At 36.4% G+C, this 70,015-nt stretch overlaps 8 protein-coding genes across 13 annotated transcripts in view; 2 read left to right on the top strand and 6 right to left on the bottom strand.

Moving 5' to 3' along the window:
- The window catches only part of LOC113730919 (3',5'-bisphosphate nucleotidase AHL-like), a 3,900-nt gene extending 629 nt beyond the window's left edge, over positions 1–3,271 (bottom strand). The window contains exons 1-2 of the mRNA XM_027255911.2: positions 2,766–3,271; positions 58–745 (exon numbers count right to left, since the gene is read on the bottom strand). Of these exons, the coding sequence (XP_027111712.1) occupies positions 58–745; positions 2,766–3,168 (1,091 nt within the window). The 5' untranslated portion in view covers positions 3,169–3,271. The remainder of the gene's footprint in view (positions 1–57; positions 746–2,765) is intronic.
- Positions 3,272–18,187: 14,916 nt separating this feature from the next.
- Positions 18,188–24,494, bottom strand: LOC113730917 (internal alternative NAD(P)H-ubiquinone oxidoreductase A1, mitochondrial-like). 3 transcript variants are annotated; one of them, XM_027255908.2, is made up of 10 exons: positions 24,078–24,494; positions 23,570–23,643; positions 22,466–23,098; positions 21,891–22,104; positions 20,977–21,137; positions 20,822–20,887; positions 20,577–20,740; positions 20,365–20,479; positions 19,266–19,445; positions 18,188–18,556 (listed from the first exon to the last, which is right to left on the bottom strand). In XM_027255908.2, the coding sequence occupies exons 3-10, from the start codon at positions 23,048–23,050 to the stop codon at positions 18,401–18,403; spliced, it is 1,641 nt and encodes a 546-aa protein (XP_027111709.2). In that variant the 5' UTR covers positions 23,051–23,098; positions 23,570–23,643; positions 24,078–24,494; the 3' UTR covers positions 18,188–18,400. The 3 variants fall into 3 exon arrangements, with proteins under 3 accessions (XP_027111709.2, XP_027111710.2, XP_027111711.2); XM_027255909.2 differs by having other exon boundaries at positions 24,083–24,494; XM_027255910.2 differs by lacking the exons at positions 23,570–23,643; positions 24,078–24,494 and having other exon boundaries at positions 22,466–23,531.
- Positions 24,495–27,417: 2,923 nt separating this feature from the next.
- On the bottom strand, positions 27,418–29,696 carry LOC113733478 (endonuclease 1). The gene is made up of 9 exons (XM_027259848.2): positions 29,461–29,696; positions 29,100–29,280; positions 28,909–29,016; positions 28,762–28,817; positions 28,552–28,635; positions 28,371–28,466; positions 28,150–28,214; positions 27,936–28,009; positions 27,418–27,826 (listed from the first exon to the last, which is right to left on the bottom strand). Exons 1-9 carry the CDS (start codon positions 29,593–29,595, stop codon positions 27,702–27,704), a joined length of 924 nt encoding a protein of 307 aa, XP_027115649.1. The 5' UTR covers positions 29,596–29,696; the 3' UTR covers positions 27,418–27,701.
- A 1,793-nt stretch (positions 29,697–31,489) lies between these two features.
- LOC113730916 (endonuclease 4-like) lies at positions 31,490–36,958 on the bottom strand. The gene is made up of 9 exons (XM_027255907.2): positions 36,624–36,958; positions 35,777–35,951; positions 34,871–34,981; positions 34,740–34,795; positions 33,834–33,917; positions 33,410–33,502; positions 32,812–32,864; positions 32,315–32,388; positions 31,490–31,812 (listed from the first exon to the last, which is right to left on the bottom strand). The coding sequence occupies exons 1-9, from the start codon at positions 36,744–36,746 to the stop codon at positions 31,694–31,696; spliced, it is 888 nt and encodes a 295-aa protein (XP_027111708.1). The 5' UTR covers positions 36,747–36,958; the 3' UTR covers positions 31,490–31,693.
- A 6,088-nt stretch (positions 36,959–43,046) lies between these two features.
- On the top strand, positions 43,047–47,899 carry LOC113730913 (uncharacterized). The gene is made up of 6 exons (XM_027255901.2): positions 43,047–43,564; positions 45,002–45,181; positions 45,670–45,754; positions 45,825–45,932; positions 46,093–46,251; positions 47,376–47,899. The coding sequence occupies exons 1-6, from the start codon at positions 43,313–43,315 to the stop codon at positions 47,570–47,572; spliced, it is 981 nt and encodes a 326-aa protein (XP_027111702.1). The 5' UTR covers positions 43,047–43,312; the 3' UTR covers positions 47,573–47,899.
- A 270-nt stretch (positions 47,900–48,169) lies between these two features.
- On the bottom strand, positions 48,170–60,888 carry LOC113730912 (beta-galactosidase 6). The gene is made up of 19 exons (XM_027255900.2): positions 60,318–60,888; positions 60,131–60,226; positions 59,713–59,825; positions 59,329–59,395; positions 59,101–59,193; positions 58,007–58,150; positions 56,850–56,938; positions 56,621–56,726; positions 56,436–56,523; positions 55,483–55,601; positions 54,842–55,006; positions 52,639–52,838; positions 52,138–52,244; positions 51,522–51,631; positions 50,783–50,890; positions 49,937–50,047; positions 49,450–49,661; positions 48,928–49,255; positions 48,170–48,569 (listed from the first exon to the last, which is right to left on the bottom strand). The coding sequence occupies exons 1-19, from the start codon at positions 60,495–60,497 to the stop codon at positions 48,459–48,461; spliced, it is 2,547 nt and encodes an 848-aa protein (XP_027111701.1). The 5' UTR covers positions 60,498–60,888; the 3' UTR covers positions 48,170–48,458.
- A 555-nt stretch (positions 60,889–61,443) lies between these two features.
- Positions 61,444–65,364, top strand: LOC113730915 (uncharacterized). The gene is made up of 4 exons (XM_027255906.2): positions 61,444–62,140; positions 62,276–62,398; positions 63,111–63,401; positions 64,980–65,364. Exons 1-4 carry the CDS (start codon positions 61,877–61,879, stop codon positions 65,187–65,189), a joined length of 888 nt encoding a protein of 295 aa, XP_027111707.1. The 5' UTR covers positions 61,444–61,876; the 3' UTR covers positions 65,190–65,364.
- On the bottom strand, positions 65,259–68,521 carry LOC113730914 (uncharacterized). 4 transcript variants are annotated; one of them, XM_072078899.1, is made up of 3 exons: positions 68,339–68,521; positions 66,370–67,350; positions 65,259–65,754 (listed from the first exon to the last, which is right to left on the bottom strand). In XM_072078899.1, exon 2 carries the CDS (start codon positions 67,285–67,287, stop codon positions 66,373–66,375), a length of 915 nt encoding a protein of 304 aa, XP_071935000.1. In that variant the 5' UTR covers positions 67,288–67,350; positions 68,339–68,521; the 3' UTR covers positions 65,259–65,754; positions 66,370–66,372. The 4 variants fall into 4 exon arrangements, with proteins under 4 accessions (XP_071935000.1, XP_071934999.1, XP_071934998.1 ...); XM_072078898.1 differs by having other exon boundaries at positions 66,370–67,368; positions 68,339–68,520; XM_072078897.1 differs by having other exon boundaries at positions 66,370–67,356; positions 68,339–68,520.
- Positions 68,522–70,015: the final 1,494 nt, after the last annotated feature.

Genomic DNA, 70,015 nt, shown 5'->3' with positions numbered 1-70,015 from the left:
TATCAGCCAGCATCGCATTTCACAATGTAACTAAGATGAATGGGAAAATGTACACACCTCATTCCAACACTATGAGCTAGCCCCGCTGTGAAGGAATGACTAGAATTTGCCTTCTCAACTGGTTCACAGAAGGTAGCCATTGCAGGGTTGCCAATGGAGGATACTTTAATCTGCCTTGCAGAGTTTGGCCAAACAAACTTCTTATCTCCATGGAGTAATGTCTGCATCCAGGCTTTGCCACTACCCTTCCTGGCATAGATTACAGACCCCTTGGCATAAGCTTCTGATGTTGGTGAGGTCAATCTAGATAAAAGTCTGCGGTAACCATTTTGATAGCTCAGCCAATCCTTCTTCATTGGGTAATTTGGACATCCAAGTACTCCTATGACAGGTTCTCCATCTTCTATCAATGCCAGAGCAATGGCATACTGATCCCCACGTACAAAGCCCAAGGTGCCATCAACAGGATCAAGAACCCAAAACCTTCCACTTTTGCCACCCCTTGAGTTGCATCGACTGATTGCATTTAGAACCTCTCTCATATCAAGAGGCCTCGAGGGAGCTTCCAGTCCCAATAGTGGGGCTTTGGCTAAACATTGATTCACTTTCTTTACCACATTTTTAAGTAGGTCAGCTGAACTAGCCTTTGACAGTACCTCAACATCTTCTTCCGCAACAATTGAAACATTTTCACTGCCAAAAGCCTCAGAAAGGACCCAGCTCACTGTTGCTTGGACACTCCAATCTGTTTGCAAGACGCAAATAAGACACTAGTTGAATTAGCAATCCAAAGTTGGAGATCAAATATCTAGATGATTTATCCAAAATTGGATAAAAATGATGATGGCCTGATGAAACAAGAGAAATATATACTTGATAGAAAGTAAAGGGCAGAAAATTTTTGGAAATAATTACATAAGCCTGTGCAAAATATTTACTTAACGACATTAAGACATAGCATACCATTAAAGGTGACATTGGCAAAAGAACATTGAGTTTATCAGCTTTGAATAGGGATATTTTTGGTGGTTTTATAGATGATGACTGTAGGATCTCAAGAATTCCAAATTATGACCTCCAAATAGAACACAATCATTAAATCTGATGAACTTTCAAATGATTAACTAGGGGGGAAAAAGAACCATAACTTTGACTGAACCAGTCATGAGATGTGTGATATTTGCTTCCATATTACTCAGTAGTTGCTTCATGGAAAATTGATTAAGCATTATACAGGAAACTTGACTTTAAAAGAAAATATGCTGATTTTACATGAATTGCTTTTCTGTGGAAGAGAGGGTAAATATGCGGGAAGTAAGAACAGCATATTGTCATACACATAATTTCACATAAACTCCTATACAAGAAAAGTTGTCCCTTGAGGCAAAGTTTCCAGCTATCTGTTGAACTGTGCTTTGTTCTCTGGTACTTAAAAGTAATTTTATTACTTTAAATGGATCTTCCAGTTACAAGCTGAACAAAACCACCAAACTACTCAAAACATAAAATTCACCATCGCAGCCTAGTAGTAACTTGGATATCCTAAAAGTTGGAGACTAAACCACAATATTTGAATGTGCTTTTCCCAGGAGCACAGGGAAAAGAAAAAACTTTGAGCATAATATTCATTTTAGCTAGCCACCGATTAGACTTTGTCAATCATGTCTCCAGCAATTGGTGATTTAACTAAAACCAGCACGTTTCTGATACTTTAAAAGAAAAATGACAATTTCAAGAACAGCAGAAATAACTGATGACTGAAAAAACAACAGAAAATTTGTAGAGATCATGAATAGGCTCAAGGAAAACTAGAGCTGTATTTGTGCATACGCCATTCAACACCTTATCTATTAAAAAGTAAACCTTGCAGCGAAATTGGCCAAAGAGATAGATGAGTCACGGAACCTTCTATAAACCAAAGCACATATGAAATCAGGATATCTGTTAGTTCTTTTACAATATTAACGAGCCAAGAACATGCCCTTCTTTTAAGTAAGTTAAAGAAAGTGATTAACAAGCAAAAGATTTGCTGGACATAATTTGCAGCTTGTAAACCCAAAACAGCTTCTTGATAAGTGGAGATAGCTCACAGCAGTTCCAGGAGTTTTCGCTACAGTTAACTAATAGTTAGAAGTCCATTCTATAACTGACAAATCAGAATTATTAATTCTGTAACTGATGAATCCGATATCAGTTTTTCTTTCATTTTTTTTTTTCCACAGCAGAACAGACCTTTGACTAGTTCTTAAACTTCTGAATATATCCCCACATTAAAATTTTGAAACCTTTTTCACCCACTAGTACTACTGTCACTGTCACAGCCAATAGTTGTAGGTTGGGCCAAATCACGATCTAAAAGACCAATATCCTCGAGAACATTGGATCTCTTTCGTTTTTCAGCTAAGAGAGAACACTGAAATTGAAGCTTGTTTGAGACTACAATAAACTCTTATACCTCATCACGTGTGGATTCCACTTAGCAATTAGAAAATGAAATATGCGGCAGTTGGGAGCAAAACAGTTGGATAATATGTTGCAACTTGACAGCCATATTGGCTCCCAATACATATTCCAAAATCCACCGAATATTGTGACCCCAACCCCCTCACTTTTTAGCAGCCTCAGCAGTGTTTCAGTCCAACACAAGGAAGTTAATATTTTAACCATAAAGGACAATTCCAGCCAATGAAAGACAAGAAACACAGTCAACAGTCAAATTTCAACAACAGCTCACGTCAGTTAAGGATAGATAGAACATTTTGTACCTGCGACTGTCACAGGAGAATTGTCATCCTTGGAATGAACTTGTTGATCATTGGCCTCATGGGTTTCAGAAACCAATCTTTCTTGAACTCTTTGACACAGCATACAAGCCATATGCACTGCTTTAACAGCAACTTCCAATTCTTTGGAAAACTCATCCTTTGTTTCTGATGAAAATGGTGTGTCAAACTCCAACCCGTTGATTTCTTCCATCGTTGAAGCAGAGTGATTATTCTGGTTGGACCTCGAGTTCAACAGACAGACGGATAAGTTGGTTAGATTCTGGCGGTTATGCTTTTTGTCAGAAAAGATGGGAAATTTTGTCAGGTGGCCAGGGAAGGAATTACTTCTCTGGACTAAGGCAAAGGGGAATTTGGCAGCAAAGCCTGAAGAAAAAGTCGGCATTTTAAAGATGAGATTTAGAGAGGGAAGTCTACAGGGGACCTTTGCCCCTTTCCTTCGGGAACTATGGGCTGAAATTTGGATTAATGATTTGATGTGGATAGACCGATGAGGGATCCCAATTTGCAACCTTTTTAAAGGGGTTATTTGGACTATTTGTCACCGTCTCGTTAACCCTCCTATTAAATGAAGAGTAAATTTTGTATGTACTATCAGTGTATGATTTATTTATTATTTATAAAAGAAAATTAATCAAATCGTTAGCCATTTTATTTTTTTCAAAATAAATATAAAAAGAGAAGAACTTTCAAAGTCTGATGATGATGGTTATTTGATTGAAAATGTGGTGTTATTTAATTGAAAATCCTATGATAAGGAGTACGCAAACGTGACACCACCATCTTAATGTTAAATATTCATTAGATAGCATTGTAGAAACGGTGTAGAGAGTAAGTGCATTTGGAGTAGAGTGTTATTTAAAAAATACAGTAATTTTTATTATATTATAAACATTTTAATTTTTTTTTATTTTTTTAAATTCATACATGTCACATTAAAAAGTACCATAATAGACGGTATTCTAACACAATTTTTGAAATAATCTTTATCATAACAAAGCTACCAACTTATCCACTTAATAGTCTTCCAAACAATTCAGCCCGATTGATTTTTATTTTGTTGTACAAGTGTTAGTCGGAATGGTAGATTGTTTTGATCAATGGAACTACCGTAAAGTATCCACTTTATTTTATATTAAAGGCACATCCCTGACATTATTGTTAAGAGATCGGGAAAAAACTCAAAACAGGACGTTATTGTGAAAGCAGCGGCAGGTATCAGAATAGTAGATGCATTTTAAGAGGCGGAAGCCAAAATAAGTTGGTTCAATTGGTGGGAACGGATTACTTCCTCGTAAAAGATCGTGTATTTAAAACTATTCAAAACAGGACATTATTGTGAAAGCAGCGACAAGTTTCAGCATAGTAGATGCATTTTAAGAGGCGGAGTGCAAAACAAGTCGGTTCAATTGATAAGAATAGATTACTTCTTCACAAAAGATCGTGTATTTGACTTTTACTGTGAATATAAAAATTGTGTTGGTGAGCGATCGGTAATAATTTATGTGAGTGACCTATGGTCCCAATTGGTGGACGATCGATAAGAATCTATGTAAATAATCTATGGTTTCAAAAACATTATCCTGATTTATGATGGTGATCGAAATTGAGCTCATCGAAACTTTTACTTGCTAAAAAAAATATGTATCCACTACGGTGGCTTAAGATGGTTTCTCTAATTTAATAGTCTGAGACTAGAAAGTTACAGTTTGAGAAATAGATGAATAAGATAATTCAAATGCAACAAATGGGGGGAGAGAGTGTAAGCAAGAGGTCTTGGATTCGAATCCTCCTACTTTCACTAAAAGAAAAAAGAGAGAAACTAATTGAGACTTGAGAATCACAGGTGGCCATTTATTTACTTTGGTTGTTTGTAGCCTTCTACCTTTTGTTTAGAATCTTTATGGTTGGTTCAACTTTTTTAGATTCCAAATACAGCTTGATGCGACAAGCCAAACACCACGTAAGGGTGACTTCACTTCTTACGGCTCAATGATCCTGTTTAGAGTCCAAAACAAAAAAAAAAAAAAAAAAAAATTGCAAAGAAGAAAAGGGAGCAGATGTGGATATACTACTACTAATCAGAAATCAATTCATCGTACAGAAAAGGAAATTCACCAGACGTGCTATTGAAACGGAGGCCCTAAAAGTCCACTTAGACGGTGCTGTAAAGAAAGAAGATTAATGTTGCAGCTTGCCACGGATTTAGTTTTCAGCCTACAAATCTGGAGTACATTAAGTTGTGAGATCTTGTTAATGACGCTTATGCTCCAAAATTATGTATCATGGATGATTTCACCATGCCCAATTGTTCAAGCTCCTGTTTTATGTTCTTACCTTTCAATAAGCAAAACCAAACACACACACACACAAATGTCTTTTGCTTTTTCTTCTTGTATTCGTCATGTTTTGGCTAGTTGGAATTTGGGAAAAAATTAGTACTTGATGGAGGCCAATCAATCACTAACTAAATCAGGTGCAATCTTCTCATCATCCCCATAGTGTGTGAGACTTTATTCTAATTGTGTGATATATGATTGACCGAAATGCTTATAAGCAGAGGTGTACCCATTGGAGTCATAGAAAAGTGTGAATGCTAGGGACAAAAGAAGTTACATTAAAATGGGCTTAAATACACTGTGCCCCCTTGTAATTAGTTGTTAATAGCAAATCATCTCCGGTATTCATGAAACCTACAAATTACCCCTAGAGGATAATGGTCTAATGTATTTGGGTAGTAAAAAGGTAATCATACACTCATTGTTAGAATATTATTCAACGGCCATTTGTCCTTTTCTCTTTCTTCTTGTTGTTTTTCTTATTATTGTTTACATTTCTTTTTCCTCGTTCTTAATTCCTGCAATGATATATAAATTTTCATACTAATGTGCTAAAGAATATATTATGAAAAATTTAATTGTCATAAGAAATTAATAAGTACATTTTATTATATGTAACTTCTACTTTATTAACAAATTCTTGTTAAGCATTTTTTGTTACTAAAAATAAAAATTAAATATTTGGCATATATATATTTTACTTCTATTTAATATTTGTCTTCATCTTCTATTTTTCTTTATGCTTATTAGCAATTCACTTAATTATATCTAGTTAATTTTTTGTTGAATATTTAACCATCATAAATTATTATAAGAAACCAAAAAATATATATATTTAATGAACGTAACTTGTATTTTTAATTAACAATTAGTGCATCGTAAGTATCTTATTAAGAATTAATGCATACTAGTGCAACATCAACATTTTGTCAACCATTAATACAAGCAAGAAATTATTAAAGAAAAATAGAAGCTACTTAAGTTTTATTATTATTACATACACTTCTTCTCATATCGTATAATAATTTATAATAGTTAAATATCTTACATAGCTGAATAACAATAAATGTATTTACTCATCAAAAGAAATTATTTACAAGAAAATGAAAACATATGTTCCATCAAAAAAAATTCTTTAGTATATTATTCTTAAAATTTGTATATCATAGTCAACATGGAGGAGGAGAAAAAGAAAATCTGTCTATAACCGGGAAAAAGAAGAAGAAAGAGGATCATCTACAATGTCTGATGATGAGAGTGTAATTGTCATTTTGCTAGAGACATATATTTGCCTAGTAGTTAATAAATAAGGGGTAATTTGTAGGTTTTGTAAATACCGGGAGCAATCTGCCACTTGGCCCTAATTACACGTGATTAAGCCATTAAGATTTCATCATAAATGTCGGAGACACCGGGATAAATAATTTCACCTCCATCATGGAAGTATTTTATCGAATACAGATAAGATAAAGCACTCGTACGATTCTACTAATCCACGTCAAGAAATTAATTGAATTCTATGAAGATATTAGTGGTGGAATACCATCTCCCACGGGTATCCCGTAAACCAAAACGTACGTAGTTAAGCATGTACACCCTTGAAGAATAAATGAAAGCCACGTCACTATACTATACCCTGTATTGACTTCATATTAATGTACATTTTCATGTTTGTATTCACACTCGTACATTCGGTATACAACTTATTTGAGCAGTCCAGTTGAGTTTTATCAGACTCTCTCTAATTAGTATAATTCTTGCAAGTACCCAATTTAGGGGCGTAAAAGGGAATACTATAGAGCATCCAAATTTAGGATGCTGGGGGATAATGTCAAAAAGTTTTATTTTCAGTGAAGCCATTCTGTTTTTTTTTTTTTTGGTGTTTATCTTCTGACTTAGAGCATATAATAGAAAAAACTTTTGGACAAAATATGGTACAAATTCAAACAGTTTTGGTGTGATCGTGGATTTTGATTGTGTACACTTATAAAACACATACCAAAAAATCTTATTAAAAAAGAAAGACACTCATTAATTTCATCTTATAAGAATTTAAGTAGCTGCGCATGACAACGAAGCGCAGCTTAGTTGCTAACACGTTTTACCTATAATCGATAAATCGCTGGTTCAAGGCAGCAAGGAAATAAGTGGAAAACCCTTCTTGATCTTTTAAGGCAAAAGAAAAAAACAGTAGCCTCACATAATTAGATAAAACTCAAGACATCAAGTGGGGAATCCCTCTTGATCTTTTGAAGCAAAAGAAAAAACATAGCCGTACATAATCAGATAAAACTCAACTGTAGCTGCCCGTTCCCTGTTGTAACTTGTAACGCATTGATTACAAGGTACACTACGTCCAACTTGCCTAAGTTGGTCATGCTGCACTTGCCTTTTTTTTTTTTTTTGGAGCATAACCACATAATGGATAATGCATGAATAGCTATAATTCAGAAATGATGTATTGAATTATTGGGTGGGGGGTCAGGTTCATGCGCTGTCGTAAATAATGCAGTTGAGTCTAACAGTTATTTACTAGTTAGATTTTTTTTTTTCATCAGGTTTAATTTTGCCTGAAAAACAGCGAGAAATGTGCAGCACCTATAAGAACCGGTATTTGCAATTGTTGTGGAGATGATGACTCCATCAAGAAAGGTTTCACGGTTCTGTCTTAGAACTCTAAAGCATGTTCTTTAGGTCTTTAATTAACCCTACATGCATGATGGATTTATTATGTGATAATCATCATGTCTTATTATGCCCTTTTGTGTGTGTGTGTGTTTATTTCTTTCTTTGTTTCAAATCCAATCCTGCCAATAAATAGTATATAACTAAAGAGCAAAATTCATATTACAGATTGAGGGCCGGAAGAATTGTGGCTTTGCATGATGCTGTCTTTTGATCATTACTTCGTCATCCATCCTGGTGAAACATTTGTCTGTTTCGTTCTTCAGCTCATGAAGATAACTCCAATCTAGAAAGTGACTTCAATCTTGCTCGTTTAGTCAATCAAACTATCACATATGGAAACTAAACCAACCCATTATTTTTAGCCCCCTAAAAAGGAAGTATCATGAGCTAGATTCTAAACTTGAATAACCACAGATATGAAATCGGCGGATGTGAAAAGGCTTCTTGATCTAAGAACATGAACAATCAATTATCTTCTTTCGTTTTCATATGGCCAGAGGAATGACCAAAAAACTGGTGCGAGTGCAATCGTACTATTCATAGATAGATACCCTTTAAATTGACTGCAGCTTTTATTTGATTATTTACTTACTGGTAGTTGTCACACTAATTAGCACCATGAGCGTGATTTGATGTGGGTAATGCTTACTTTTTCTTTGAACAAGACGGAGAAGATGCGTCTTAACATTCAGGGGATAATTTCAGAAATTTATCCCAATAGGTTTCTGACACTTTCTAATAACATCCCTTATTTTTATATTTTCGTAGTTTAAAGAGAAAAAAACTTAAATTACTGCAAAAACTTTAAAATAAAAATTAATATAAAAACTGCAATGATCTATAAACCACACAATTTTACTTATGGAAGTCATTACTGAAGGAAGAATGATCAGAAATTAGTGAGCTACACCATCCACACTCACCATGCCCAATCAAATGCTTGTGTATAACTATTACTAGTACTTTTTTGGGGTGAAGTTTAATTCTAACCAGAATATAAATGCAATATTTCAACTTTGATTTAATTTTATATACACTGTCAGTATATACACTATTACCATTAGATATATAATACATGTGCAAAATTTAAATTTAAAATTTAAAAATTACTCATGTGTCATCTATCAAACTGTAATAGAGTATAAATTTACTCTTAAACTTGAGACAACCTTCTCGAAAGATATATAACTAAAATTTCTATTGAGGAAACGAGTCGAAGAGCCTCTTAGGCCAGATACTCTAGTTTTCGAGCCTGTCATAGGCAGTCCAGCCTAACATCATATCTCATAGCCTATGGGCCCTTCTTCCTAGACAGACTTAAGTTGTGTGGATTTAGATTACGAATCGCGGATGGGTTAAGTCTCCCTGCTGCGTTTGTTGATGGGCCAGCAATTGGGATTAAACTTGAGGTGCACCACATCTCATGAAATGCGAAAACGAAGATTACCAGTGGACCACTTTAATGCAAAACGAAGGCATAAATTGGTGCAAATGCAAAAAAAAAAAAAAACAATCAATGATAAGGACAAGTATTAATTCAAGAATTGCTAGTTAACAATTTCTACATGGATCGAGAGAACCATCTGTAGTACCTTGATTTTGTATTTTAACTTAATGGCTTTCGCCAAGGAACTTTATGATGGAAGAAAATTGAAGCAAGCATCCTATTCATTTTTTGTTAGGAGTTATTCAACAATATGTGGCTCGTGTTGATCATAGCTTTTTCCTTGTTCAGCCCAAAAATTAGCATACAATTTTTTTTGGTCATACATCGGCTATTAGTGAACGGGGATTGGTTCAACTAGACCTTAGGATCTTGAGAGAAACTGAATCACCGTCGCACCATCACTAAATTTTAAAAAAAATCACGTAATAAGTGGCGATTGATAAATAACAGGAGGTAAAGTTGAAATCCTTGATCTCTCGGTGCTTTTGTGGTGACACACATAGGCGCCAGGGGGCCTTTGGTTCAAAAATCATCGCACAGGCAGACGTGAAATATGCATCATGACAACGGTACGGCATATCATATTTCTTTTTGTCTATTGGACGGATGTTGTGTTAGTGCTTTAACTTGCTTAGTAATGAATGGAGACTTGGAATTAAAAACGTGACAAGCTTAGTGAAGCAGATGGGGAAGTGGGAATGGGGGGATAAGGATAAAAGGCTGCACCAGAAAGTGGAGATTGTCCATTTACTTGTACAATTTACCCTCAAATGGACGCTGCATAGCGCACATTTCAATGAATTCGAGCCATCTTGTCGGGGGGTACACGTAGAGGCCGATCAAACGTGAAAAACAAAATGTGACAGAGGTCATATCCAATTATTAATAGAGTGGGACTTGGTTACGTCATTAGGATGACTATTTTATGACGGCGAATTGATGATTTTATGCTACTACTCCCATCCTTTTTTTTATAACTGACGTTTAAGGTTTTACATACCAATTAAGAAAAAATTTTCATTGCTTAAATCTGTATACTACTTTCCTTTTGTACCCTCATTAATTGTCCAATTCACCCATATTTTCTCTCACTAGAGTACTAAATGGTGCTATTTTACTAGGCCAAAAGCAATGCAAACTAACTCCCACCAAACTAAATGTTTCTAAAATGAAACTAAATGTTTCTAAAATGAAAAACTTTCCCACCAAAAATTTTCACCTAAATTTTTAATCTGAAATTTTAACATTTTTAACTCCCACCAAATATTTTGAGAGGCTATAAGGACTTCACTATATAAACTAGTCTCAAGAGAAGAACAAAGAGGGTTCAACATACTGCGAGAAAAGAAGAAAGAATACGGAGGGGCAGATAATTACTAGGGTTGTTACAAAGAGAGAAGCAATAATTACTAGGAGTAGTAATTAAGAACCCTGTATTGGAAAAGAGAGATAAAATGGTAAAATTGTGAAAAAATAATTAATACTGTATGGAAATAATAAAATGACAGATAAAAGTACACTATAGCAAATTTCTTAAACGTCAGTTATAAAAAAAGGGAGGGAGTACCATTTTCATCATCGGGTATGGCACGTGACTTCATACTTTAGGACCAAGTGGAAGACACTACTTAAAATGTGGAGAATGGCATCCAGTACTTGTAACTTAAAATTTATCATTCGGTTACTTCTGGAATTTGTAAAGAATGGAATGGATTCTGCTTTCATACCCACGAAAATCTTGATTAGATTATTCTCATGTCTCAATAAATTTAATTAGCTCAGTCATGAATGAAAAGATGCCTTTAGATGCAAATTCAGGATAAAGGCAAATAAATGATATCAATTAGCATGCACCGCGTTTGACTACTCCTTCCAAAACCCCGAAAGAAAATTGCATATTAATTTACTACTATAGAGCTTTAGCTTATTGATACTAGGGTCATCTTTAGAGTCGTGAACCCTAGCTAGTTAAAACCTCTAAATTGTGATAATAGGACAAGTAATCTTTAACATTTGTGAAAGGTCACTGTGGAGGCCAATTGTGGATTTGTCCACCTCGGCACCCGTCTTGGGGTTAAGGGTGAGCCCTTTAAACCCTGTTGGTGTACCTTGGGGGGCCTCCCCAGGATTCGAACCCTTGACCTTAAAGGTCTTTGGATTCAATGGGTACCAGGCATTCAATCCAAAGACCTTTAAGGTCAAGGGTTCGAATCCTGGGGAGGCCCCCCAAGGTACACCAACAGGGTTTAAAGGGCTCACCCTTAACCCCAAGTAGCTCAATGGGTACCAGGCATTCAATCCAAAGACCTTTAAGGTCAAGGGTTCGAATCCTGGGGAGGCTCCCCAAGGTACACCAACAGGGTTTAAAGGGCTCACCCTTAACCCCAAGACGGGTGCCGAGGTGGACAAATTCACAATTGGCCTCCACAACATTATTCCATCAGAATCAACCCGTGATTAACAAATGTGCCTAGGCAAAGACATTAGGCGGCCAGCCTATACACAAGAGGTAAAGCGGCTGCTTAATCTGCTTTTCCAAAAAGTACTTAGCACTAATTTGACCGCCCTAGCTAACTCACTTGGTCCCCCTAGAACATTTTCCAGAGTTGTCATCAGCCTGCTGAATTGAGAACCCGAAAGAGCTGATAGATACTTACAAGGACATGGCCAGCTGCAGGTAGGGCAATAATGGGGACTAACATAAGGTTGTATCGTGGGGTTAATTTGTCCAAGAGAAATAGTTCTGGGCGGCCAACGCCGAGGAGGGGTCAGGCGAAAATTGGCATATTATATCGAGTTTGGCCACTTCTTTGGCTGCTATTTTCTCCCTTAGAAGCTCTTGTGCTACTCCTCAGACTTTGATCACCTCTCAATGCGAAGTACGCAATTAGCAAGTATGCCCTTCCTCTGTCCAAAGATTCAAATTGCTGTCGATTTGAGGTTTGATCATTGAATTTGAGAGAGATGCATGCCGCCCTTGATGTTATTTACTCGTATTTTTTTTTTTTTTTTGGCAAGATGAAGTAAAGGAATTATCCACATGCTAATAATTTTCTAAGGTGAGATCGTATTATTCAAAATTAGTCTGTATAACTCATGCATTAGCTCAATTTGCATAAAAATATCACCAAACTGTCATTTTGGACCTTGGAAAACAATCACATAAACAACATCGCCATTTCCTAGATCAAGAATGAAACCTTGTTTGTTTTGCGATTTTTCGCAGAAAATTTTTTACGTTTTCCATGAACACATTTTGTAATTGTATTTTTAACTCACATATATTAAATTATTACAATACTTTTTTTCTTCAATAAAAACTCGTAAAAATAGCAATCAAATTGAGGTTAACAATACGGAAATACGGAGGGAATTATTCGATGCTTAACTGTGAAGAAAATACGTAATCAAATGCAATCATGACATCTACTAAAAGACCGCCCCCAGGAAATGCGGTGTCATCCATTGAACCTTAATCTATTAGTTTCGGCAAGCGCCTTTGTTCGATGTACTTATTATTTAAGAATTCTATTTGGTTTAAAATATAGCAGACAATATCTGATCTTGTTGGATAATATAATTGATGAACCACAAAAAATTTTGCCAAGATAGTACATTTCTTGTTTTGGTTAAAAACAAAAAAAAAAAAAAAGACAGTAGCAATATAACACCAGCACATTATGTACGAGGGATCTTGAATTCCTAGACTGTTTTGTACTTTTATATACTAAAACCAAAAAGATTCTTTTCTGTACTATGTAATTTGATATTTGTTTAATGGAATTTATAATACAATATGTTATTGATACTAGATCTTGAATTTCATAGTCATGAAGGAGATGTAAATTGAGTCCTTTTATTTTCCCCCCGGAACACAATGAGAAAAGTCCTACATACGAAATTATACCATTCACCTAACGTTTTACCATTCACTACAAACCTTGCGAATTAGTCTGATCGAGTAAGTGAGAATCAGATTGAAGTTTGAGGGAGAGAATCTTACAACAGTTCAAAACTTTGAGGGGAGGGGGGGAACTGCAAATTTTCCAATTGTGTGAATTGGGTCGATATCACTTAATCAATGACCACCAAAAAAAAAAACCCCATAATTAAAATGTTGTTCGAGAATAGAAACATGAAAAGGAGCAGCAATAAGGTATGCAGTTAAAAGTAGCACGTGATCCTTGATTAAGTATTGACCAACCGTTTGTACTGTTGAATCTAAGCATATGGGATATGTCATGTACTCATGGGTACTGGGTACTGTTATGGTACAGATTCCGCGTCAGATTTGTCTCTACACCTGTACCTTCTGTTTGCCTCAGAGAATTTGATATCCAATATGTAAGTTAATAACCTAATTCTGATCCAAAAAATTAAGCAATTAGGTGTTGGACCCTCATTTACATATTAACCGCTCTTTGTCCATCTTTCGGATCAATGTGGGACATGACTCTTTACTCATGAAAATCATTGGACGTTGGTCCAAATCTTGTCCATGCATTAGGTCGATGGTTCAAACTCGGTTTAGTGCATTACAATAAAGTATTATATTTCCTTTGTTAAAAAAAAAATTCATTGAGTACAATGATACGATTGTCTGATTTGATAATTCACACCCAACTCCCGTACAGATCCAGTTGAACTCCCTTTTTCCCGTGATGTAGTTTGTAGCATCGAAATAATGTAGATTATTGTCATTAGACAAAGAAAAAATGAATCTTGGCTAGCGTAAAATGGCTATTATTGGTTTGGACTTGCATCAAAGAACGAGCGAGGACTTGGAATGTGAGGTTAATTAAAATAGAGACTACAAAAAATTAAATTTGAGTCTCAATAATTTTTATAATCTTAAGCAAGTTTAGATTTATAGAATTTTGATAATTTTGAGCACCCTATTTAAAAAGACTACAACCAAGAAGGATTTGAGTAAATAATTGATAGATTACAAACTCAAATACCTGTTAAGTGATCCAAGTAATCAAAGAGAGATTTGAGAGAATTTTAAATCTTTTATCAAAATTCTTAGTAAAAAACGTGGCCCAAAAGTCTTTAATTCTTTTAGTTTTTCACATTTCTATGTTGGTTTATATCTGCCAGTTGGCTTATCAGTATATTGGGTTTTGCTTCCATTATTATCAAGTAAAAGATTAAGGAATTGTTAAATGGCCCCTCATTCAGTTGATGAACTTGACTTGCCCTAATAATCATTTATGAAGTACAATAGACAGCTAGGTGTAAGATACATATCAGATTTCAAAATATTTTTTATGAGATACAACAATTTGCCCCATCTTAGAATGTCTAAATTGACTTACTATTCTAAACATGGGCAGCTGAATTGCAACGTTTTAAAAGTTCAAGGAGGAAACTCAAAAATAAAATAAAATAAAATAAGATGAGGATTACCACATGGCTCGATTCGCAAATATACACACTTTGGAGAGTTGAATTGAAATTAGCCCTGAAATAAGTACATCGTGGCATGTGCTCGGTCGACGGCCAAATGGAGACGGAACCTTGGTCAAAAGGGACCGGTATGAAGCCTAGAAGGTCAAATTCTGGTCAAGTGAAAACTTTAAGGTCCAAAGACTCCAAACCGGAATTCATTATCTCATAACTTTATCCTCGAGTTTCCTAGTGACCTTAGGAGATTTTGGTATGTTTTATTTGTCGCTCAATTTACTATCACTGTTAACTTGACGTCATCATCGACTTAACAAGTTTCTAGATTCATCTTGACGTCATAGATGATCCAAGCAAATAAAATGCTTTTTTTTTTTTTGGCAATTAGAATTAAGTTTACTCAATGTGTCCAACCTATTTTCCAAACCCTCGAGAAAGATAGATTTACTCCACCATGCAATTAATAATATCTTAAAATTTGGTGTAAAAATACCTTTTTATGTACAGCCACCAAAAAGATTTTTACTTTTATTGAACATGGAAGATGCAGGGCATCTAAGATCACTTGTCAATTCTTCTCCACAACCTGTAGTACTTTGGATGCTTTAGCTGAGAGCAATCTTTCAAAGTCGTCAGGAGAGGATCACCAACCAAATTATTTGTTTCCCTGACTTATTCATGTATGTATGTTGATTAAGATACAAAAACGTGAGTTTTTTGGATGTTTGTTTAAAATTTTACTGTAACTTACTGTAGAAATTTTTAAAAAAATTTGAAGTGTTTTTTTTAAAAAAATATTTTAAAGCGTATAGTTTAAAAACTTTGAAATTTTTTTTAAGATTACTGTAGTTAAAGTTTTTAAAAAACTTGTAGCAGATAAATTTGGTAAAAAATTTGGCTTCCAAACAAGGCCCTTGCTAATAAATTTATCAATATATTACAAACTTAATAAATCTAGTCTCATTTATATATCTAAAAATTAATCTGGCAAGACATAAAAAGAAAAAAAAAGGATCAGTAACCACAAAAAAGGCCCTAAAAAATTCTTGTTTGGAAAATCAGATTTTACAAAAGAAAATTTTTACATTTTTCCTAAACATATTTTCCAATCATTCTCTTATCTAAACTAGAAAATTGCAATCTAAACAGGATAAAGATTTTGACGCTAAACTAGAGTACCTATAGGTGCAAAGATAGATCCCTATTGATGGAGAGCTCCATTCATGGAACCTTTCAACATGAGAAACAGTCAAGATTCAATGTACCAACGAGGCTGCGATTGCCACTCTTTGGGTTAACTCCACTGCAACTTGGAAAGATAAAGATCAGATTTAGACAGAAAGCAATCACATGGCCCATTATATATTATAGTATTAATATTTAAAAGGATGATAATGATATGATTGATACCCACCTTTTTTAACTAATGGCACCAATTACAAAGAACACGTGATCCTTATGCAAACATTGGCACATTGCGTTCTGAGCAAGATACCTTCTGCTTTTCCTTGGGTTCCCAACAAGATAATCTTTTGCTTAGTAGATCTCATAAAAATAGATAATCTTGTTCTTGCTTCTTTTTATATATATATATATATATATATATATATATATATATATATATAATTTGGAATTATTCCGTCCGCTCATGACTCATCAACATCTTATTGAAAATTGAATAGAAAACTTTTGTGCCACTCACAAGAATCATGGTTTCGAAGTATGTGAGATAAAAAGATAGTCAGAAAATTTATCGAAAGGATTTTTCTGCAAAAATTTATGTGAAGTTGAATCGGTAACTGATCCATCCATATGGCCATATTGTTGTTCCTATTTCCATCATTTGACACTTTTGGCAGTTCTGAATGAGCAAGGTCACAAAATGTTAAAATCGTCCTATTATACAACAAGTAATAAACTTTTGAGTCTGTACAGAAGCAATAATGGTACCAACCAACAAAACCAAACAAATGGCCAAATAATTTCGTATATTCTATTTGGGTTTGCTGAATGTGAACAGAACATCACTTCCTGGGCTTTCATGTTCAAAGTAAAGGAGAAAGTGAGAGAAAAAAAGATATGTGAACATTAGAAGGTCAAATTCGTCAAACAATTTTCACTGTCCCTTTCTTTTCTTAGCTTGCTGAGTTGTGGAGTACAAGAGTTGGAACGCAATAATTGCTTTTCGTGGCATTATGGTATGGTAATTATCGCCAAACTTAAGGGCAATTGGCAACCCGGAGGTCTTTAAATACCCACTACTTATCCACTTCACTCGTGCATTCCTCAAGCAAAGCAACAAACACACCAAGAAAGAAACTAGAAAACTCTTAGCTCAGCTTACTCAAAGCCAAGAGAAGCTTCTAGCATCAAGAAATCTCCAAGATGGCAGGCGGAGTAAGAAGAGAGATGATCAACGGCAGAAATATTTCAAGGGGGCATGGCGTTTATGGGCGTCAAATACCAAAGAGAGGTCAAGTGAAGGTGGCTATAGTCTTGGGTTTGGCTCATTCTTTATCATCCATCTTCTCTTTTGCTGCTCGTTCTCAATCTTGCCGAAGGACCCCTTTGTGATGATTTCAAGAAAATAGCTTGGCATGGCAACTGAGAGAGATTTGTGTGAGAGAGAGAGAGAGAGGGGAGTAAAGTTTTTGCGGGTTTGTTAAGAGAGTTGTGTGTTATGGATCCGAGAGGAGCATTCATTTGTTTGCTTGTTTGCTCCACTGAATCCGGCCACCTCTTTGTAAATTTTTGAATGTTAATGAATTGTTCTTTCCGATCCTATTCCAATTGGTGCTTTCCCCTTTACTAATATAATTTGAGTTGGGACATCTGAGCTCTAACCAATCAATATACCAACTGCGTGATTCTTCCGAATGTTTGCAATCATCTAAAAATTTTTAGCGGTAGAAGCTGGAAAAATGTCAATTATTCTCCAATTCTGCGGAAAAGAGATCAAAAAGACACCGCACACATGCTCCAAACATAAAGGGCAGGCTGGGCTTTTCAATGTCTCGCCGTTTGTCCCAGCTCAGATGATCCTTGGGGAGATGGGAATAGTTGAAGTCAATGGTCAAATTTGGCAGATGATTATAACTGACTTCTAGCAATTTGTCAATTGAAACGTGCACTGGTCAATCTCGAAGTAGACTATGACCGTCCAGTGTGGCTGCTAAGGGTAACTGCCATTGTAAGGCTAAATTTAATTTTGGATGGAATCGAATTGGCGAAGTGCATAGGAGAAAATTGGTTGTGAAACCGGAGACTTGTGTAAATTGTGAAAGGATTAGACACATACTACTAGGAACGAATCAAACACAGGAGAAAATCATCTATGTTGGATGTAGTTTTTGTTTATAGGTTTTTTGATGAGAAGGGGAGTGGTTATTACTTAGTAGTAATGGCTGGTACGTCTGGAGTCGTATTGGAGCTTCAACAAAATATTCCATGATGTACCTAAAATCCCACCAAAAAAAAAAGAAAAAAAGAAGAAGAAGAAAGAAACAGAAAGACGAGGGTGCAAATTGTTAAATATTTGGGTGCTTGATACCGTAAATTTAACCATTTCCAACCCACATCTCAAAATTTTCCGCCCTGATTGGCTGCTTTAACATGATATAACTATGGTAAATAATTGATAGTAGTAGTCTAAAGTTAGCTAAAACTTAAAAGGTGCCTGCGGTTAAAAAAAATAAATTACCTGACTACTATTTCGACATAAAATGATTTTACTAGGTTCATCCTACTCTTGAATTGTCTCTGCCAAAGACTAATGTGGTAGCCCAGTTCACAGCCACGTAAAACCTGTTCCTCCAACTCACCACACGAGTGAGATAAGCCGAGCGCCACATTAGCCAGCTCAAAAAGCCTGCCATGGATATGCCCTTCTCATCCTGTCATATTGAGTATGGATCAACACCGAATCAAGTTAGTCATGATTCGTTAAATGCAAAGCATTATTAAGTTGAGACGGGGAATTGAGACAAAAAAAAAAAAAAACCAATCTTTTGTCATTTGGGAATTGAGACGGGGATGCTTGGCGGAAAATACACAAACATCATCTAATAGATAATGCCAAGGTGACTGCAGATGTAATTCGAGGCAAGACAACTTTATTAGACAGCAAATATGTGAAGATTGCAGAAAGTGATATGCACAAAAAGATAACAAAAAAAAGGAAAATAAAAAAAGAAAGGAGAGGGTTGCCCTGTTATCCTGATTGTGACAATGCAGCCACCACAAGTTATCCCTGGAGTCGGCTACAGAGCTTCGGACATGTGATACACAAAGAAATGCAAGAAAAGAGAGGGTTGTACTTCAAAGCAAAATGGTGGACTAGTTTCTCCATTGAGAGGGTTGTACTTCAAAGCAAAAGACATTTAAATCCTTTTAACTCCTCATTTCCAGAAAGAAGGCTAGCACCTAGTAACTTCTTTGATAAATTATTGCAGGGACCAACTAATTGATCTGTTTTTGCACATGTGTGATTGATAAAGTTGGATAAATTAATAAAGATTCTAGATGGTGTGCATGCTCTGTGAGTATGAAGATTGCTTCTTTCAAATGAATTTAAGAAAGTGAAGCTCTAACAATGATCAGTACCTTGGACTGGCGAAGATCAACCAATGCCTTGTACCGACCTACAGATGCCATGCTTCCAAGATGCTTGTAGACAAAGGGCTCCCCCAAAGGAATGTCTTTCATGGATAGTGCCTTGCCACCATTTTTTGTGCCGATTTTACTGAACAACTCAACTAGATACTTCCCTTGCCTTTCTGCTACCTAATTAAGGCATTTTACAAGTGAAAGAACTTGAGACTTCTTCACATTCTGAAAATATCTCTAGTACAAACAGCTACAGACACCAATCCGTAATCAGGTGGAAACACGCTGTCAATATCATGCAGCCGATTGTAAAACTTCATAACATTTTGAAAATACACGACGTATGCACATGGTAGAAGTTTTACTGGGAAAGGGATGTAGTATCATATACATTACGCTGGACCAAGCAAGTGATGGAAATTTGAACGCATGTACCCAAACTTGGATACTAATTCCAATCTTGCCTAGTTTGACTCGTCAATCGTACGTTGCTAGCAAATCAAATGTCGCTCCTAAACAATGAAAAAGAAGCCATTTCTTCGTCTCTTCCTGCTTTGAAGCAAAACAAACTCTAGTCCTTAAATTTGAATTCCCCCCCTTATTGCTGAAGTTCTAAGATTTAAGCAGGAGTATACTGTGCATTATGCACAGAATGGACTTCAATGGACTCATGTTTCAAACTATTAGATCATCATCATTACTAACATTACTACAGTTATTGCCAGCATATGCAGACTACTATTCTGACCATATTCGAAAGTACAGCCTCAACCTGTTCTTAATGTTTGTAGCATTTAGTTGGTCAAACATCATACCACATCTCCACTTAGTCCATCATAATTAACTGATCTCAGAAAATCTACTGAAAGATAAGATTTCCACCTTGGAGCTAAGTTGTTGCCATGACAATAATCAAGCTCAATGTTGTACGTAGTAGAGAAGAAAAAGGGGAGCATCTAAGTACCATTCAGAGCTGAAGGGTTAAAGGACAAGAAGCAAAAAAATAAATAACCAAAAAAGGTAAAGTGAAAGCAGTTGCAGACAGAAATTAATCACTACTACTACCAAGAACAAGCAATAGGTTTACGTGCTGAACCTGCGCTAGTGCTGGAAGTACTTGCCTCCCTGTTTGTTCAAGGAAACCAGCACAATCTCCAAGTGCAAACACATCATCAACAGAAGGAACTTGCAGCCATTCATCAATACCAATTCTGCAAGTGCAAGAGGTTATATCATAAGGTCCATCATTACTCGAGCAAAAGAATGAAGGACCAAAAAGTTGATGCAGTAAACATGCTGAAATTGTACCTTCCACCCTGAGACTTGGGCAGATCTAGTGACTTTACAAACTCAGACGGACCAACTCCTGTAGACCAGACAAGGAGACCATATGGAACATCACTTCCGTCACTGAGGACTATTTTCTTAGGGTACACCTCTCTTACAACACCTCTTACAAGGCGAACACCACACTGTTCAAATTTTGGAAGTTGTCAATATTACGAAGCCACCAAAAAAGCCGATATCTTTCTGGAGAAGGAAACAAAAGCTACCTTGGTCAAGTGCTTTGTGGCATACTGTCGTAATCCAACATCAAATGATGACAAGATCTCATTCGCCTGTATAGAAAGAAATGACAAAGTTTGTAGTTCATGCTGAGGCCATCCACTGACATCTAGTTTATTCAGACTGCCAGAGAAATTTATACCTCAATGAGAGTAACACGAATGTAGTTTTTCACATGAGCATATCGTTGGCGTACATCTCTCATTATAAAATCACTCAATTCACCACTAAACTCCACCCCAGTAGGACCTCCCCCAATAACAACGCAATGTAAGAGGCGCTCCTTTTCTTCTTCTGTAATGCCTGTGAGCATGCATGAGGGTGGTGAGTAATTTCTATCCTCATGGTGAGATCATATCCAGGGTATTAATATACAACAACCCTTAGGTCATAGATCATATAACTTATGCCTACACAACTAAGATCATGTACAATTTCTTTTCTTCATTAACTGTGTAATCAGTCTGTTTAAGCTGCTCACGAGCAACTACCGTGAAGATCTACAGTAATCAGCCAAAGAATGAGAAAATCAACCCTGAAACTCAAAACTTGTCATCCATGCACTTCATTAAGCATAAGAATTATGATATATTAGCGCCCCCCCCCCCTCTTCTTTTCTCTTTCTCTCTCTCTGTTTTTTTTTTTTTTGGCTGCTAAGCTTAAAAGACAAACTTTGTAGTGCATTTCAATTACTCAGGACTAATCATAAGACCAAAGTTCATGTGGATATTACACTAAAAATGCGCCTCTATACTTTGAATTGATGTCATGTAAAAAGCTAGTCCCCTGTCCTTTACTATTACAAATAGTTTCAAACCACAAGTTTTTGAAAATGATGAAAGGCACTGGAAATGCTGGTTATCGGACGCCTAATAACTATATTCTATATTAAGCCAGAAGACTTGAAAAGAACAAAATGGACCAAATACCAGAAACGTCAAGCTATCTGTACTTTTCACTTCCCATGATCAATAAAATATAAATTTGGCATCCATATATGGGTGTCATCTTAACTTTGTTTTCCTCTCGTAGGAGAGCGGTGAAGGGAATAATCACCTGGGTTTTGAGAGAGCATGAGGTTCAATAGAAGTTTCTTCCTTATTTCTTGTGCATGATTCACTTCTCGAAGAAAAAAAGCATGTTCCTTAACTCCCTTAATGCCAAAGGTTAAGGGCTCAGCTCCAGAAGCAATGACAAGTTTGTCATATGCTACTTTAAACTGGTAGGGCTCGTGATGCAGTGCACCATTTTCAACAGACTGACAATACACCTGATAGACAAATCAACATAAACACATTAAGAAGGTTTCTCCATTTAGTAATTCAATAGCGTCGAAATGAAAATACAGAGTGTATACGCAGGTAGTTCAAAATACAATGCCATTCTGATCCTCTTATTAGCGTTTTGTGAAGAAACTTCTTCTGGTCTCAGAACAGATTATCAGTTCTTGTTTGCAAATTGTAAAGTGAGGGTTTGATTCCTCCCAAGCAACATGTGAGTGCAAAAGTATTCCTGTATTTGCTTGCCATATTGATACTTTATCGGGTCGCTTTGGTGATATAGTATTCTATACCAGACTGAAATGTTCATAAAAAAGAAAGGAGCAATGCAGTGCAGGAAAATTAATTTACCTCATGCTTTTCTGTGTCAATGCCAGTACAGGAAGCCAGGAAGAAATAAGAATTAGGATCCTTTGCTAGTGCTTTCTGAATCTGACTGACAGGCTCAGCAACTGAACGGAATTCCAGAGTACCAACACAGGTTGATGCAAGTAAAGGAGTGAAAACCATGTGATTCCTCGGTGATATGCAAACAACATCATATATCTTGGTATCAAGCCCCTTAAGGAATCTACACGCTGCCCAGCCAGAGCCAAGAACAACCACTCTAGGTTTTTCGCCCGGCTTTGTGGCTTCCAGAGTGGGATACCTGGTGCTTTCATACTCTGAATCATACCCTTCCATGACACTTTGTGCATGAGCGAAATGATATTGAGGGGTCATCCTCATTCCTCTGATCCACATACAAGAGTAATCTACCTTTTCGATGTTTGAGAGGTACGAGAAATTGCTTCCTCCTCTGACATTTCGCATGTAAGTTGAAGGGCTCTCTTGCACTGATCCCCTCTCAAATGGTACAGTCCTCTCATCGGCATAACTGCAAATGGCACTTCCAGATCGTCTCAACCCACTCCTTGAAAACCTTGCTAGTGCCATTTCAGAGTACCAGTCAAAGGAGCTGATACCCCTTGGGTTCCTCTGGCACTAAAAGCAAATTAAGCAGCAATTATCGCCCTCAAATTTCAAATTAAGTCAATGATCCCACAAGGCAATCGTTTATAGTAATAGCAAGCACATAGTCAGTTCCTTTCAAACGGAAGAACAGTACGGGCCAAGCATTAAGGCATTTGGAGTTCCAGAAAAATGGGCAAGTCTAGATGATTAAAGCGAGACCATGTTGGTTTCTAAGGCCAAGATGACCAAAATACAAAATTCGCCAGAGAGTTTTTAATTGGTTGACGGCAGATTCAAAGAAAAATATACTTCGTAATATGCTATAGAAGGGAACAGATCTGAAACGGCTGTAATTGCTCCTATATTACCAAGAGTACGTAATATTTATTTCTAGCTGATTGATAGTGAAATCTCAGTCTGATTCGCATACTTAATATCTACCCCTGTAGCTGTGCCAGTGTGCCTTACGAAGAAAGTAAGAAGAAAGTGCAGTTTCTTTACCTGAAATCGACTTGAAACTTAAGCCGAATATCGTTGATGCTAGTATTTACCTCTACCTGGTAAATGATTATTAGCTGCGAAGAAAATCACGCCAAAAATAAAAAAGAAAAAAGTTAGAATCGTCCATGTGACCGTTCAATTATGAATTAGGCACCAAATCGAATTTCACAATGCAACGGCGAATTTCATGATCAGCTAAAACCTCTCTTAAACCACGAAATACGGTTCGATACTCAGAAAATGCTGCACCAAAATTCTGTAAGTAGGATTATGACGAACATAACTTGAATCAAGAAAAATAGAACAACAAAAGCAATCTGCGTAAGACATGCATTTCTTTAAAATCGCTCTAAAAACTTACTCCAAAATCCCGAAAATCAAAAATTCAGGAAGAAAGAAAGAAATTGCAACGGCACATAATCGTATATATACAAGAACAATGATACACGCGATATACGTAGGATTATACGCATGTGTGTTGTGTGGTTACACTTTCGCAGTGACGCACATTACCGATAGTTGAAGCAGCGTTTGAAGAAGAATGGTGGCGGCGGCGGCAGCAAGGCTGAGGCAAGTCACTTGGTACACGATCTCAGGAGCGGCAACGTTTCAGACTGAAAATGAAAAAGGTTGCTTGATATTTTATTGCAATGGTTTTTAAATATTATTATATTGCAGATTTTGAGCCTTGAGGAACAAGAAAAGAAAGTTTTGGTTTCTCCCTCTCTCACTCTGCTAAATTAAAAATTGTCAGCCTGCACGAAATTTCAGACTGAAATCAGACGAGTAGAAAACGTGGCATGTGTTTAAATACTGGTTGAGGAGCGGTGGTAAATATGGTAGCAATGAGGTTTCATCTTCATAAGGTGGCGGTGGAAAGGGAAAGAGGAAGCTGAGTTGCCATTTCCGCGAGTTTTGGAGGTTTAAAACGACGTCATAGCTCTTGTACTTTACTATTCCTTTTGAAAAAAAAAACCACGAGGCTTGCCTTTGGTCTTTTGAGTTTTGACCGTTGACTCAGTCTGTGGCATAAATAGTACCTCGTCAGGCGGGCTTGAGGGTTTCGAGTGTATTTTTACTCGAGTAAAAATGTTTGAATTTGTACTCGACTTCTTTAGGGTTGAGTTCGAACTTGAGCTCGATTAAATGAAGTTCAACGAGACTAATCAAGTTCTCAAGTGTGATTTTTTTGGGTAAATTTTACAACTCTACAATAAATAATTAAAATTTATATTATTATAAATATGCTACTTGATAATAAGACTTGAGGAGTACTCGAGTTTTGGTTTAATCAACTTGAACTCGACTCGATTATGTTGTCAAATAGTTCGAAATGAATTCCAATCAAATCTTTGACCGGTGAATTCGCTGAATCGAGTAATTTGATTAATGTACACCTCTAATTCCACTTGCATAGTACGAAATCTCTCTGTTATTTTTTATAAAAACACTTTTGACCACTCTAATTGAGGTTCAAAATTATGTTTCCTCATAGGTGTTCAGGGTCTTGGTGTCAGCAAAGAGGAATTACTGGTCAAGATTGGATTTTACCATCCCCAGAATATTCTCAGAATCTTTTTGTGCTTAAATTTTTCTATAGTGTGTTTATTGTAACTTGCAAGGAGAGAATAGGGCCAGTTGCGAGATTTTCTTGACTACTAGCACTAATGAAAGAAGACCAGTAGAAAACGTGATGACAGCTCAAAAGTATTCCGTCTTTGGTATTACAAAAATGAGCAATTTGAATGAGCGGAAAATCTTTGGTTCAATACCAGCAAAGTCTCAACGTGTCAAAATGAAATACTCGGTAGGAAAAACGTTTCGACGGGCCCTCCCTTAGTTGAATATCACGTTTGGTCTTGGTCCCAGTCCCAGACATCTAGGAGGAAATCCCGTCTTTTGTGATTCCATTCTCTTTCTAATAAGTTTGTTAGGATGGTGATTTAATCACTGACGATTGGGAGCAATTGCTTGCAGCCTCCGCTAGGATCTCGTTCAACCAACACGGTAATAAACAGGTGTACTTTATATGTGACGCCACTAATACCAAGAGTTTAACCTTTTTATTTACTAATTATTAATTTTCTGCTTAATCAAAATCGACACTATAACAAAACTCTTTATTATGTACCGGAGAATTGACACGACGAGCCAAAGAACGCGGAAAAAGGAGTGGAATGTTATGTTGAACAATTCCAGTCTCCGACCGTTTTGATTTTTGTATTTTTTGGCTATTGCATGAAACGTTTCACCAACTTCACCATAAAACTTGTACAAATTGAGACCCCTATTGGCAATTAGATATTGTTCATAAATTCATTACACTCTTGCACACACACACATATATATATATATATATATATATATATTAACATGTGCTTATTAGGTTCCCGTCGCTGGAGTACTTGTTTTCTTGTCTGAAATCTTAGTCATAACATCACATTGGTCTTTTCTCGAGCTTCTAAAATTGGGTCCAAACAAATTGATCTCTGAAGACATATCTCATTTTATATACTGTTTGGGCTAATGGATGACCTTCGGCAACATCTAATGACCCAAACTGTCACCAATGTTAGGAAAAAGTCTATTCCTACATGAATTTAATCTGTGAAGAATTTCCAAAGTGGCAGATACCCAACTTCAAGGCAGTTCTGAATTAAAAATAAAATTTCTTTTCTTTTCTTCAACTACATGATTCAGTAAGATTGTGAATTTAATCAGACTGCTGATCGTTTTCATCTGAAGGTTAAAGGGATTAGGGGAATTTGCAACCCCTTTTGCCAATGGTGAAAAAACAGATTTTTCTTCTAATTAATCATTATTGTTTGTCCAAAATGTATTTGGTTGTTTGTCAGAAGTGCTTAAGCATCCTTTTTATCTTCCAATTAGACTTGTCAAACTAGTAGCAGGGCGTAAAAGAATGTAGAAGGAGAATCAATATATGGTGTCAACTGCATCTTTCTTTTATTGTGGGATTGATTGTTTTTTATTTTTAGATGTACGTAGGAGAATGATAAACAAGGAATTTCAAAATATGGACAAAATTCTTCCGAGACGTTTGTCCTTCATACAAGGTTTGTTTAATGCGTTTTACCTCTCCGTGTGATTGATGAGTTATTACACGGGACGGAATTTACTGTGTGCGTACTCTCATGTAGCGGCTGCGGTTCCTTGTCAACAGAAAAAAAAAAAAATCTGGACAAAAGAATAGGTAAAGACTTGAAGGTACGGATTTCATGGTGATGGCTTCTAATAGTTAATTAGTTTCTTGATTTTGTCTTATACTAGTTACAGAAAAATGGCGAAGTGTTTATGCTTTGTTCATAGTCACATGAAAAGCTTTCTTTAAATTTGGAAGTTAGGTTATAAGTTTGTTTGATAAGAAACTGTGTAGATTAGGCAAGAAAAATCGCATATCAGGTGGCATTTCTAGATGCCATAGACGGGAAAATGTCCAAGAAATTAGAAATTTTCAACATAGCCTCTGTTTAATAATTTAATTCAGCATTTAAATTAGATGGATTCAAATTTTAATAGCTTCAGACATATTTGATAACAACAAATTGAACATGTAAATTCATTAAGTTGCATAGAATTTTTTAGACAAAATTTATTTCCTAGAATAAGTGATAAACTATTTACTTAACACTTAAATGTATCAAAATTAGTATTTAACAATTCAATAACTTAACGGATTCAAACTTCAGATTTCAGATTTCAAAATTCAGTTTTTATCAAATGCATCCAAAGTAAATGTTTATCTCAATTTTGAATAGGAATCCATGAGATCAAATGAAAAGAGGATAAAAGGAGACAAAAGGAGATTTGAAAATTTTCGACATAGTAAATGTTCATCTCAATTTTGAAAAAGAACTTTATTCTGTAAAGTATCTTCCAAGATTACATCTAGCTTTTCATAATTTAAGGTCATGAACGAATTGTTGTTCATTGCCGATGCTTTCAGACAACGTTATTGTTTGTCCTATCTAAATTTCGCCAGTTATAAGCAAGCATAAATATTAAATGATCAGTTTCATATTCCGATGACTACGGATTCTACGAAGGCAGGCTGTGCAGATGCATCTTTGGTTAAATTAAATCTAGCAGTTGGTTCAAAATGGAACCAACACAATCAAGTTGCTGCAAGGAAATCATCTTGAGAACGGCCAAAAGCTCGATTGAGGAACATGGCCAATCGAACTCCACCCTGAGCTATCCGTTTCATCACCAGAGGCAGTCTGGAGTTGAAGTAATCGTCTGTAATCAAAGAATCCAAAGCATTATTCTTTTGGCTTAACAAGCAATAACAACAGATGAAATGGAACTTAAGTTTTGGATTATTGGAGGATCAAATTATTTGTAATACCAGAGAGAGTCTCTCCAGCCTCAACTCCCTTGTAACCCCATTTGCAAGCAATATTGATACTTTCTGCTGCATACCTGTGTTTATAAGGAAAAACATCCGTCAACAATTAAAGCCTACGTCTAAATTTTGGCACCAGAGAATAGAAGCAGAGTGCCTTCTTCTCACTGGATCAATTTCTTGGCTTGCCTAAAAGAGATTCAGGGAGAAAGCTCACTTGGTTACACAGGTATGGAGATCACTGCAGTCCCTCCAGGAGTCAAGATCGTCAGACCAGATTCCCTGTTCCATGAAGCAATCTACAAATTTAGTTAATGGAAAAAGTGGCCCTAAAGACTATGAATGTAACAGGCAAGAAAAGCCATGCTCAATATGTTAACCAAGCACCCAAATTATGTGTTACAAGTAGGATACAATCCAGTTTATCTAGATACTTACATCTGTAAAGTTACTTTCTATGTCTTGCTCAAGGAGGTCGATTTCCTTCCCGTAGTAATCTGCAGCAGCCGTAAGAATAATCTCTCTGTCCCAGACCTATATGCATAGATGTGAATAATACGTGACAGTTATCTCCCAAATTTGTGATTTCATGACAGGTTAGATCGATGTCAATACTCACATGGTGCAGATTGGATTTGTGCCTAAACCAGCGCAAATTTATGGTGTTTCCTCCTTCATCACTTGTAAAGCCTACATGCATTGGCTGAGAGAGAAATGAAACAGAAGCAATAAATTGCATTAGAAATTCACAACTATCAAATACAGTGGCAACATGAACACTAAACTAATTGAACAAGAGAGAGAGAAATTTTTCGATCAGACGCCGTACCTGATGTATATCTCCCATAAAGTGTGAAAGAAACAACAAGGCCTCTGTCATATTATCTGTGATCATTGAAAGACAAATATTCAGAGTGTGCAGGTAATAGCATCCCACAAGGGGTAGAATTGCTTAAGATTTGGCTTGGAATCTTACGTCGTCGATCAGAAGATCCATGGCGGTAATGTGAAAGCTGAGTAGTGAAATTCTGGATGGCACCAGCAACACACATATCCTCAACTCCATGTTGATCATGACAGTCCCCTTTCAGGCCAAATCATGGTTACAATGTAAGTGACGTTATTTTGGTCATTCAATTTCAAGAAGTACCATAAAATTATGCTTACTTTCATAATCAAAGTTGCAGGCATTATCAGGGGTGTCAATGAAGTGAAGTGGGCTCGTCCACCTATACTTGTGCCAGTGCCTTACCTGATCTGGCCATACACACAGGGCTGACAAGTCCCCGTTAACATAGTCGGGCAACAACATTTTGACCGCATGGGCTGCATCAGGTTCCAGGAGATCCTGTTCTCAGAGGAGATAAATGTTAAAATCGAAATTATTTTCACTGTGTTCATCTAATTATTTCTCGTATAATACGATTAACCAATGAAAATAAATGACCCTACACATAATTTCTACTCAGAACTTCTTAGTTCATCTGCTTTCCATGTAAAGGGCTTGGAGCTTCAAAATTTACTTTACCTGTGCAATTTGGCATGTCATGATATGACCCTCTTTGCTCCATGCTCGAACACCAGGATTTGGATTGAAAGAATTGGAAAGAAAGAAAATGACCAGTACTGAAGACAATGTCGACAAGATTTTGGAAGTTGTCATTTTGACGGATGTTCAGGTTGTTTTGTGAAATCGAAAGCAGAAAGAAAGACCAACCAAGACAGCTTAGTTCTATATATAATTCCATGTGATCAGCTCCCTTCTGTCAAATTATATTACTAATTAAGGGACCTGTCATTGAGTGCAAGAAAAACCTTTACAATATTCTAATGAGAATTGCATGTTGATTTTCATTAGAAGCAAGATGAGCATATTCCAGGCATCTCAAACATCAAGAAGAACGTGAAAGGAACCCTGGTCTGATTGGCTTTATGAAAAAGTTGACTTCAGAAGGAATCATGGTTGTTAATTAGGTAGTTGATCACTTCTTGACGTGAGGGAAACTGATATCATTAGGGAGGCCTTTTCGATGCTCTTTACTCAATTAGTTTGCAGTTGTTGGGTGCAAGGCAAAAATTCGGCCAAGAAACGCAGCCACATTTCGACCAGATTGATTATTTAACACGCTGATTTGCAGGCTATATATTTAAAATAATCAGAGAAGTTGCTGTTGATAGAATGGCAATATTCTCAGAATTGATCAACCAGAAGAAACCACATTGTTTGCAGAAGCATATCTGCAAATTATTGATTTACATACTTCTGACAAAAGTATATCGTTGCGATGTAATAATCTGAAAGCATCTTTGATGACATGGAAGAATTAGGAACCATAATTTTGTGATTAGTCAATGAGGACAAAGTAGGTAAGTCCTAAGGAGCATTCAGACCAATCTGTTCGAGTGACAAAAACAAAAAACTCAAGTTTACATTTTTGTTCGGGAGACCTTTGTCGCAAAGAAAGGCAATTCGTCAAGGAAGGTAATGACTTGGAAAATAGGATATCAGATGATGAGGCAAAAAAATCAAGAACTAATCCGTTTAATAAAATTTCTTTTTCTGTTCAACATTTTTTTGGGCCAGTCTTTTGTTTATTTATTTATTTTTTTTGTAGAACTTGAACATCAATAATCTTTACATTCAAGCTTGGAAACAAAATATCTATACCCAAAATCTATTCTAAAATGAAAACATAAATGATAATAAGGGAGTTTGGCAAACAAGTGTGCTCGAAAGACACTTGTAATGAGAGGACCTGGAGTTAATTTTTTTGGCAAAAGTGTAAATATTACAGAAAAAGTGTTCAAATTCAAAGGTATAATATTTCTGAGTGTGTCATTATGTAATATAAGTTGGACGTGAAATACATGTATTGACAGAATGCTCCATGATAACATACCATAGCACATTATTTAAAAGGTTTTCATTGTTTTACGGAAAGATAAGAGCCCCCGAGATTTTTAGTTAGAATAAAAATCTTAATTCGAAGAAGAAAACAATAATGCAAATGCGAACAGGCTCAAAACCTAAGACGGAAATTGAACAATTCCTTTCTACAAATACGGAGGAAATCCATAAGGTGATTTAATGATGCAACAGTACAAAAATCCAAGGGTAGATCAGATTAAATAGAAAAAGTACATAAATTTAAGGGAGGGTAATAGTTATTAGGACTAATCTTTCCTACACTAACAGTGTATACACCGTCAGTATTGATTGAATGACAACTATGTAAAATTGAATTTGAAATTCAACTTTTGCACATATGTCATACATCCAACGGTGATAATATATACACTGTCAGTGTATATAAGATTTACTCATAATTATTAATATATATATATATATATATATATATATATATATATATATATATATATATATAAAATAGGTTAGGTGAATGGTAGGTACATTGAGTTCCTCCGCGCACTTATCGCGTTCGGGTCAGGTTGGGGCGCCGGGCCCGGGCCGCAGGGAATTAGTCGGGTCCCGTAAGGATTGACCCGGACACCCCTGTGTCGACAAAAAAAAAAAAAAAAAAAAAAAAAAAGGTAGGTACATTAACAGGTGCCTATAGGCATCATTAGAAAAACCCTATCAACATAAACGATACATAAAATAGAGTCAGCAAGTTTTGTACTAATATACAATAGGTAAGGACGCTTGGTTTACTTAAGTTGCAGATTTGAATTTTACATAACGGGGCCAGTATTCCCCAACTGCTGAACCATTATGTTCTACCATATCCTAACTTTTTCTTTCACTCTTTCGCAATTGGTAGATTTGAAGAGAAGATACGATTGAGAACAGCAGCCAAACGGATGCCACTTTGAGCCAGTCTCTTCTCCACAACAGGCAACCGAGAAATAAAGTAATCATCTATAAGACCAATAGTAAACAAAATTAGATATGGAAGACAATTTGAAGAAGAACACGATTGGGGCACTGATCAAGCATCCTAATCCTCACAAATATATACTTTAAAAATCCTAAGGACAGAGAGAGGAGCAGTTTGAATTTAACTTACTGCTAGTTGCTGATGCAAATAATCAACAGATGAAACAATGCATGTTAAAATTTTTGATGCCATTAAGTGACTTGGATAGATATAAAAAAAAAATGAACTAATGCCAAAATTCATATATCATATAGGATTCGTTTAATCTAATCGAACTAAAAACATTTGTTTAAAACGCTACTTCAGAAGAAATAATCCAGCCTCACAGGAGAAAGTTCCTGGAAAAAGCCTTCTAGAGGTAGTTTCTTACTTTGTCTGCGCCTTCCTCGTTAAAAAAGACAAAAGGCTTCACTGATCGCTAAAAAGAAATAGATGTGTGCATCCAAATGGATTCACTTTGAAATAAAGGGAAAGGAGTACCACCTCCTAGAGTGCTTCCTGGTGTAGCATTTCTGTAGGCAAACTTGCATGCGAGATTTACACTTTCAGAAGCATACCTGAAACACAGTGCTAACTACAATTTAGATCACTAGGGAGTTATAATGGTATAGCTGATAAAACATTTATCATCTAAACTCGGCAATGCAGAAGATGAGCTTTGTAATGCAAAATGTTAGACCTCAACTTTAACCACTAGAGTCCCCAAGCTCAAGCAGATATGCATTACCTGACAGCATCTTTACCAGCTTAATCCATGTTGAAAAGCCATACTTAATATGACCTCCTTAAATTTTATTGCCCATATGGAAACAGAACAGCCATGGGAACACTAATTTGGTGCCAAATGACATGCAAGTTTGTGAAGCACATAAAATGGAATCAAGCATCGCAATGTAATTAGACATTTATAAATATAAAAACATGCATCTTGAGCATGACAAACACAAAATCTGATAGGAGTGACTGAAAGAAGTGCTCACGGATCTGGACAAACTGTGCCATTGCAATTCTCCCACGATGAGATATCCTCATTCTGTTACAGGTAAAGAAAAAAGATAAACAGATAGTAATGTGGATAGATTGTGACAGAAAACAGTCCAGGCAGTGTTTTGCAATCAAGAAATGCTTACTTCCCCACACAGCACAAATTAGTTCCTTGCAAATTTAATCAAACAGATACACTATGTTACAATAAAGAGCATGATGTGGACAGAATTTCAAAGCAGGTGAAGAATATGGGACAACGAGACGGTAACATTATTATGTCAGGACTAGCTCTCCATTCCAAGGTGAGCTTCTGTGTAAGAATATCATGAAAAGATTTCATTTGTCATTATTTAAGACAATCTGGTTTTGCACCTACAATGAATGAGCACAATTATCCACATATTCAGCAAGGACTATAGAAGAGAATACCAACTGAAATGTCAATGTTTTTTTCTACTTCAATTACTGTAGCACATGACTGTCTGTAATAATGGATTATGCATGATGTAGTCCCTCTGAATTTCAATAGCCTTGTCATAGTGCATGAAACTACTCAAGCAGTGAAGGTAGAAAAGGACAAAGAGAACATACTGTGATATTTTGTTGAATTGCTTGTATCATAGTCGTAATATCGGAGTTATAATAGGTCTTTAAAGCAGATTCAATGATCATAGTATCCCATACCTGAAAGCAGAGGAGGCAACATAAAGCAAGTAGGCATTAATCAACAACTAATTCTAATATTTTTAAAAGGAACAGTGTTTTGTGGGCATCTTCCTAGACTAGTCACATGTCGAAAGTGGCAAATGATTAATTTCATCAGAATGAATTCTGCACTTTACCACAGTAGCTACCTTGTATATTTTTCCAGCAATATTCATGAAGTTCAAAACCAGACGTTGGTAGAGCCACATTTGGTTTATATGATTCGTTCATGGTACTCGTGATAAAAAAGTGACAATCAAAGAAGAATTGAATGAGACTTTAGTCCAAATAGTTTTGGTTAAGGACCTACATGGTGCAAATTTGTCTTTCTCCGGTACCAGCGAACAGTTATTGTGTTTCCACCTTCATCTCCAATAAATCCCACATGGAGAGGCTGCCATGCATGTTAAATTTGTCAGACAAAGCTTAATTGATTGTCATTCTATTTTATTTGTGCAACCTGTGAAATAAATCGAACTGTAAAAAGAAAATCATGCTCAATACTTTGCAGGAATCACTTATTTACACAATCTAAAAGAGAATAACATGGTATAGCTTAAGATGCAGACTCCTAACACATTCCTGTAACTATTGGAAATTAGAATCCCTATGTCAAATTGATCAGAAATATATTATTCTTGCACCCTTTGATCCCTAACTAAAAGGGCTTCAAAATTACTTCCATCCACCTCATGAGGCCTATTATTCCAAAGATGATAAATACAACAATAAAGCTTGCTTGTTGCAAAGATGCAGCATAACAACGTGACTGCAACTTTGCAGTCATGTATTTATTAGCAGTACATAACCCATGAATGAGCTGTAGCTCAACTCTGCACATCTCCTAAAAATTGGCATCAGTCTACGAAACAAGAGATAACTTCCAAATATGGACCTCCAATTTTTGCAGTACAATTAAAGTGCCTATAAAACCAAAAAACCACAAACAAGGTACTTCTCGCTACCACATATTCTCTCACTATTGGGGAGACACTGACAGAGGCCAAGCATAGTATTACTAAAAAGTAATTGGTTATGAGTACCCTTTGAAATATTAGCACCCTTGAGATAGCAGTTGTAAACAATTTACACATATGAGAACCATGCCAAATACATTACGATATACAGTACTTGTTTATGGCCAAAGCCTTCCCAGACTACAATACAAGAAGCAGTTGATCAAAATTTTCCGAGAGTGGTAGAAGATTAAGCTAACCTGGTGGACATCACCAATGAAATGTGACAAAAACATGAGCGCCTCTGTCAAGTTGTCTGTTATAGGGAGAATATTAACTTAGATTCCTTATAAAAAATCATGCCATAAACATGTTAGAAGTGTAAACTTACATTTAATTTCAGAATCTGGAACATCTAAACTGGATGTTAGTTGCTTAGTGTAGTTGTATATTGCACCAGTGACACACATGTCTTTATGACCAGCAGAATCATGGCAGTCTCCTTCAAAAAGTAGAAAGGGAGTCAGCCTTGTTGTCTACAGGTGAGGTAATGAAAGTTAGACGCACAATTCCTACAAGAAGTACACGTAATGGAAAAAAATGGAAAAAAGAGATTTTGGTTATCAAGGAGTTGTCACATTCAATTGAATTACAAGAATTGCTAAATAAACGTGAATAGCTATGATATGCAGAAATCCAAACATGTTGATGAAGTTATACATCAAGGGAATGTGAATATTTGTTTCGAAATGTTTTACACGTAGCAAGAAGGAATACGCCGCAATGTTTCATCTTTGGCAAAACCAAGCCAGAAACCTCAAGAAGAATGCATGGTCAAGTGCCAATTTCCAGAAATACTAGCAACTAGTAACAGATTTCATGCTTTAAGAGTATGGGACATCCTCTATCTGTCGGCAGCTGAAAATAGGCTTACAGGATTTGAACTTTATTAAAGGTCAGAGCCTTAGAACTGAAAGTATAATAGCATACTCCCAGTAGTAAGCTCTCACCAATTAGTTCACCTTGCATGTTCAAAGTACTATGTCAGGCAAACATCCTCCGCCTACAGACATAAAAGCATCACAGAATTGGCAGGCAACAATAGTAAAATAGATAAATGATTACTATTGCTAGCAGAGACAGATTGAAACTATGGCAATTACCAAGCGATTGCAGTTATCACATCCAAGAACTAGAAGTAGGGGGGCATTGGTGCATTATCTTAGTTTTGTAGTTTCATGCCAAATAGAACAATACAGTATAGACTAAGGGAAAACAAGCAGACACTGTAACTTACTGCAGTACTGGTAGTTACACCTAAAGTCAGGCGTGTCAACATAATGCAAAGGCCTGCTCCAGTGATAATGCCACCTAATCTCATCCGCCCAGAAGCAAATAGCAGAAAGTTCTCCTTCTGCATAATCTGGAAGCAATTGTTTCACCCCTACCAGAGCATCTTCTGAAAGATATCCCTGATGCATATAAAGCATTTCCTATCAAAGTGCTGAGGGGAGGTTACCTAAGATATACTATCAGTTATTCTTATCACTAATATGACCATCATCGACATCATATCTGGGCACAACCAGAGTACTTCCATGTACCATCCTCAAATCCCTCTACTTAACCAAGAATCAACACAAGTACCAGTCTGCCCAGGCAAAAAGAAAAGCATCTTTTATCTACAGTAAACCCTTTGTTTTTGGCATTGTATATTGCTAGCTGGAATCAGAGAATTTTTTGGTCAATGAAAATATAACCAGAGTACTTCTTACAATGTCTTGATATGAAATCAGTTAATCCTAGACTTCAACTCTAACAAGAGTAAGTTTAACTCACTTTAACCAGCTTTAACCAGCTTCATAACCAGATTAACAATTTGCTTGATTCAATTAGTAAGCAAGTCATAAAAGTATCAAGAATTGATTTACTTGGGGAAAACACAGAAACATCAAAAGCCCATTTAAGCTTCACATAATACAGAAGTGGGACTAGAATTAGAACTCCAACAGCATTTCTGCTAAGCCTTAACTTAAAACAAACATAAAATTTTACCAAGAATAAGGCAATGAATTGGTTGTAAAGACAGAATTTTTAATTTCTCTGAGAGATTATAAAGAAAGAAAGAATGACACATAATTTACCTGGGCAATTTCACAGATAACATGATGGCCGTCTTTTCCCCAACCAAAAGTTCCTGGAACTAATAATGATAAAAGAAGAACGAATAATACGTTTCCAATCCACCATGACTTCAGACTGATCATGTCTTAATGATGCGTAAAAACAAAGGACAGTGGAAGTAATCAGTAAAGCAAAAGTAACAAATATGAGAAAGATCAGTTGAAGCAGTTTTTTTTTTTTAATATTTTTGGGAGTATTATTCTTGTATAGTTCACTTCATTGATGAAGAACAGGACACCAGAGGAGTAGGAAGAGTAACTGAGCAGTTGAAAAAGCTAAACAATGATGGTAATGCATTGATTTTCTTGCCATGGAGGGAATGGATAAAGTTAGGCGACGTGGTTGACGGGATTTACACACATTTTTTACTAAGATGAAAAATAAATCAAATTATTTTGATACTCAAATCAAACTCACTTAATAAGAGTTTTTTTTTTTAATTTGATATTAAATTAAATTACTCTTTTATATTTAATAATATTCAAGTTCGATAAAAAAAATTTGTTTAAATTTAATTTGATAAATAAATAAATTAAAACTAAATAAAATTTTAATTTTATTAAAATGATTAAATAAATTTAAACATTAAAATGCTCATTTTGATTAAAACTAAATAAAATTTTAATTTTATTAAAATGATTAAATAAATTTAAACATTAAAATGCTCATTTTGATTAAACTCGTTTACAGCTGGACTCGGGGCACGGACTGTTGCAGGTGCAACCATTCCAGGCGGTTTTGGTCATTATCAACTGCGCGTAACTTTTTTTGTACATCACGTAACTTTTTTTTCACAAGATGTATTTTCACAACAGATAGTGGTGGATCCCACACTTAACGCGAAAATCAAATTACATGATGTAATCTCAATCGCATAAAATTTTGAGGGCAAATCTTGGCTCTTAACCGTGCAGGATCGTCCCTGCCCCAAATCCTTTACAGCTATATTTCTTTTGCTTTAAGACTGCGCTTTAAGGTCCTTTTTAATATCCTTTCAACACTCGCGCTTGACTTTAAGATGGTCGGTGGGTTTGGTGACACTCGTTCAACACCCTATCTCTAACGCTTTAGGAATTCGGGATTGCGCCTTTAAGGTCTTTGCGGATGTCCTTTCAACACTTACGAATTTTCGTTGAAGGACCGGACTTCGGAGTAAGATAACGAGGGCATAATTTCATTTTGGCCCTTCCAGTGACATAAAATCTAGAATTGGCCCATTGAAAAGACAAGTTTTTCTAATTTGGTTGGGGATGGCCAGGTCGTTTATTTGGACATTTCGATGAAGTCTTTAAAGTGCGCATGCATATTGGCCATCGAGGCGCGTAACCTGAAGTAATGTTGACATAAAGTCTACAAATTGGTTTCATGAGACCGCCTTGTCAACTTGCCATTGGCTCCGACGTGTACGAGAAGAAAATTTGTAGACTTTATGTCAACATGATTGCAGATTCATTCTTTTTTTTCCGAAAAGATAGAAATTTTATATCATCACAAAACTATACAATTTTGGAGCAATGGCTCCTATCTATACAAAAGTGCATTTAATACTATGGAGTGGTGTAGTTCCATTCCATGTCACAAAAATTCAAAAGAGCAATTTGCTCAAACTGTAGCATAGGCTATCAGTATCCTCATTCAAACTCACAAAATCGCACATTCGAAACCATAAGGTTATTTTCTGGATATCCTCCATAATAGCCGCTATCTCTTATTCTCATTCGTCTGTTTCAATTTCTGTACCGTTTCTTATTTTAACATCTGTTAAATTGCTATATATTTTTCATTATTTTAGTTCTTTTGTTTGTTTCTTTAAGTTCTAACACTACTACTAGAGTAAAATACAAAAAATTATATATTAACAAAATTTAACTGAAAAATGGTGTTTAAATAAATATTTTATTTTTTTATTTTTCTATTATATATTGTTATTTAGTTTGTTAGCTTTTATATTTTACCCTACAGGTAATTGTTGAATTTTAAAGAAACAAGAAAAAGAATTAAATTAAGGTATTTTTGAAAGATATATAGCAATTTAGTAAATATTAGGGCAAAAATGATTCATAAAGTGAAACAGAAGATCCTTGCATCATTCCTCGACTTTAAGCGTCTTGGTGGCTAACATGCATGCCCACTTAAGTAACTTCCACATTTTCACACATTAACCTTTCAATTTTTTTTTTTTGGGTCAATAAACTGCCACGCATGGGAGACCCGACTAATCCCCTGCGGCCCGGGAGAGGAGGCCCCACTCCACACCGAACACGTTAACAGCGGGACTCGAACCCTGGACAAGCCAGGAAGGTCATCATACCCTAAGGAGGGGAAGCGGACCACTCGAGTTACTCCGCGGGAGCAAAGACCAGCCACGTAGAGTGGCAAGTTGTGGGAGGCAGGGGTTGAACCCCTGACCTCCAGCATCCCTAAAGAAGGGGATGACCACTGGACCAAATGGCCAGTGGCCTGAATTTTAGTATTTAGTCTCAATATTTAAGGGAAAAAAAAACTACTTAATTTTTTTAGGCAACAGTACTACTTCATTTAGATACTATTGTATCAAGATTGTAGAATTTAGGATTGTAAGATCCTACAATCATGGTCACAATCTCAATGATCTTTCTAATTTAAGGTGAAGTTTCTATCTCAGCAGTGATTCGGATCAAATTGTGATGATTCAGATGGTAGGAAATGATCCGGATCATGATTTTATCAACATTGATGCAAGCTACTTTAGAAAGCCCTAATTGTAGGCTTGTTTCAAGTAGCATTTGTCGTTCAACTTTGGGGCTTTCATGCAGAAGTCAATAGTCAATATTAATTAATGCCACTGAAATGAGATAGCCAGAAAAGAAAGCAAAAGAAACCAACTCTCTTTAGTGGAGTTGGCCACCCTTGCCTCCCATCAAAAAGTTGCCACTTAATATAGCTTTACTTAAAATTCATGTGGATGTTGTGCACCCGTATGGTTCAATGGTGGTTTAGTCTCTAGTATTGGCTAGATTAGGACTATAAATAGGTGTAGATGTAAATGATGACAAGTGACAAAAAAAAAAAAAGAAAGCAAAAGAATCACCAATGAATTACTCAATGACTTCATTTTGCTTCTTCAGTTGTACCAATCAAGATGGCCTGAATGGTGTACCATCAGCAAGTGTATACATAAACCTAAAATCTAGAGATGTATATATACGTAACAATACTTTCGTATAGTTTAGACCAAAAATATGCTTGAAGGTCATCCATCATCTGTAATTTTGCACGAACCTGTACTATAGCCTTCGAACTGTCGAGCGTTTAGATGTATTTAGTAGATCACTGGAGAGGTTCTCCATGCAGGTGTTTCGTAAGTTAAACATCTAAAATCTGCTTCATTTTGCGAAAATGTGGACAGCATTTTGGTAAATGGAAATGGTTGATTGATGATCGCGGTTGATCATGAGCTAAAAAGATAGTTCAAAAGCTCAACTTCCTTACAAGTGCCAATGATCGAGGAATTTGCTTTCATTTGATAACAAATACTTCAATCTCCAATCTCCACTAAGCTATCTGTCAACTATACTTGTCCATAGTATAGCAAATTCACTTATTCAATCCAACCTATGAGAGAAAATGAAAACATAGTTATTAAACTGGACCGGAGCTCAACCTAGAGAGGTGATTGAGTCACTGGATCACCGGTCAAGCGTAGGTTGAGCAGTTCAACCACGAGTTGCACAATGGTTATATAATATAATATAATAATATATTTTAAATTATAAAAGAAATTAATCTTTTATACGCTGACAGTGTATACACTTTTATCATTACACGCATGACAAATAATTTGAATTTGAAACTCAAAATTTGCAAATATATTAAGTATCCAACTATGATAGTGTATATATATTATCAGTGTATATAAGATTTACTCCTATCAAAATAATAAAATTTTTAAGTTTAATGGTTCAACCGGTGGTTTTTATCCGATTCATCAATTAAACTGTCGAGTCGTTGACTGGTCAACGAACTTGTTGCTTAACTGATTTAATTAGTAACCCAACCTGATCCTATATTCGGTTCACCGAGTTGACTGGTTCGACCGTCAAGCCATACTGAATTTTATAATTATGAATGAAAGCATGTTTTGAACGTAAAAGCTTTCTGGCATATCATGCTTTTAAAAGCCATTGAGATGTGTTAGCCATGTTTTGAAACTCGAACCGTTAATTGAACTTGAAAAGTGATCGGATCGAGATTCAATCGGTCAGATTGCTTTAATCTTGATTCGATGATTATGTATATACACACACGCGCACACATTTGTGCACAAAATAGGATATCCCATGAACCAATTTAAAAAATCACCTGATAAAATGTCAAATATTTTTAAACGAAGATAAAGTTTTAAAATTATAAATTCAAATGAATAAATTGATTTCAATTGTACCTACTATGAAAAAAATCTTAAATCCTACACAAACCACAACCATATTTTGAAATTAAACAAAATGCATTGGTACTTCTGAAATTAAACAAAATCTAATAGAACTACAAAAGAAAATGGTGACCTTTGAATTTGAGGATGGGAAATAGAGAGAGTTTGGTTACTCTTTTCGAAATTAGAATTGGGAACAAAAGATTCAACAGATAAGTTTTATGTTTAAAACTTTAGGTTCATTTAAAAAAATGAAAAATCGTAGTTCCCTCTTCCCGAACTAGATATATATTACTTCTTCCGTCCCATTGAAAGTGTCATACTTTCCATTTTGGAATGTCTCAAAACATTTATCATGTTGGAAAAGTAAACGCACCTTTTAGTTTCTCTTTCCAATAGAACACTTCTTTCTAATTATATGCATGTTATCATTTAAATTTCAAATTTGAATTTGTGGAGGTAAAATTGAAAAGAAAAGTACAAACATCACAATCAAATTATTATTTTTAAAAAGTTGAATTCCCTAAATATGACTAAATAATTGGGACAAAAGGAGTATTTCTTTCTATTTTTTTTTTTAGAATTTGATGGATAGGGAACAAGAGTCAGTCCAAACTCCAAAGTTGGCCAGTCACTAAAGATGGTAATGGGGGCGCGGGCGGGGGGGGGAATTTTTTCCCCCGTTAGAAACAGGCCGGAGGTACTCCCCCGCCCTGCTACCCGTTTTAAAAAAATAAAGATATATATATATGTACATAATTATATATATAATATTTAATTTAATTAGTTATAAATTTATAATAATGATGTTATTAGTTATATGTATCATTTAATGTATATTAGTATATGTAATATAATTGATATTATCAATTATACTACTAATTATACATGTCTATTAATAAAAATTATTAATTATTTATATTAAATTTATTAATACATTTATATTAAATTCCTAACTACACTTAATACAATAACACTTTTTTCTAAAAAAAACACAATAATAATTTAGTGATTGTATTTGTATCAAAAGTGAAAATTTGATTATTTTAATTATATTTGTTTTATCATATTAGATTGTATTCAAATAACTTTTATTTAATTATTTTTATGAGTTTCAATTGTGAAGTTACAATGAATAATAATTTGGTGATGTGATATTTTAGTATTTGATTATTTGGTAAAATTATAATGAATTATATAACAAAATTTTTTTAATTCCACGGAGGAAACGGGGCAGGACTGGGAAGCCGGGGTGCGGGCAGAGGAAATTAATAGGCAACGGGACGGGGAGTGGGTAGGGATGGCAACGGGGCGGGGTTGGGACGGGGGACCCCTCCCCCGCCCCCCGCCCCGTTGCCTTTTAGTTCCCCCCGTCCCCCGTTTCCTGCTCCGCCCGCCCCGCCCCGCTTCCCCCGAGGGGGCACCCGCGGGGTTAATAAAATTTTATTATATAGTTTTATTATAATTAAATTTTAATAAATAATCAAGTACTAAAATATCAACACATCACCAAATTATTATTCATTGTAATTTTACAATCGAAACTCATAAAAACAATCAAACAGAAGTTATTTGAATACAATCCAATATGATAAAATAAATATAACTAAAATAGTCAAGTTTTCACTTTTAGTACAAATGCAATCACTAATTCTTTATTGTGTTTGTGCTTTTTTTTGAGAAAAAAGTGTTATTCTATTAAGTGTAATTAGAAATTTAGTATAAATGTATTAATAAATTTAGTATAACTAATTAATAAATTCTATTAGTAGACATGCATAATTATTCATATAATTGATAATATCAATTATATTACATAAACTAATATACATTATATAATACATCTAACTAATAATATCATTATCATAAGTTTATAACTAATTAACTTACATATTATATATATATATATTTTTTGTTTTACGGGTGGCGGGGCGGGGGTATACTCCCCCACCCCCACCCCCACCCCGTTTCTAAACGGGGGGAAATAATTCTCCCCCGCCCCCGCCCCACCCCCACCCCGAGAGCCCGGGCACCCGCCCCATTGCCATCCCTGGGAGTGGGGGAGGGGTACCAGTCACACACACAGACAGAGTCGTGTAAACTTCTCTAGTATGCTACATGCATCCACGTCAAGAGACAGAAAAAACAATTCAGCACCTAACAATTATCTTGTCAAAACAAACACCGCTTCTGGACTCACACACTGAGAAGAACACCTAAGAAAACAATTCAGCAACGATGAAGGCTGTGGTGATCACAAGCCCCGGTGGCCCAGAAGTGTTGCAATTGAAAGAAGTAGAAGACCCACAAATCAAAGATGACGAGGTCTTGATTAAAGTTGCAGCTACTGCTCTCAACAGAGCAGACACCCTTCAACGCCAGGGCAAATACCCTCCCCCTCAGGGTGATAGTGAGTACCCTGGTCTTGAATGCTCTGGCACCATTGAAGCTGTTGGCAAGGATGTTACTAGGTGGAAAATTGGTGATCAGGTCAGGGGCAAATCTTCAACAATATTTTCAAATTAATTGGACTAGGAATGGATTATGGTTGGTGAAGCATTTCCTGTGATGTTTTATGAATAATTAAGTGGGTTGGTTTCCATTTCTTGAAATTTGATTGTTTTAAGAATAAAAATTGGAACTTTAATCTCTAGAGAGGATTTTACTGGATTATACTTTTAATAGTGCAGGCTGTGTAGCTTGTATAATTTTCTGTGACTGCAGACTATTGAGAGAATGAATTTCATTCAATGAAAGGAATCGAATAAAGTTGCTAAAGCATTTCTTTGATAATTAGACTACATACTAATTAACTGGGTTGTTTTATTTTTCTTGAGGTTTTATGGTCTTCAGGGTAAAGATTGGAACTTTATTAGTTTCTGGAGAGGACTTTCCTGAATTATGTACATTGCACTGGGCTGTACGTTTTGGCTGGCTTGAAACTACTTTAAATCTCCTGGTTTCCTTATGCGGTCATGAAGCCTAAAATTTTGTGACTGCAAAAGAACGATGCTAGTAGTTCAGTTGTGTATATGTTCTCATTGAGATCAAATATTTGACTGTCCTGATTGCATCGGGCGATTGGGAAAAATGAAGTGAGTTTTAAGATTACTTTTGGAAGAGAGCTTGCTGGTACATGTTATTAAGGAAGTATTGAATGAGTTAGTGAGTGATTTAGGACAAGGGCTTCCAGCCATTTTCAGTAGTTTGATGACATAATAACAGAATAAGTTGACATAGATTAAGATGATTTGGACATGTGGCAAATTTACTGGATAGCTTACTGGAAGAGTTATGTTTATGATAATCAATCAGAAAAAGGAGGATTTGAGAGACAAACTTAGTATAGAATGAGGATATCAAATAAGATGTGATCAAATGTAATTCCATCTAATTATTTAGTGTCAGAGAGTGTAGTATAAAAAAGCATTTTACATAGCCAAACATGAATGGGCTAATAGGCTTGTACAGTTGCACTTGTTAGATTTTCAAGTTAAACTTCATGAACTCTGGAGAAAAAAGCCAGGTTTTTTTCATACTATTGCCTCAGACGAGAAATTTTCATGAATCTTTTGTTATTACGCCAGTTCCTGTTTTGCTGGCCTTTTAAGTTATAAATTTCTAAATTCCCTACCTAGCTTGAACAGATGTTACCACAAATACCTAGATTTACTCTCTGCACTTCCTGGCCCACTCTCCCTCTCTTGTCTATAAGTATCTCTCTTTCTCTTCCACTCTTGTCTCTGTCTATCTCTCTTTCCTCTCCCCTTTTCCTCCTACTCACACACTGTTACGTGTGATGGGTAACAGGAGGTTTTCCAAATTAAGAATTAGATAGGAGGATGTCCTATATGTTACTGGAATTTAATTCTTCTGGTGGTAATACGTGTGCAAGTACATTGACAAAAATGTGTTGGATTTATGCAGGTATGTGCTCTTGTTAGTGGAGGGGGGTATGCAGAGAAAGTAGCTGTGCCTGCAGGACAAGTTCTTCCTGTTCCATCTGGTGTTTCTTTGCAAGATGCAGCTAGTTTTCCTGAGGTAGCTTGCACTGTTTGGTCAACCATCTTCATGATGAGCCGACTTTCTGCAGGGGAGACTCTTCTGGTGATTCATAAACTGAAGCTTCTTGATTAGTATTTTTTTCCAATTTCCTTTTAAAAACAGGTTCTTTTGTGTCTTTTGGGGATATAATCTGATGTATTGTCACTTATTTCGCAATGCCATGTCAGTGTCAAGGAACTTATGGTATTTTTGCGAGATTGTATACGATGATATTTAGAACACAGAAGATTAGTCATATTGGAAATACTTTGTCCTTTGGACACCTAACTTTACTTCTTTGATCATAACAGTAGGGTCTGGGGTGAGGAGTTATGGTCATCTCCAAGTTCTTGTAATCTTTAAAGTTGGACTCAACTTCAAAGAATTTGTTAGGTTATAGGATGAAATCATATCAAGGTGGTGGATTGGAGGGGAAAATATTTCTGTTTAAGGGAATTTCCACATTTCTGGATAAGCTTCGTTTGATTGAAATTTAAATCCTTCATGAGATGTGATGCAACAAGCCAGTTAAATTATATATTTCTTTCCAGGTGCATGGAGGTTCTAGTGGAATTGGTACATTTGCCATCCAAATTGCCAAATATTATGGAGTGACCAAAGTATTTGTCACAGCAGGTTGACTAGCTAGTCTTATCAGTGGATGTTTCATATGGATCTTCAGTTAACTGTTTTTTTTGTCCATTAGGAAGTGATGAAAAACTAGCTGCTTGCAAGGATCTCGGGGCAGATGTTTGTATCAATTACAAGACTCAGGATTTTGTAGCCCGTGTGAAGGAAGAAACAGGAGGAAAAGGTTTGAATATGAATATCTACTGTTCATGTTGACTTTTTCTTTTGCAGTTGCTTTTTTAATATCATTATCATTATCCACATGGAGGTATAAATACTTCTACCCTATCATCTCTTTTTGCATTCCTCTGGAGGAAAAACTGATTCTATGTGCTATGAGATAGGTGTTGATGTTATACTAGACAACCTTGGTGGGTCGTACTTCCAGCGGAATTTGGACAGCCTGAATCTTGGTGGGAGGCTTTTTATTATTGGCTTTATGGGTGGGACGGTAACTGAAGTGAATCTTTCAGGTATGCTTGCAAGACGTCTCACAGTGCAAGGTATGTTGAGCCTCCCCGTCGGATACATAGTTTTAGAGCCTGCATGATTTTTCATTTTTCATTTTCTTTTTTATTAACTTTTTTGTTTTGAAAAACATTTTTGGTTTTGCCCTAATGGTTTAGGGCATGTCTTTGAATTGCAAGTATGAATGGAAGCATTTTGAGGAAATAAAAATGCAGAGATACATATTTATTTATTCTGACCAGTGTGATTGCAACAAAAGTTACTTTAGTTGCTACCAACTCCACCCAATGGACCTAGGGAACACACCCCCCTGAAAATGTGCCTTGAAGCTTTTCATGCTTTCAAATCGCAGCATCTCATGGAGCTGGCATTGCATTTCCATTTACTCTTTCAGAATTTCTGGATTTTGTTCATTCATATGAGAAGATTGCATATAAATTGGACTTAGGAAAAGTGGCAGTTAAACTTTAAATAAAACTTAAAATTGTGGCTGACATGGAAACGCCACAGGAATGGTGGGGCATAGGGTAGTGACTGGCATCCAAAAGATTCAAAGAATGAAACCTGATAATCTTCCATATCTGGCCAACTCTCAACTCCCTGTCAGAGCTTTTCTGCTGACAATTGTAAACTTCCTGCAAGCCATTCTTTGCCTGAATTCTGTTCCTGGTCATCTCGGTGCATCACTATCTAGTTTCATTGACAGTTGGGTGAATGATGCATTGATATGCTGCTACGGCTATTTGTATGCGTGCATAAGTTAAGGCGAGGAGGGGCATTGATATGTTGCTAAAGCTATACATGTGCGTGCATGAAGTTCGGGGAGGGAAAGGGGGTAAAGGGAGGATGTAGCTGTTGGTGTATGTTCCATCAATATGTGCTATGGTTGTATATATGCATGCGTGAAGTTCAGATGTGGTGGGAGAGTGAGAGCGTGCAAGCTGCCCTGTGGCTGTTGAATGTATATATATTTGTCCATCAAGTTAAATATGAACTTTGCTGAGGAGATTCCCTTGTATTTTCTGAATCAAAATTGATGACTGAAATCTTTTATCTTCTGCTGGTGACTCATTGCAAGACATGGATTAAACTTTTAAAGTACGTCTCCTTGTATGGTAGAGTTCTCTACGACACTAACTCCATAAATATTCTGTTGCAGCTGCTGGATTGCGCAATAGAAGCAAGGAAAACAAAGCTTTAATCATCAGTGAAGTGGAGAAGAGTGTTTGGCCAGCAATCGCTGCGGGCAAGGTGAAACCAGTAGTTTACAAGTATTTACCATTAGGTCAAGCTTCAGGAGGTCACAAGCTAATGGAAAGCAGCAAGCACATTGGAAAGATACTCCTTGTTGTATAATCTGTGCTTCTTTACATGCGGATTATCTCGTATATTAGCAGTGCATAATGGAAAAATGCTGTGTGTGTTTGCATGACAAACCGTTTGTTATAGATAGTTAACTTTTTACTTCTGAATGACTATACCCACGGAACAGCATGGGTTCAACATCATCATAGAAGCATATGTACTTGTAGGAACTGCCATTGCCTTTCCCATTCATTAAACTTAAGCCTCAACGAGCTTAACCCTGAATAAGGGTTGCCGAGGAAAGCTACATAGGATAGGACCTCAAGGATATGAATTTTTTTTTTTGTATTAAATAAAGTGCTCTGCATCTTTTTATCATTTCACTAAATCAGTGCTATTAAGTTTTCAAGTCTAAAAAATGTGCCTTTTTTCAAAGCATAGGCATTTCCTGCTCCATCTGTAATTCATTGTATAAACTAAATAAATGTAAAAGTTGCTGCATTTTTGGCCTCAATGCTTGCTAGGTGGAGAACTTCTACATGTTAATGAGTCAAAACGCAGTGACCCCAATTTCTCATTTATGGAGATTCATTCCTCTGGCTATGTCTGGACTTCACTGTTCTAGGTCTAGGCAAGACATGGATGTAGTAAAGTTCAAATTATGGTGGTGTTCCCTTTAGACGCGTTGTTGAAGTGCTTGCTTAGGAGCGAATTCTAAGTTCAGGACTCTAAAAAGATTTGAAGTAGCTCAAATGCAATTATGTATAACCGAAATTGCAGGGACCATTTTCCGGCAGGGTAATATGGACATGAGCCGGAATGGTTTCCTCACAGTTTTTGCTTTTGACAAGCTCAAGAAATAGCGAAATGGTGACTTGTAAGACAAACGTCCGTTCTGAGTCGAGTCTAGTAATCATGAGAAGGATTGATTTGTGTCTCAAACACTGCAAACAGCTTGAACTGCTACCCTTTTCAGCACCCCAGGACATGGGTCTCTGAGGTTAGCTGCAAAGAGAGGAACTGAACATTGCTGTTTGCCCACGCAAGCCTGCAGTGTCAATATTGAAGCATGTCAAAAACAATCTTAACAGACAACATTGAAGCAAATTAATGGAGATTCTCCCAGATGAAACAAGTTCGAAGTAAAGAACAATCAGTATTCGAAAGCTTCGCGGGGTATCACAATGGCAAAAGATGCAGAGTAAGAATATCACATGATAATCACCAACACTTGCGTATTTTCACTTAGAAGGGCATGATAATTGTGCTGCATTCGCGAAGGACAAGATCGGCTCTTTGTAAGGACTAAACACAATGGTTTTAAATTGCCAAGCTGCTGAATAACTTGAAGGCTGTTATCATTGGTAAAAACCCTGGCAAATATGGGAAACAGAAAATTTTCTCACCTGTTGATAGATGGAAGTCACATTGGCATGACAACTCCCTTGCATGTATGCTCCACAATCTCCTTCTGGAGTTCCAAAGCTGGCAAAGCGAATTGAAGCTATGTGCCAACCTTGGTCGCAGGTCAGCCGAACTTGAGGGACTTCAGATGAAAATCCTACTTTTGGGATCCAAGTATCAGAAGGTGGAAGGTCAGCCTCTGACAAACTTGCACAGATTTCTTGCCCAGTCCGTGCGACCAAAGAAATTTTTGAAGGGTCACCTCCTATCTCTTCGTGGAGAACGAGTATATTCTCGCCTGCATGTAACCAATGGCGTGGTATATGGTACCTAACATAATTTATGTGTTACATAATTTGTCCTGAAATTTGTCCCTTTATACAGAATCAAATGAAGAACAGAAAAGATGTTGGCGTTCAGTTTTAAACAGTGCCAACTGCTGGAATGTTCATAGATTAGTGGATAAAATTTGACAGAACATGAGTGAATCAATTTCAGAGGCCATATGTGTGATTCCAACTTACAATGTTTGAGTAGGTTGACCACATTTCTTCAAGCATTTCCACGCATTATAGCTTCCCCTGTAGTCACAATTGTCGGTGCAGCCAGTTGATGGAGAGTGATAGGCAGGCCAGTATCGCCCTATACTCCGACCATTTACCCATGCTTGACCCTTCCCCATGCTGGAGAGATCAACGGATACTGGACCTTTTCCATCAGGAGCAAGAAAGGTGGCCTGAGAGAAATAGAAGCAAACTAAGCATGCTGCAGAGGTACCTAGCATATTTTACCCCCTGTCCACTATTTGGGAAAAACTTCATTTTACCAACTACCATGCCAGAATATTCATTCAATTTCACCTAATTATACTAAGCTGGAAAACAGGAATGATTTCTCGTGCCAGCTGATGTTTCTGCTATATCTACTCTCAGATTACAGCTATGCACACATTAAAGTTTGCTATCTCTTTTTCAACTCAATAGACTAGAAAACGTCATCCACATGACTTACCTTGTACCATATTAGGCTCTGATTGGTCGGTAAAGCATTTCCCTTTTTCCATAGTGAACTATTTTGAAGATTTACTTTATATAATCCAAGGGATTCTCCTTCGAGTCCCACCTGAAAATAGCATGCCAAGTCCATAATTGATCAAATTTGCTTCATTAAACCCAAGATAAGCTCTCTCTTTTTCACGGTTTCCATGAACAACTTAGTAAATTCTGGCAAGGGAATATGGAATGACAGAGTCACAGAAATTTTGGCAGTCGTTTCTTCGAGTCCAAACGCAATGTTGGATACTGAAGTTGCCAGTACAGAGAGTATTTACTGAGTTAATAAAGCTCCAATTCTCAAAGTCTACTATTACATTTGTGAGAGTGTTTCATTCAACATTCATCCAATGCCACTCAGTCGAAGTTTTAATCATTCACAAGCATTACTTCTAGTACCATTTCATATGATTTTGATCTGCTATACAGAGGCATGACTGCCCTTGCCTTTCCCATTCTGGCATGCTACTTTTGACGAACAGAACCTGTTTCTTGATGCTCCATTTTATTTATTTTGGTAACTTTTAACTGAACTAGAATCTAAAGTTGTAAATGCACCAAAAACCTAAGATGGTTTGCCCATATATATTATCCATTAATAGGATTGGACATTATATATTGCAGTGGGAAATCATACAGAGTGCTCATGGTTTTTCTGGTTAACAAGTAAATGAAATAAAGTTACATGATCAATATATTTACAGAAGTTAATCATATTATCTATCTGAGTGCAACAATATCAATACAAACATTGAATAAGAACATTGGATGCTGAAACATATTGCGTGAGAGCAGAGGTAAGAACCTGATAGTTCCATCTTTTTGAAGAAAGATTTTCCTTAGCATTCTTCAAACCACTGAGAACAACAGAATTAACTCCTGCACCTTGAATGTCAAACCATGGTCCATAGTTCTGGTGATTTGTTTTAGTGTCAGAGAATTGCTTGACGATATAAAAGCACAAGACAGAAAGTGCCAGACTTTATGTAACATTCTGAACTTGTTGGTTAATGCAGGCTACCATCAATCATGCAATGAAAGAAGACAAAAATCCATGCCATGGACCTCAGACAGCTTTTTGTGAGTCAATTTTAACATGCAAAGCACCAGATTTGCCTCTACTTTCCACATGGTTTACAAGGAAAAAGGGGAACAACTTTACAATGAATGGAGAAAGAAAACTAGCATCCCAAAATCAAATCACTACACAAGAGGTACCATTCTTGTCATTTTGTATCAACATTAAAAATCCTCTTCCAGATGAAGTTTAGGAAGACAAATGGTGCGGCCAACAACTTTTCAAGGTGATGTTTCTTATCAAGAAAACATGCATCATAAGTTAATTCTTTGGACATAAAAGAATCTAGCAACCCAGAAGTTGACAATGCAGCACATGTACACATTAAATTTGTTCCTCTTACCTGCAAAATCATGTTTACATCAAAATTCTACTGTTTGTCAAAAAGAAAAGCAGCCAAGGATACAATGCAATCTTTAATTTCATAACTAAACAGAAAAAGAAAAACAAAAGAAAAATTGCATACCTGCAAACCAACAATCATGCTCAATACATCCAACGTGTTGTTTCCAGGGTTGAGACTAATTTTCTTTTTAAGCACAAAGCTGGCATCATCATGATTACCATAACCAAATCCTACAAGAAAAGACCACAAAAAAAAAAAAAAACTGTTTGCAGATACACATACATTCACAGATATGCACTTTCTAACCAACATTTGGATGCCATACCTACAGTAGAAATCTGTATGATGATCCTGAACTAAACTAGGACATATTTGATGTAACGTCAGTAAAAATTACCAACTACAAATGTCACATGTATGCATTTAATTAGTCAACATGTATGCTACCAATTAGTCATACCATATTTGAAAAGGAGTGATTTTATTGGAAGATGATGCAAGGCTCAACATGTCAGAACTAATGTTTCATGGGTATTTAAAAAGTAAATTGCTACGATAGACAGTCTTCTGATCTACAAGTAATATTAGCACTTAGAATTGCAAACTTGCTCTGGTCATCTTAATCAAAGATATATACCAGCGTCAATGTTGGAAGACAAGTATATAATGTAACTTTCAGAACAACCGAGTACTGCAAAATTTTTGAAGTCAAGAAATCTGAGCAATGCGTGGTTACCTACTGGCCTCTTGTTCACGAAAACGAGTGCTGCATGCCCCAAACTTGCAATACTCAAGACTACTACATTCTTGTGATCTCGTTCAATTTTCTCATCCACATTTACACTGATGACAACAAGAGAAAAAGGTATTAGACAAATGTCTCGTAAGACGCAGAAAGAAATTGTGAAAAAATTAGTAAGCCTGCATCCCAATTGTAATGAAATTAGGAGTACAAGCAGTTGCTTCTGGAAGTTAAACTCAGTGAAACTTGATAATTCGCTTTGGGTTTCGAAAGGAAAACTCAATTCAAAACAAAAACTACCCAGAAGAAACTTTGAAAGATTTGACATTCTAACAAACAAACTATAGCCATCAATACCTGATCTAGTTCTACGATGACCCAGAAACTCATGTTTGCGTTTATGACACTAATGTCTCCCACAAAGACACAACAAGATGGGGCAGGACGGGGGAGGGTGAAGTTCTGTAATATCAAGATACCTGGTGTACTAGTTACCTTGTTGTGTACCATAGAAAATCACTCGCATCTTTTGTTGTATTTATCTGCTCTAGTAAACCTGATGCTGTAAATGAGTTGCTGCCCCAAATGCCCACTCTCTCTTTATACCAATCCCATGCTGATGACGCCAAAGAAGACTTCCTTGTAATCGTAATACGTACAAATGAAACATCATCAAGGGTCTTTTGGGACACAACCTTGGCCATCACCCACAAAAAAATATATAGTGTGTTTAATCAAGATGGTCATGAAACAGGGCAACACTAGCATTGAAACATAAAACAAATTTACCAAAATGAAATTGAAATCCACAGAGAAAAATTCTTAGGGAAACAAGTTAATTGCATGTTCCATGTGATACGAGTCATAGATCTTCTCATAACAAGCATAATGCTAAACATAATTAAAGCAACTGAAATGTGAAGGTTCATGTTACACAGCACTAGGACTGAAACTCGTGTTGAATAAAACATATGAGAAACTGAGGAACAGCAATTGGGCTGTCAATGAAGAAACTTTCATATGTCAACGACATTTATATATGCCCCCACGCGCGCGTGTATATATATATATATATATATATTACCTACCTCTTTGGTGATTGTGTGCACCAAAATATTTTAACAGGCTATTGTCCTGTCAACTTTCAGTTAAAAACTTAATACATACAAAGAAAAAGTAAAAAGTAAAATTTGAAAGCTTCAAATGAATTCACAAGTAACAGATTTTGGCAATAAAGGCTATGGTCATAATGTAAATGTGCAGTTTAATTAGTGTAGTTCCTTCCGGGTGTGCTTCCAGTCTTGAACTCATGTATATGATATTGACTGTGAAATCAGTAGTCTTTTTTCGAAGTTTTTACTTTATCTTTGGCATTAAATGCTTTTATCTAAATCAGTAGAACCATAGACTCTTTACAGGTTAAGTGCAATGCTGTATAAAGCACATCAAAACCAACTAGAGAACTCTGTTTGCTTGGCAGACTAGTCAGCAGTAATTGTTAACAAGAAATTCCAAAATCGAAAAAGAAGCTCCATTCATTCACAAGCATGCCGTCATCGTAGCTAAACAGATTTTCTCTCTTTGGCAGAGTGGACGAGAAGAAGATACAGCACTAGGACAATCTCCATTCAAAATAAGTAAATCTTGAAAGAGTCGCAAAAATTTCTAAACTTAAGCAGGGCTGTGATGTTGGGGAAATCAGGTAATTTCCCACTCAAAAATTCAACTAGTGATTTAAACCGATTCAGTAATTCCCAAGAAAGATCGTTAAAACAATCTCCTTAGACAGAATTACAATTCCAAGTAAATTCCCAGGAAAGGCTAGAGGGAATCAGATCCGTGTATATATAAATAGTACGTACACACGAATAAGAAAAATACACCCAGAAGAACCATATAAAACACTACAAATATATTGAATACTATACTACAATTGAAAAGAAACTATTAAATAAATGCGGAATAAATAAAAGAGATAAGAAAAGAATGCACCCGAAAATTGATAACGGAGTTCGGCCAATTTTGCTTAATCTCCGAACACCGCCTAAACGACCCGCTCTTAATAATTTTGGAAGAAGAAAGAATTACAAATAATTCTTTGGTGTCTCTTTAGTGTATCTAATTGGGAAGGCTTGAAAGTTAATTTGCCTTACACCTACAACTAATCCTAGCCTTGCACCTACAACTAATCCCACCGATGTGAGATTAGAAATTATGCCAAAAAAGTCAACAAATCTCCACCTTTTGACATAATTTCTAATCCCACATCGATGAGAATAGTTGTAGGTGCAAGGCTTGAAAGTTATAAATTAACTCTCAAGCCTTCCCAATTAGATACACCAATGAGATACCAAAGAATTATTTGTTATTCTTTCTTCTCCCAAAATTATTAAGAGCGAGTCGTTTAGGCGGTGTCCGGAAATTAGGTAAAATTGACCGAACTCCGTTATCAATTTTCGGGTGCGTTCTCAATAATTTTGGAAGAAGAAAGAATTACAAATAATTCTTTGGTATCTCTTTGGTGTATCTATTGGGAAGGCTTGAGAGTTAATTTATAACTCTCAAGCCTTGCACCTACAACTAATCCCACCGATGTGGGATTAGATATTAGGCCAAAAAAGTCAACATGTGATTTAAAACTTGGCCTTTCGCTGTGTCTATCCTGCGTATAACTTAACGCAAGTGTTTCACAAGTTACCTTTGCTGTGTTGAAAACAACATTTTTGCAGTCTGGAAGAATGCTCACAGACCAAGCAGGAAGGAAATATGTATTCCCCTTGAATGTGACGTTGGCATCTCCTTTGCTGTCATAGTTAGCAAGAAAGGCTGCACAATCGTTTGAAGTTTTATAGTACACGTGTGCCTGATCAAACAAATTAATCCTGTCAAGATGATGGAATTAAAAAGAGCACATTCAGCAACATTTTTCTTTGGTTTTACGTTTTATTCCTATATCAGGTGTAAAATTCTGTAATTCAACATCATAAGCAAGTTACAGGACCAAGTACATATGAGGCAAAATCAGTTAGCTGGTAACCTAATCACTCAGAACATTTTGGGGGGGGGGGGGGTGGGCAGAATATCCTGAAACATAAGCAGGTTAATTCATCATGACATCCATTATAAATTCCAAAAGCAATACAAAATCTTCAGCAACCAAATTCTTCTACCTTCCAAAATGTATCCTGGGTAAAGGATACTTGAAAGGAAACATTGTATATCCTCACCAAAGTTTATAACTATTCAATAATCAGTTATGCCTTTCAAAACATTATTCCAAACTTGGCAATTTCAGTTTCTCACTATAATCGGTCATGAGGGAGTTGGAGCATTGCATACCTCAAGGTTCATACCAAGTGATACTCTAGATGGATCTGCTTCAACCAAATAGTCTTCACAATGCTTAATTGCAATGTGCAAGTCACGCAGGTGTCCCCATTTTGGCTGTCTAATAAAACCTGCATCATATATCATCTCATAATCTGACCAGTAACTGAAACTCCTTGGATGAGGATTTCTATCAATTCAATTCTTCTTTCAACCACATTGTTATAAAGCAGAAAAAAGAAATTCAATGTCTGTCCATATCTTGGCAGGCAACTTGAACATGAAAACTATAGCAAATACGAAGAGTCGGGATGCTAAATTGTAAGAGAGAGAAGAATAAAGCAAATAGAGAGATGACAGCACACTTCACTTTTTCTTCTTTTCTTTTTTTTGTGAAAAAAATCTAGCCAAAACTGAACGATAATGTAATGGGAGCCGGCAGCTCCCAGTCGACTTGGCGTTTTGAGTAACTTCTAGAAATAACTGAGTCAAAGCTAAAAAGATGGATGTATGATCACATTGCAGACAGAACAAAGATTCACCATAATATGCCAGATGATGTGTATACCCAGGCAGCAATTCAAAGAAGTTTTCTATATCAGATCAGCCAGGGGCTTTGTTAGAGTGGCGGTTACAGATCACACCCCGCCCCTACATTTCTATAGATGAATCAAAGAAGAAATTCATTGGATAAAAAGACAGGGAGTAGAGATGACAAAACTTCTCCATTTCAAGTTAGTTTTCCTGTTCTGTGTATTCTGGTGGTAGCTTCTAATGTGGGCAATTCATTAAGTTCGATCTGTTACATTGTCATGCACTCCATCTAGTTTTTACAGGAATGACTTTAAACAAGATACCGTGCAAGATAGCGAACAATGAAGGTCACCATTAATAATATTGCGTGCATACTGTTTCACATCCCTTCATAAGACCAATTGCAACTAACAACATTTAAGAAAGTTTACCATATTCATCCAGTGGAGCATCATAATCATAGCTTGTTGCAATCAAAGGACCTCCTGCAGTTCGCCCAAAGTTGGTGCCACCGAAGTACTGAAAAAGAAATTAAGTTGAAGTCCTGTATAATCGAAGTTCAAAGCACCAGATTATTTTGCAGCTGTACTAACAAATTTACATACATATCACCTACCATGTAATAGTTTTGAAAAGTTCCACCTTTCTCGAAAAAGCGTGCTACTGCAAAAGCAATGTCCTCAACAGGTCGATAAGGGATGGGATAACCAAATGCAAGAAACCTGCAAGCCAGACAAGGTTCTCAGAAATTCCAACCTAAGTAATGAACTGGAAAATAAGTCAAAATAATCTACAACTATGCCAGTAAATAATTCATTGAGGGCATGAAGGGCTCGTGATCCAACCATCCAGGGTAATTTTCTGTCCACATTGCTGGCTTGGAAGGGGAATTTGGGGTGAATCCATCACAATAAAAGCCATTGCATGTGTTTATCTGCATTATTAAAGTTTAGTACATCAGGAAAGTTTTATAGGATCTTCAAAACTCATGCACAACATGTAATAAAGATATCAAATATGATGCTTAGCCACAATATTGGGCCTTTAAATCAGCAGATAGCACGTACCTTTGAGAAATTCAAGAAATACCAAAATACTTTTGTTAAGCACATAAAATTAAGACAGTAGGGGAGTGACTAATCAGAGTTTCTATCACCTAAGCCAATGAAGAAGCAGTTCAGTGTATGTTTTTACAACATCCTCCTCCATGTCCACAGTCATTCTAATTCAGAAACAGCAAAACAATAATCAATGAATCTTGCATCTCTGGTCTGTTAAGGTCTTATTCTCATCATTTACCAACCACTCTTGAATTCAAAATTCTGCAGAGAGAGGAGAGCAACTAATGCTAGAAGACCATGGTACAAGAGAAACTGCGAGTCCAGTGAGGGGGGCACACTGAATAAATTTTCAATATTCCTATGCATATAAACCTTAGGACCTAACTGCAGGACTTGACATGTTAGGGGGCTCCATGGCCTACATGTAGAGCTCTCTCTGACTCCTTTAGGACTTCTCAAGAGTTCTGTTAATTAGTTGCCAAATCTTCTTTTCCTTAAAATAACTAACTGCCAAATTCTATAACTGTTATATGGGATCAAACCTACCAGCTGTAAGTATATTAACTACAAAGTTAAGACCGTACCCTTCCAACTACATTATGATTTCCTTATATTTTCTTCCTTGTGTAATTGACTTCATGCTTAATGACTTCACTTTCTAGTAGGCTTTGATGAAATTCCGCCCATCTAGTATATTCCTCGAATGCACCAACATTCCCCTCAATCCCGATAAGCAAGAAGATAAATATGATTTGCACCAGCCTGAACCCTCAAAAACTTTAACTTTTTCCAAGTAACCAAGTTTTGATGTCTGATGCATAATAAAAACTCATCCCCATCTGCATGATCTTTGGTTTATTTAGCTTGCAGTAAACAAGTATATTATTACATGGTGCAGGAAAAATTCTTGGTAAAGAAATATTGAAAGCTAGTATGCATACAATTGGATCGGGTGCATCTTTCTGAGCACACATCACCCACGGGACTGTAGTATTTAGACTAACAGCTGTTTCAGCAGCCCATTTGACATATAACTTTCCACCAACTCCATAGGCATCCTCAACATTCCCGTATTCATTCTCTACCTGTTATAGAGTAAAAAAGGTTGAAGGAAAAATGAGTAGCCAAGCCAAGAAAAGCCAATAAAAAGTAAAAACAAAAACTAAAAAAGAAATTAGATTCATAGAACTTATTCTCAAGCACTGAAACAGGTGTTACTGATGAATCATGATGTTGGTCATTTCTTGCATAAAAATTAGGCTAGAAGCAGGTCACTGAAATGGACACTTCGAAAGAGAAGTTGGGTTATTTTAAGATTGAAAACATACTGCACTTTTACTCTGACAGATCACATGGTATGGTGCTTTCGGTCTCTATATGCCTCTCCAGCTGAGTTTCCAATTAAAGAACAAGTACTAACTTTGAACTAGTAAAACATTAAGCAGGAAGCACCAAGATATACCGGAGATCAAGGCCTAAGTTCATTGCCATGCAAACTTTCACAGACTAAAGTCACTTCTCCCAACCCCAACACAAGGGTCACTTTTCTTTTTCAACTTTAGGGCTCCAAACTTTCTTCGGGAACCCAAAAAAAGATTTATTTTAAAGTGATTAAGTTGCTATCAACAGGATATCTTGTTGCTCAGATAGATTATGGAACTTTCAAAAGATCAGTCTGATTCGTTTTCCAGCCTGCATGTTTGGGTCGTGACACCAAAATATAGATAAGTTTTGAACTAATTAAAATTCCAATATTCTTCTGACAATGTCTTTATCATCACATTCCTAGGATACATGATCTTGTTACAGAGAGAAGGGATCAAGAAAACTTCGCACATGCTGTGTCCACAATATAGTAAATATTGTCTTCACGACCAACTAATCATTCACACAATCGATCAACAATCCAAAAGGCTACATAAAAGGATTACTGACTCGAGCCAATCAATCAAACCAGTAAGAAAAGAAACCATATTTTCAAAAGCCAATGCACACAATTCACTTCTAGAGTCTATGACAAAGGCAAGATAACCACCTGTGCAAGAATGATTGGACCGCCTTGAGATGCAAATAGATTCTCATCCTTCATTAAGTTGACTACTTTTTTCAGGAAACGCTTCATTTCCCTCTGCATGGATTACAGAAAATTGGCCCAATTAAATTGGTCTAATCCTTTTCTTGGGTTTTGTCCGCAAGTAAATTGAGAAACTAACTAGGCAGTTAAACAATTGAAAGATCTTTAGAAAGTCTATGTGCCCATTACCTTGAAAAGTTCATTCGAAGTTCGAAATTTAATTCCAGGAATAAAATGTAACCAAACAGGGAATCCCCTGTCCATGTCAAAAACAGAAGTCAAGAAGAGCATGGACACCTTCACACTGAAAACTTACTGCATACAAAGAAATGAAATTCATTTCACAGCTTCAAACAACATGTCAGAGATTAATTAGCCTTGATCAGTTCGACATACCAGAATAAATATTACACTGGTCAATTAAGAACATAAACATCATAACGTAATGAGTTATTTCGAGTACTACCTACAGGCTAAAAAAGCCGAAAAGAAAATTGTTGCAAACAAAATTTGCAAGTATAAATAATGGACAAATTGTTGCAGAATCAAAAGGAGATTGCATAAGAATCAAACCCGTAATTCCATTCAGCACATGCGTAGGGGCCAATTCTTAAATGGACATAAAGGCCAGCTTCGTGCACCGTCTTCACGAACCTTACAAGATCAAATCTGCCCTCAAAGTAATACTACAAATGTCCGAGACAAAATCACAAGTGAGACCGAGATAATACTCATTACAACAACAGATATCAAACCACGAAGTCAAACAGAAGGCACAAACACAAAACAGAACTTAACATAACAACCAGAGTTCGGCATTATCACAGATTAATGATACAAACAGTTGAGATAATGTCCTCCTCTCATCATATTCTACTCATTTCGACATACTAAACCAAGCAGTCATGTTTCTTATCAACTATAATCACATCAAATAAGTAAAGAAGAGTAATATATTCAGTATTGAAGCGAGAGATGATTTACTTAATACCTGCCCTCGAACAGGTTCATGATAATTCCAGAAAACGTAACTCTCGATCACATCCAATCCTCCTTCCTTCGCCTTGCTAATAATGCCTGGCCACATCTGGAGTTCTCCAGTAAAAGTAGCATTGCCTCAAAATCAGCCAAAAACAACAATTGCATGTAATTACCAGTTAACTTCAGTTCCAACTCACATCAGGTGTAGCTCGTGGATAATGTATGGAGCCTGACTGCAAAATCCTCCTCTTTCCATCAATAACCAATGCCTTATGATCATAAGTTACAGTTGTTGAAACCCCTCTTTCCCAATAACAGCCTTCAACGACCAAGATTACCAAGAGGGTAATTATGGTTCTCATGTTCATTCTTCCCATCAGCACCTCAGTGCAACTAACAGTCAATGAACTCAAACCTCGTATAAATAATGCTTTTATTTTATATGATTATACATAAAACAACACTAGTATCAATGCACAATAATTCTCTTTTGCGGAAATCTAGTTCTGCACATTTGTTCGGTTCAAAAAAGAGGAATATTTATTCTGCAGCCCACTTTTCAAGCCCCCACCTTTGCCTCCTTCCTTGACATATTTAAGAAGGACCATACCTTTGGCAGTATTTGGGATGATTCGATCATGAAGTTACATCTGGTTAGGCAGTCCACATTATCCATGTTCTTGACAATGAACGATGGTTCCAAGAGATTGATATGTTATAATGATATTGTCTTCCCCTTTTGGTCGCTCCTGCCTTGAATACATTGGCTTTTGTTTTGTTTTATTTGGTGGAGCCATGGAGGTGTATGAGAGACTGTAATTGCTACCTTACAAACTATGCAACGACAAGACTTCAAGGCCATGGGCATCCAATGCTCAAATTTCAATCTTGAACACAAAATCTTGAAAGATTAATAAATTCTTGGCAAAATCTGGACAGATTAATACGCTGGCTTGGGCTTTATTCAACTCCACATAGATGTACCGGGATCCTTCATTCCATAGTCCAATGGATCATGAGGCTTGTGGATATGGGCTTTTCAATTAGTTTAACATGATACTAATATTTTTGTTCATAATTTGACCTATAGTGTAGACCATCCAAAAATTCTGTACAATCAGATAGCAAAAAAGTTCGAAGTCAATTTTTCTCATAATTAAACAAACTGGATTTAAATGTATTATCAAACGTTTTTTCTAAAGCTCTAGAAATATGAGGTATTGAGTTCAATTTTCCCTTCTCGCTCCCAGTCATATAAATCTACCCCTTTCCCTACGTAAAAAAATTTTAAAAAGAATATAAACAGATTTATAGGTAAACAAATAAATTTTTTTAACAAAAAAAAAAGAGGAGGACCGAGGCACAAAAGATTTCAAAGCTTAATAGTGAAACTTCTCTCTTAATAGGTTTCTTCCTCTTGATCGAATCTGTAACAGTGTAATCTGCGTTAGCAGTTTTCTCAGTAAACAGCTACTTTTCGCGCAATCAAGAGACTCACGCGCCAGTCACTCCATAAACTCCCGACTTTTCAGCTACGTTGCTTTCAGCAATTGAATAACGGATTCATCGCAATACCTTATCCGACTCTTCCATTTCTCTACCCCTTACTAAAAAGGCTGATCAGCTGATTAGTACATCAAAGATTCTGATACTTCTTTACCGTTTCTTGGTGGACACTTGGGCTTTTGTTGATTGAACACTGGTGTTTCTTTCTTGGTTTTAGCTAGCTAGCTGCTGAAGTTACTTTATTGAAAAAATGGACATAACAAAGATGGATCGAGGCCAGATTACTACTGTGGGATCTGGGTTCTGCGTATTGCTGACTGTCCATTATACTGTACAGCTCTTATCACAGCACCTGTTTTACTGGAAAAATCCGAAGGAACAAAAGGCCATAATCATTATTATACTCATGGCTCCTGTTTATGCTGTCGATTCATTTGTGGGGCTGTTGGATTTTCAAGGTAGCAAGGCATTTTTCATGTTCTTGGGCTCCATTAAGGAGTGCTATGAAGCTTTAGTAAGTCCATATTCTTGATTTTGGGGTGTTCAATTTTGAGCCTCTTTCAGTTATTTGGGGCTTGACTTTTGCTTATTGAAGTTGAAATTAGTGCTGATAATAGTTAATTTTGCCCTGTCTTGTGTTGAATTTTAGGTGATTGCAAAGTTTTTGGCTTTGATGTATAGCTATTTGAATATATCCATTAGCAAGAATATAGTGCCGGATGAAATTAAAGGGAGGGAAATTCACCATTCTTTTCCTATGACTCTTTTCCAGGTGAGACTTACTACTGCTTTTTATTAACCGTGTTTCAGTGTAACTTTGTACAAGACTTGCTGCAAGAAGATATAAAAGTAAAAATGTAAGGCTTTTATTGAAAGAGTTAATTACATAGAAGTAGCGTTTAAATTGTATAGGAACAGGAGTACAATTTTCCTATATTAGAATTTTGGTGGACAACGTTTGGTTTTGTTAGCGGAGTCTTTCTCTTCTTGCTAAAGGTATGTCAAAACAGATGATCTTGACAAAATGTGATAGGGGATATTTGAGTTATGCAATGTCCCATTTGCATCAGTTCTAATTTATTTTATTTCTTCACATTTTAAATCTGAAACAAAATTAAACAAAGTCTTATAAGAGTCTTGTATTACGTCTAGTAACACCATTTCGGTAAATCCAGCCATCTTGCAACTTATCATGAACTATACCATAACAAAATGCCCTGTATTCATTGGAAATTTATTTTATATGCACAAGTCTGTTAAACATTTTCCGATTCGTTACAAGTTTGTGTGTGCGTGTGTGTGTGTGTTTATATCTCTCTGTGTGTGTGTTTGTACTGGAATGAAGTGCAAACATGATTTAACAAGGATTCTGCTCAGTTTTTGAAGATCATAGCATGTAGGATTTCTTTGTTCATATTGTGTTTAGATGAGTGGTAAATGTGTTACACATGTTGTTTGTACTGAATATTGATTGTGCATTTCAGCCTCGCACTACTCGATTGAACCATCAAACATTGAAGCTTCTCAAGTACTGGACATGGCAGTTTGTCATCATTCGCCCTGTATGCTCCCTCTTAATGATAACACTACAGCTTCTTGGCATTTATCCCAGATGGGTCAGTTGGACATTCTCCATCATTCTCAACATGTCATTCTTTTTAGCGATGTATTCGCTACTTGCCTTCTACCATGTCTTTGCTAAAGAATTGAAACCACACAAGCCACTTGCAAAGTTCATTTGCATCAAGGGGATTGTTTTCTTCAGCTTTTGGCAGGTTTGCATTTCTGTTTTACCTTCTCAAATTGCTGAATCTTTATCTGCATTTGTAATGAGCAGAAATTATCTTATAACTGTGTATGCCTATAGTTTTAGGACAATGATCACCTGCAGTTAAACACAATGTTGTGTATCTTGTAACGTGCCACACTTTTGTGTTCTCTGTTGTGTCTGTGCTTGATAAGAAACATTACTCTAAGCAGAAGAGAGAGCCCATATGTAAGCATAATACAAGCAGACTATATTCATGGATGAGATGTGAGCATCCCTATATCGCTATGTTCTGATATGAGCAACGTATGTGCAGGTGTCTGACCCCCTGGAGTTAAATCAATTTGATGAATCTTTTAATACATGCCAGGATTTCAACTGTCTATCTGTTTATGTGCTTGTGAGAAATGTATTGTTACCAGAAAAGAGAGAATCCAATAATTATGATAGACGTAAACCATCTCAATAACTGCATGATACAGTTGTATCATTAAATTATTCCGGCTTAGTGCACAATAGTTATACTGGTGGTAATTGCTAGTGTTTCTCAAGGCAATTGCTTGGTTTCAACTATCACTTTGTCTTGTACCCACGATGTATCATCTGTGCCCCAAAAAGAAAGTCAGTCCAGATGTATCAATAGCCAAATTTTACCCGCTGATCAGCCAAATTTATGAAGACCCAGAGAAAAAATCTTCTCCCCTCCCCCCCCCCCTCCCTCCCTCTCTCTCTCTCAGGGAGGGGGTGGGGTTGGGAAGGTTTTGGCTCTAGAAAGACCGAGCATTTTCAATGCTAAAACTACACAAGGTTCTTATGCATATAGGCCTGACAGCTGGGGCATTTGGTCTTCTAATAATTCTGGGATTAACTATCAGCATTATGCTTTAAAGGGAAGCCATCAAAGGTCAAAAAATTAAAGATATGAACTACCAGAAATGTATTGGCCAAATCCAATCCTTTTGTGAGATGTTGTTGTGCTCTATGCTAGAAACATAAAGCAGAAGGTGAAGGTAATTGCTTCTTGGTTATAGTAATGAAGCTGAGCATCTTTAGATTGTCTAACAGTTGCTCTTATACTGTATTTTTATTTTCTAAAGCCTTACTATATAGCAGGAAAGGCTCGTCTTTGTCAACGTTTATAAGCCACAATGCCTATATTAAGAGTACAGACATATTATTTTGCTGCTATTCTTGTTGCCACGTGTACATACTTTGCATGCATTGTGCAGCATTCAACTTCTTTTGTTTACCTCCCAGATCATATTGAAGCTAGTCTGATGCTGTTGCAGATAATTTTGCTTGTTCAATACTAATTTATTAACTGCTTCTTTACCAAAATTTTTGTTGTCTCTGTGTTTTTTCTTGCAATCAGAATGAGTTTATGCATATATAGTCAATTAAATAACATGCCCTGCTAATCTCCAATGATGTCCATCTAAAAGTAGAATTAAGCATGACTTGTTGACAGCACAAGAGAGTAAAAAAAAAGGCTTCTTAAAACCATGTTTCCCTCTTTTTACTATTTTTCCTTGATGCTTGATGGGATTACTGTTGGTTACTAAAGCTAGTATTTCAACATATTTAGGGCATGGTGCTTGATATCCTAGCTGCAGCGGGCATCATTAGATCTCAGCATTTCTGGTTAGATGTGGAACACGTTGAGGAAGCTATTCAGAATCTATTGATCTGTGTGGAGATGGTTGCCTTCTCTGTTATTCAGCAGTATGCATACCATGTTGCTCCTTATACTGGAGATGTGGAAGCTCTTTTGAAATCACAAAAGAAGTACGAGTGATGGGCTGTGGATCCAAGAATTTGTGAGAGAGCATCTTGAGGAAGTGGTCTTTTATGTAATAGTGGAATGTAGCAGCAAAAGTGGCATTGAGTGCAGGATCCATTTATGTATGCGAATCTTTTTTATGTTCGATTATGTACAAGGGCACCATAATTGAGAAAAAAATTCCAACGAACCTAAGATTTTAGAAACATAAAAGACATAGCACAAAAGGATATAGCTTTTGCTGATGCTGCTGCAGAACATAAACACTTCTGTATCTATACGTAGCATTACTGGTAGACCATGATAAATTGCAAGTCATACAAAAGAGTGCAAGATATCCTGGTAGTAGTTCAATGTCCTCCAAGTTAGCCAGAACTTTCTCTAGCGACAGCCACATCAACACGTAAACCTATCTGACTGGAAAGCAGGTTTCTTGCAGTATGCACCAGTAAAAATATGTCGGTCACAACAGAAATTACAAAGAAGCTTCAGATCGATTTCTAGACATCCAAGTCTCTTTTACTCCACTTCGTTGGATTGATATTGTGGAACAAGTAGGCACTAGACCAGCCACTAATACCTGTCACAGGGAAAAGTAAAAGAAAAACTCGAGCTAAATCACGAGGAGTCACAATAAAATGGGAAGGCAGAAACATTAATGTTGAAACCAGTCAGCAAAACGAATTGCCTTTCAACAGCATAGGGTTTCACAACCAGAAAATTTATTGGCTTATTTCTGTTTATGATGCTACTGTATCGTACTAAAAAAGGCTGATCTAAGAGAAGTGAGAAACATCCAACTTGTAAAGCTTCAGCATCTATTGCCTACAGGTGCAAAAGGCATAGAATTTAGATCGGACCCATCCCTGAAATTTTGGGGGGGCAATCATTAGGCTGAAGATGGCAGAAAGTACTTTTGGCTTGTGAATGGTTTATTGACATTTCAGTTCATTTTACTGCATTGAAAGAGACTCAACGCTATCAAAACATGCTTGCATTGCAAGTACAGCAAATGTGCTGCATGAAGTTGATCAATTACATTTTCTCAATACGTGCAAGGAGAAAACATATAAGAGCCCTTTTGACAAAAAAAAAAAATTACATTTTCTCAATACGTGCAAGGAGAAAACATATAAGAGCCCTTTTTGAATACAAATTTTACCCTGTATAATTAATAGTAAACAACTACAATTACCTGTTAGTTATATTTCTTGGAACCTTCATAAGTGAAGAGGTTTACCGCATTTCCATAACTAATTTCAGCAAGTTCTTCCCTAGTCATATCAAGCAAAGATGCTACATAAGACAGTACATGGTGAATGTTAGCAGGATGATTAAGGTTTTCTGTCTCCAAAGTTGATTTGTTGGTTTCCTTTAGAGATGCATTCTCAAACAAGGGACTGTCCTTGGTAGTTGAATCTTCATCAGGACTTCCAATCACAAGAAGAGAATCTGAATTGTTTGATTTTGGAAGAGCATCGGGTGCATCTGTCTCCAACAAAATTCTATCACGAGGAACAGACTTCAACATTTTCCTTGCCTTGGTTTCCTTCATGGACATAAGAAACCCCGAAAAGGAAAAGTACGCACCAAGCTTAGCAAATTCAGGAACCATTTCGGCAGAACCCAAGAAAGAATGCAAAAGCACACCAGCAGGGAATGGTCCTTCAGATTTCAGTATATCAAGTAAATCACCAAAAGCTCGCACACAGTGGATAGATGCTGGTCTTTTCAACTCTTTAGCAAGCTGAAGTTGCTGTCGGAAAACTTCAACCTGGTCTGTAAAATCAATCTGCTTCCCACGTGAACCTTTGTCCAAACCTATCTCTCCAACTGAAGCTGCAGGATTAGCCTCAAAGAATTCCTTCAAAGTGTTCAGCCAATTGGGAGTTCTGTCAGCAACAAACCATGGATGGATCCCAAAATTTGGAATCACCGAAGGATGCCTATCACTCATCTCCTTAACCAAATGCCAGTCACTCTCACTGACTCCATTGACAGCAAAATGAGCAACCCCATTATCAAGCGCTTTCCTGATTATCTGTGGGGCCATATTGAACACCCTCGGATCTTGTAGGTGACAATGAGCATCAAACAGCTTCATCATGGCCATGGAACTATTACAGGCATTGCTTGTCGGCTGCTATTTACCTAGTCACCCTTTAAAGAGTTTATTCTGCTCCTGAATCAAACACTATCCAGTAAGTCAGAGCTTGCAATAGGTAACCTTAACTTCTAGAAGAGATACTCGGGCAGAATACACTAAGGAGCACAATAAAACAGAAAGGCCAGAGAAAGAGCAAGAAGTCGTGGCAACACAAGTCCCTGGTGATTTAATTAGAGACAACATAAAAAGTTGCAACCAAGGGAATTGCTATCAGAAAGGTTGGTCTATCGAGTTAATACAACCCCATGTTCTAATATTTACCGAACGCCCAAAAAAATCAAACTGGAAAAGGCAAAAGGCAAAGAAAAGGCATTGGCATAACAACTTATCGAAATGGGAGAAGACATGCACCTGGTCAATGCCCTGCAAAACACCACTATTTGAAGCCAGAATACTCCACATCAAGAACAAAAAAGCAAACTCAAAGTACATAAGTAACACCCAGCCATTATGATAGATCACAGGATATCAAGAACCAACTAGTGAACAAATTCCGTTTGATACTTGCTGTCATTTCCCTACTGCACATTGTGAATCCAAAACTAAAGCAAGATATACATGTTGGGGAAACTGGGATGCCCATCACCAAACAACACACATAAAACTGCTTTCTAGTGATCAAAATGCCTGCGAGGACTGCATCAGGACCATCATTTGGGTTCTATATATAGTCTAGCAAGAGATATAACTTGCTATATTGCAATACCCTCCCTCCCTCGACTTCTTATCTTATGCTATTCCATCATTTTTCCTGGTTCTGTTAGCTTCAAAGTTGTACTTTGCAATGAAAAATTCAGATAAAAGAAGGGATTTCCAAATCAGTTTCTGAAACCCAATAATCCACAGACCATATGTTTAAATCCAAATACTCCGTCTTTGAACTATCAATCACCATTATTTGAATAAACTCAAAAAAAAAAAACCTAGGTGGCCCAGGTACCAATTAATTCTGCAAAATTGCACAAGAAAGAAATACAAAGGGCATAAAAATGTTCACCTTGTTCTCTTTATTTTGATGGATAAAACGTCGGTTGGCAGCTGGCTCTTCGGGTTGTGACTTGTGAGGCTTCCAAGGTACGGAGAAAGACTGGAGCCTGTACGACGTCGTTGAAAGATAAGACTGCGGAAGAAATAGGAATGATAATGGGATGGGTGAAGTCTCTGTGGCTAACGAGACAAATTGCACTTCAAGTCTTCAACTTGTCATTAATCAGCAATAATACATTTTTATTCAAAAATAATTCTATTCGAGGTCTTATTGTTTCCATTTGGCCTCTTTTTTTGTTTATGTCTAATTCAAGCAGAGCAATATTTTATTTTGAGAAATACTAGATGAAGCATTTCTGGATTTGCTCCAAAAATTTTTGCAAAATATTTAAAATAAAAAATCTTTATCATCCTATTTTAAATACTCATGAACACCACCACATATTAATACTAATATCTTATTAAAACACATACTGACAATGTATACATACATTATCACCCGTTTGATTCATAACATACGTGTAAAAATTGAATTTTAAATTTTAAATTTATATAATTGTTATTTATCCAATCAATATGTGTGCCAAACTTCTCCAAAATAATACACCATATCCAAGCATTTCACAAAGAAGAAGAAAGGCAAGAAGGAGCTTTTTTTTTATTATTATTATTCTCGACAAACTGCATAAACGCACAGGCGGTGTATTTTAAGAGGCGGCTGTCAAGAAATACAAAGGGTCAGTGTTAGAAGTAGAGAATTGCAGGATGGTGCCTTTTGCGGGCCAAAAGACACACTACTCTGTCTATGCATGTTCCCCGAAGTACTGAAAGCTGCATTTTACAGTCAGTCATAGCTCATACTGTGAATTTGGGGCGTAGAGAGAATGGTGCATGAATTAGGAGGCCTTTTTGGCTTTGATTAGGAGGCTTTCAGTTTCTGGTGCAAAAAATTACCAGCACAAGAACTGAGAAACACATCTGCAAGGTCATCTACGGCAGAGTGAAAAAGAGAGCATAACAGTTGAAGCAGCCACCCCAAGCCCAAAGAAAAGATAAAATTCAACAAAGCAGAAAATGCCCACTTACTGCCTTGGACATCACCTCTGACAGATGCTTCATCGCTATTTATCTGCGATCAAAGAACTGCCGAGAGAATTGACAACCATAAATCACAACCTGTCGAAATTCGTTCAAAAAGCTTCTTAAAAATCCAAAACCAAAAACAAGTACAGCATTTGAATTACAGCATAACCACAATTCCTGTCTTGTGTGTGTGGATAGCATTGGAAATTCCAGGCTACAGAGGAAGCGAATATGCAATGGAACACAAATGAGGATGACACGCAGCGAACGGGGATTTCTCATTTTGAGCAAAAAAGAAACTGCAAAAATATACAGAAGGAAGTGGCGTTCCGAGATCCCCAAGGGCGATCGCATAAGGCGAAAGTATTGTAGGATCTAAGTTCGAAAACTCAGGACATACATCAAATTATCTTAAGTGAGACGTCAAAAGCATACGCCTCATAAATTATCTTTAAAAAAAATTGATTTAACCCACTATATACTATTGATAAATATAAAAAAAATAAAGAAATGCATAGCTCTTACTTCTTCCTTTTAAACGATGAAATCTAATTTTTCAATTTTAAAATTTTACTCTTCTCTAAAAATTTTCTATGTTTCCATT

Source organism: Coffea arabica, chromosome 2e (genome assembly GCF_036785885.1).
Source record: "Coffea arabica cultivar ET-39 chromosome 2e, Coffea Arabica ET-39 HiFi, whole genome shotgun sequence".
Taxonomy (NCBI): Eukaryota; Viridiplantae; Streptophyta; class Magnoliopsida; order Gentianales; family Rubiaceae; genus Coffea; species Coffea arabica.
The sequence above is the reverse complement of the archived record's forward strand: the minus strand, read 5'-3'. Positions and strand labels throughout refer to the sequence as shown.

Coding starts and splice junctions, on each gene's coding strand:
- LOC113730917 (XM_027255908.2), bottom strand. CDS start 23,050: ATGGCACTAGCAAGGTTTTCAAGGAGTGGGTTGAGACGATCTGGAAGT. Junction 21,138..21,890: donor CATGCTCTCTCAAAACCCAG/GTGATTATTCCC, acceptor GCATGCTCACAG/GCATTACAGAAGAAGAAAAG. Junction 20,888..20,976: donor TTCGTGTTACTCTCATTGAG/GTATAAATTTCT, acceptor CTTTCTATACAG/GCGAATGAGATCTTGTCATC.
- LOC113733478 (XM_027259848.2), bottom strand. CDS start 29,595: ATGACAACTTCCAAAATCTTGTCGACATTGTCTTCAGTACTGGTCATT. Junction 29,281..29,460: donor TGACATGCCAAATTGCACAG/GTAAAGTAAATT, acceptor CTCTGAGAACAG/GATCTCCTGGAACCTGATGC. Junction 28,636..28,761: donor TTATGGGAGATATACATCAG/GTACGGCGTCTG, acceptor TTTCTCTCTCAG/CCAATGCATGTAGGCTTTAC.
- LOC113730916 (XM_027255907.2), bottom strand. CDS start 36,746: ATGATCAGTCTGAAGTCATGGTGGATTGGAAACGTATTATTCGTTCTT. Junction 34,796..34,870: donor TCCAGATTCTGAAATTAAAT/GTAAGTTTACAC, acceptor TCCCTATAACAG/ACAACTTGACAGAGGCGCTC. Junction 33,503..33,833: donor GAAAGACAAATTTGCACCAT/GTAGGTCCTTAA, acceptor CTCTGCTTTCAG/GTATGGGATACTATGATCAT.
- LOC113730913 (XM_027255901.2), top strand. CDS start 43,313: ATGAAGGCTGTGGTGATCACAAGCCCCGGTGGCCCAGAAGTGTTGCAA. Junction 43,565..45,001: donor GGTGGAAAATTGGTGATCAG/GTCAGGGGCAAA, acceptor GGATTTATGCAG/GTATGTGCTCTTGTTAGTGG. Junction 45,755..45,824: donor CAAAGTATTTGTCACAGCAG/GTTGACTAGCTA, acceptor TTTGTCCATTAG/GAAGTGATGAAAAACTAGCT.
- LOC113730912 (XM_027255900.2), bottom strand. CDS start 60,497: ATGGGAAGAATGAACATGAGAACCATAATTACCCTCTTGGTAATCTTG. Junction 59,396..59,712: donor TGTGCTGAATGGAATTACGG/GTTTGATTCTTA, acceptor TGACATGGACAG/GGGATTCCCTGTTTGGTTAC. Junction 58,151..59,100: donor GTCCAATCATTCTTGCACAG/GTGGTTATCTTG, acceptor ACTCTATAACAG/GTAGAGAATGAATACGGGAA.
- LOC113730915 (XM_027255906.2), top strand. CDS start 61,877: ATGGACATAACAAAGATGGATCGAGGCCAGATTACTACTGTGGGATCT. Junction 62,141..62,275: donor AGGAGTGCTATGAAGCTTTA/GTAAGTCCATAT, acceptor GTTGAATTTTAG/GTGATTGCAAAGTTTTTGGC. Junction 63,402..64,979: donor TTTTCTTCAGCTTTTGGCAG/GTTTGCATTTCT, acceptor CAACATATTTAG/GGCATGGTGCTTGATATCCT.
- LOC113730914 (XM_072078899.1), bottom strand. CDS start 67,287: ATGGCCATGATGAAGCTGTTTGATGCTCATTGTCACCTACAAGATCCG.